The sequence below is a fragment of the Populus nigra genome, chromosome 1 (genome assembly GCF_951802175.1).
Source record: "Populus nigra chromosome 1, ddPopNigr1.1, whole genome shotgun sequence".
NCBI classification, from domain to species: domain Eukaryota; kingdom Viridiplantae; phylum Streptophyta; class Magnoliopsida; order Malpighiales; family Salicaceae; genus Populus; species Populus nigra.
Window position 1 is genome coordinate 20179875 of NC_084852.1, and position 72089 is coordinate 20251963.

The following is a 72089-nucleotide window of genomic DNA, read 5'->3' on the forward strand; positions in this document are numbered from 1 at the left end:
TGTCGAAACCATGCCATGCCAAGTTAGAGATAAAGAACATGCAAACATAGAGAGAACATTCATAAAATGAGGTCAGTATTTTTAAAGTATGAGGTGTTGCCAGCCTCCTGACACTCCTTTATCTAGATTCCATAGACATTTAAAGAGCATAGCCAAATTTTTGTTGTGGAAGGATCCCAGTCCGAGACTGCCAGAAGTGGTACTCTTAATTACCTTGTGCCAAGCCACCTTAAAAATGCTATGAGAGTTTGAGGTTCCCTTCTAGAGAAAAGAATGGGTTATAAAGGAGATGGCTTTAGTAATTCCCTTTACATAGCAAAAACAGACATGTAGAACAAAGGAAGCGAGCTTAAGACTGATTTAATTAGACTTATCCTCTCAACCATGCTCAGAAAATTCCCTTTCCATGTGCTTAGCTTTGCTCTGATTGTGGACAGCACTGGTTTCCAAGTTTAGAGTTTGCTAGGATTGGCTCTAAGAGGTAGTATAAGGTATTTGACCGGGAAAGTATTGTTATGATAGAAAATTATGTTTGCTAGGCCTAAGGTGTAGTTGTTGTCCAAGTTGATTCCTATTAGTGAGCTTTTATAACTTCCAGTCTTGAAATTATCTCAGACCAATGAAAAGTCCTCTTGGCATGTAGAAGAGAGGAACAATCAATTGGCAGGAAAATCAGAGAGTCATCGGCATATTGCAAATGAGTTATGTAGTCTCCTGGAGAAGTCTGCAAGCCTTTGAAGTAACCTGAAGCTTATGCCCTATTGAATAAAACTGTTAACCCCTGAATTGCTATGTTAAATAGAAAAGGAGAGAGAGAGAGAGTCCCCTTGCCCGAGGCCCCTCTCTAGATTAAATTCTTTACTAAGGGAACTGTTTATCAAGATGGCTAATTTGGAAGTGGATAAGCATTCAAATATCAGTTTCCTCCAATGAGAGCCAAAACCCATATAGCCCATGCTAGTGTCAATCTCTAGACTAAATTCTTTACTAAGGGAACTATTTAACAAGATGACTAATTTGGAAGTGGATAAGCATTCAAATATCAGTTTCCTCTAGTGAGAGCCAAAACCCATATAGCCCATGCTAGTGTCAATATGCTCCCATATAATCGAGTCAAAGGCTTTATAGAAATCTACCTTTAGTAAGAGGCCATGCTCTTTCTTGCTACAGACGCCATAAACAACCTCGTTTGCTATCATAAACCCATTTAAAATTTGATCATATTAGGTAGAACGCGTCGAAGCCTAGTGGACAAGAGCTTTGATCACTATTTTATATAACCCATTAATCAAGCTTATCGGATGGAATTGGGAGAATCTGCTCGGCCCTTTGTTTTTGGAATCAGAGTTACAAAGGAAGAGCTGATACCCTTTGGTAGTTTTCTAGTTCTAATAAAATCTCTAACCATCATAAAGACATATGAACTGATAATGTTCCATACCTTTTTATAGAAGGAGAAGGTGTACCCATTGGGGCTAGGGGCTTTGGAACCATCACAGTCCCACACAACTTGCTTCACTTCTTCTATTGAAGGTGATCATTCTAGCCAAAACGATTTAGCTTCTGAAATTTTAGAGAACCCCAAACCTTTTATTTCAATTCTCTTACACTTTGGTTTGCAAAACAAGGTGGAGAAAAAGTTGACAGCGCCTTCTTTAACATCGTTTAAGGAGACTAGGTGGCTACCATTATACTCAATCTTACTAATGTAGTTGCAGCCTTTCCATAGACTTGCTGATAGGTGAAAGAAATAGGTGTTCTTATCCCTTATTTTACACTAGTTTTGGCGGGATTTTTTCCTCCAAATATCTTTAGCCCTTCTACTGAACTCCCATAGTTTAGAGTTTAGTCCATGGAGCTTTGTTTTTTCAGTCTCAGACAAGGGGCGCACTTCGTTTAAGTTTTCAAGTGTTGTAATGGAATTCTGGATGTCTGCAAGTTTTGAGTGTTGATCCCTGAAAGTGGATTTATTCCATTGTCTCAGCTTTTTTTCCCATAGTCCCTAGTTTCTTAACCAGACTAAAATCACCTGGGAATTTCTTGTAGCTATCAGACTAGAGGGCCTTAAAATCTGCTAAGAAAAAAGGGTGCGACAACTAGCAGTTAATGAAATGAAAAGGCTTCCACCCGCATTCTACCTCAGGGTTTTGAAGGAGAAATTGATAATGATCGGACATCCCCCTAGGGTAGCGGCACAGAGATAGAGACGGGAAGTGCAACTGAAATTTTTGGGAAGCAAAAGCTCTATCAATGCGGCTCATGGAGCCAACCCTAAACCAAGTGAGCCAATGGCCCTACAGATTGAATTCAACCAATTCACATTCAGATATAAACTTACAGAATGAAGCTAAACCTGAGAGATTGAGGTAACCGTTACTTCTCTTATGAACAGGTAAAGTTTCATTGAAGTCACCTAGCACCACCATTGGTAGTTCAAAAGCAAACTTAAGAGTGGTGATGTCTTCCTATAGATCAACACGTTCTTGCACAGAGGTTACGACATAGACACCAACTATCATACAATTAAAAGAAGAGAGAACATGTGTGCCGTATAGGCTGATCCACTAACCCCAAAAGTCTATAGTATTAACTTCAATGATAGAGTTGTCCCACATCACTATAATCCCTCCTGATTTCCCTATATATTCTAGAAAAGCCAATTTAACAATTACAATATTCCATAGATTTCTAATGAAGGAGTCACAACAATTATTTTTCTTTGTTTCTAAAAGAAAATAAATACCAACATTATTGTTTATAAGCCTATTCTAGATGGAATTTCATTTGTGTGACATACCTAAACCACAATTGTTCCAAGTAAATATATTCATAGAGAGAGCAAAAACCAAGAGAAACTAGAACTTAGCAGGGTAGAAAACTTACAACTGATTGACTGATGTCCACTAGTCTACTTCTCTATAAATGTTTCCCCTTATTCCTTCTTTATACATTTTAAGTTCTTGAGGGTTTCTTAGACCCGGAGCCACTGCATCATGTATCATTTCTTGATTCTTCTTTTCACTGTAAAACCATTTTCTTGATTCTTCATACAAGTAATTTGGAACCGAACATTTCCTTGCTGGATTCCTAAGTTTAGGGAGTCTGAAGAATCACAATCCTCCATAGTGTTAGCAATACTACCATTGGCTTGCAACAACTTCAGTTTCCTTCTTTTTCTTCTAGCCTCATTGGTGTTTTCATTGGTCGCTTCTGAAGAGGTTTGCTGGCTGCTTTGAGGATTTAATAAGGGTGGTAGATGGAAATTTATGCCACTGGTTTCATAATCCATAGAGGCATAGTTAGGGTTCTTATCTTCTTTCCCAACATCAGTTGACTTGATAGAAAGGGATGATGTGTTATCTTTTAACGGTGTGTTATTTTAAGTGTTGGTTACCTCCATTGCAAGAAGATGAGGTGCACCATCTGATACCAACATGAGTTGCAATAGATCTAACTTTCATCAGATTCTTCCTTTTTCTATATGAAGATTTAGGTGCAAGTTTTTTTATTCTTCTAAGCTTCTTCTCTTTTATTTTTTCTTCTAACTCTATTTCCACTATTTCTTGAGATTCTACCAAGTCATGTATGAAGGTAGAGAAAGATTGTTGATGAATATTTTGGTTCCAGTTCTGGTCTGATATCATGGGTCTCGCTAGCTTTGGGGTAGGCCTTAAAACTTGGGTTGAAGAGGCTTTTGTTTTTTTATTGAGGCCCACTCTTGTAAAAAATACTGCTGAGGCATCTAGGTTGTTTTTAAGTTGTCATAGCATGGCTCTACAAAGGATGGATGGCATGAAACAGTGTGCAGTTGTTGATTTTTTGTTTGTCACTTATGTGTTTCCTTAATTTCAGCAAAAAGGCAAAAGGTTTTGTATGTTATGTCAAAGTGGTCTAGGCTATTGGGTGATCCAATGTGCCTTGAGCAGAGGATGAGAGAGGGGTCACTCTCCATGTCCTTATCCTGTTGCTTTGTTAAGGTGATGGTCGTAGGATGTCGATCATCATCCAGTTCATTAGCCTTTATACTGGCCGTGTAAACTCTTATGAAGGTGTCAATTTGTTGTATGTCTCTTCATCTAATTCATTAGTGCCTAATGTATCCATTGAGTATTTGATTATGGTAAGCAAGGGACTAAAACATGGCTTCATTTCCATGACTGATATATCAAATTCATCTCCATGTAGGATCAACAAAAACCATTTGTTTAGAGTCATAAAAGAGGTCGTGCTTGTAAAGATATCAATGTTCCTAATGATGCCAAGTGTCAGAAGATTAGCAATTAATATTGTTAGCATTCTGTTAGTACTGTTTATTAGTAAAAGAGAATCTATTAGCATTATATTGAGTGTAAAAGAAAGCATATTCTCCATGTAGTATCTTTCCAATACTGCATATATAAAGTGAGAAATAGTAATGTAAACAGTTAAGCAAAAACAACAATATAACAGTGCATAAATTTCATCTTCTGCTTCTCTGTACAAACATAACCTCTGTTCTTCTTCCTTTATACTCTTTATTCTTTCTTCATATCTGTTTCATCTTTATATCAATATTATCTGTCTAGTATCACAGCGTTGGAATTCTTGATCTTGTGACCATTAACTTCTAAATTCTGGCTTTATTCTCATTCTCTTCATGCAATTCTTGTGTACTTGTTGATGTACCTATCAGCTATTTGATATATTGCCTAACAGAGTCTCTTCTTCAAAACTTTAGTTTTTCTATTACTTCACCGATCATTACAATCTTCAATTTTGTTCTTTCACTTCCTGCTTTCTACAATGGTGACTAGTTCTCAACTTCAGATTATCCAATCTCCCATCACTTCTTTGCTTTCTACAATCTCTACTGCTATAACAGTGAAGCTTGATGATACAAACTATCTCATATGGAAATTTTAAATGAAAATTCTTCTTGAGAGTCATGGAATTCTAGGATTTGTTGATGGTTCCAAAAAATTTCCAAGTCGATTTGATACAAATTCCGATATTGAGGGTGTTGAATTTGATGATCATCAGATTTGGAAAATGCATGACAGAGCACTGATGCAGCTACTTATTACCACTCTTTCTTCTACTGCCATTTATGTCATTGGCTGCAATAGTTCTCATGATATGTGGATTCAATTGCAAGATCAATTTTCTATAATAACCAAGGCAAAAATCTTTTAGATGAAGAGTGAACTTCAAACTATCAGGAAAGGTTCATAACTTGTGTCTCAGTATCTGCAAAGAATCAAAGATGCACGTGATCATCTCTCTGCAACAGGAGTTTATTTTGAAGATGATGATATTGTGATCCTGGCTCTTAGTGGCCTTTCTTCTGACTATAACACGTTCCAATGTATGGTTCGAGGCAGAGATAATGTGTTATCTCTTAAAGATTTTCGCTCTTAATTGCTTGCTGAAAAAGCTACTATTGAGCAGACCCATTCATCATCTCCATTTGTCTCTGCCATACTGGTTCAGAATCAGGTGTCTCAAGGCAAGGCTCTGGTTCTTGATGAAGGTAATTCTAATTCTCTTTCTTCCAGCTCTAAGTCAGCTCCATCTTCTTATTTTTCCTCTGGCTTCCATGGAGGTTTTAACGACTATCAGAGTGGTTTTAATGGTCATAACACTGGTGGTTATTTTAATCACCGTGGCTCTTAGTTCAAGGGTCGTGTTAGAGGTCACAATAATTTTCACTCAGGCCAACAATATTATCATACTTAACCAAGCTTTAGTCCTGGTATTCTTGGTCCTAGAACTGATATTCCTTCTTGCCAAATCTGTGGTAAGAGAGGTCATGTCGCTGCCGATTGTTATCAACGTCACAACCAATCCTCAGCCCCTACCTCTTCTGTTCAATGTCAAATTTGCTGGAAATATGGGCATTCTGCCATTCAATGTTATCATAGAGGCAACTTCTCCTATCAAGGCCAACCTTTTTCCACCAATCTTAGTGCTATGGCTGCTACCTTTCCTCCATCTCATGAACAATTTTATGTGGCTGATACTAGAGCCACAACTCATATGGTATTTGATTTGTCTCAACTTCGCTCGGTTACTCCTTACTCTGGTCCTGATGCTATCACCACTGCAGGAGGTTCAGGTTCGAGCATTTCTAGTATTGGCTCTTCTATTTTGACTATTCCACAATGCTCCTTACAATTACACCAAGTGTTGCATGTTCCTAAGCTATCTCAACATCTGCTATCCATTTATAGGTTGTGTAAAGATAATCATTGTCGATTTATTTGTGATGACTTTGGTTTTTGGATTCAGGACAAGATCACGAGGAATGTCCTTCTCAAGGGCCTGTGTAGTAATGGTTTATATCATATCCCTTTCTTTGTTTTTTCTAGTTCCCACACACCTTTTCAACTTGCTTCAGCTTTCCACCGTAATCAGTATTGCTATCTTGGTCAACAAGTTAAAACCAGTCTCTGGCACAAGCGGTTTGGTCATCCCTCTAATAACATCATGTCCACTCTTCTTACTTAGTCTCAGATTCCCTTCACTTCAAATCCTACCAAGTCTGTTTGTACCACTTGTTTAGAGGGCAAAATTACTAAGCTTCCTTTTTCCATATCCAGCAGTTAAGTCTTTCCACCCTTTAGAAATCATCCATAGTGATGTTTGGGGTCCTGCTCCCACAATGTCTGTTGAGGGCTTTAGATATTATGTTAGTTTTGTTGATGAATGTACACGGTACACTTGGATTTTTCCAATGATCAATAAAGGAGAGGTTTATTCTATTTTTGTCCATTTCCATGCCTTTTTAGTTACTCAATTTTCTGCTACACTTAGGATCTTTCAAAGTGATGGAGGTGGTGAGTATATTAGTACCAACTTCAAAAATTATCTTCTTACCAAGGCCATTGTTCATCAATTGTCATACCCCTATACACCTGAACAAAATGGTCTTGCTGAGAGAAAGCATAGACATATTGTGGAAACCGCCATCACTTTATTACAAACTGCCCATCTCCCTAATAAATTCTGGTTTCATGCTTGTGCTACTTCCATCTATTTGATTATTAGATTGCCTTGTCAAATTCTCCAACTCATATCTCCTTTTTTCTTACTGTATGGTTCTTCCCTTGTCATCCATCACTTGCGCATCTTTGGTTGTGCTTGTTTCCCTTTACTTCGGCCTTACAACACTCACAAACTTCAGCCCAAAACTTTCACTTGCATTTTTTTAGGGTAGGTCGGCCAATATAAAGGGTATATTTTTTTTTCTCTTCACACCAATCGCTTCTTTGTGTCTCGACATGTCCTCTTTGATGAATCACTTTTTCCTTATACATCTGTGCCTATGCCTGCAGTCTCTCCTTCTCTACATGTGCCTGTTATCTCTCCTTCTTCCTCATATGTCTCTCTTCATAACTCTGTTTTACCTCCTGTTTCTTCCTCTCCTTCCTTTCCTTCTCATGATTCTGCATTATTATCTCCTTTGTCACCTGGTTTGTCTTCGCAACCTTCATCTGATTTGACCTCCCCTACCCATTCTTCTCTACCCGTGGATCTTGACTTCCACCCTAAGCGCGTGTGTGTGGTTCTGCCTCTCTCCCCTATGAACCTTCATCCCATGACTACCAGGTCTAAGAGTGGCATTTCTAAAAAAAAGAGGCATATTCTGCCTCTATTCAGTCTCTTGCTCTTTCTCAGGTTGAACCTCGTTACTTCAAGATTACTTCTACTATTATTGAATGGCAATCAGCCATGTAGGAGGAAATTGAGGCCCTTCATGCCTAGGGTACTTGGGACCTTGTTGCTTTGCCACCTGACAGAAATCTTATTGGTTGTAAGTGGGTTTACCAGCTGAAGAAGCATGCGATTGGTGGCTAAGGGGTTCAGTCAAGAGGAGGGTATTGATTATGGTGAAACCTTCAATCCAATGGTGAAACCTACCACTGTTTGTTTAGTTCTTGCCCTTGCAGCTCACTTTAATTGGCTTTTGTGGCAGCTTGATGTTAAGAATGCATTTTTGCATGGCATTCTTCATGAGGAGGTTTATATGACTCAACCTCAGGGCTTTGTTAGCAAGACTCATCCTTCTGATTTTGTCTGCCGGTTGAGGAACTCTTTGTATGGTCTTAAACAGGCTCCTCGTGCCTGGAATGAGCAGTTCACCAGTTTTTTGCCCAGCTTGGGGTTTCAAGCCTCTCTTGCTTATTCCTCTTTGTTTGTTCAGCACTCTTCTCATGGCACTCTAATCTTGCTCCTCTATGTTGATGATATCATTCTTACTGGTAGTCATTCCTCTTTTTTTCCATATGTTATTGCTTCTCTGTCTTAGGAATTTGATCTCAAAGATTTGGGTCCATTGCATCATTTTTTGGGGCTGCAGATTTCCTATCTGCCTTCTGGTTTACTTGTGTCTCAAACTAGCTATATCACTAACTTACTTGCCAGGGTTGATTTGCAGAATTCGAAATCTTGTGCTACTCCTTGTCTTCCTCATCATCACCTGCTCAAGGATGATGGCTAACCATATTCTAATCTGCAGCAATACAGGAGCATTGTAGGAGCCTTGCAGTATCTCACTTTCACAAGGCTTGATATTGCCTTTTCGATGAATCAAGCTTGTCAGTTCATGTATAATCCCATGGTCTCTCATGTTGTCGCAATCAAGTGTATTTTACGATATCTCAAAGGTACCCTGCATCTTGGCCTTCACTTTTATCCTGGTCCTCTTCATTTGCAGGCCTACAGTGATGCCAACTGGGCTGGAGATCCTAATGACCACCGGTCTGTCTCTGGTTCTCTTGTTTATTTTGGTTCCAGTCCCATTTCTTGGGCTTCTAAGAAACAACATACTGTTTCTCATTCATCTACGGAGGCTGAATATCGCGCTTTCGCTATCACTGCTCAGAGCTTGCCTGGATTCGTTAACTACTTTGTGACATTCATATTCCTTTACTTCTTCCACCTTTAATTCATTGTGATAATATTTATGCTATCTCCCTTGCTTCCAATCCAGTGTTCCATTCCCAAATGAAACATCTCCAGATTGATTATCATTTTGTTAGGGAGAGAGTTATCATGGGTGATTTACTAGTCCAGCATGTCTCCTCTACTAATCAGTTTGCTGACATCCTCACAAAAGGTCTTTCCATTTCTTTGTTTCAGCATCATTGCTCCAATCTCATGCTTGGCTCGTCCCAGCCTGCGATTGAGGGGGCAAGTAAAGATATCAACGGTCCTAATGATGCCAAGTGTCAGAAGATTAGCAATTAATATTGTTAGCATTCTGTTAGTAGTTTTTGTTAATAAAAGAGAATTTGTTAGCATTATATTGAGTGTAAAAGAAAGCATATTCTTCGTGTAGTATCTTTCCAATACTGCATATATAAAGTGAGAAATAGTAATGTAAACAGTTAAGCAAAAACAACAATATAACAATGCATAAATTTCATCTTCTGCTTCTCTGTACAAACAGAACCTCTATTCTTCTTCCTTTATACTCTTTATTCTTTCTTCATTTCTGTTTCATATTTATATCAATATTATTTGTCTATCAGTGCTTATAAGAACCTTTACTTCCATAAGTGAACCTTGGCTCACACTTGTAATGTCGTATCCGATCATCTTACCTGCATCTTCCATAATGGATTCAATACATCTGCGGTTCCATCCTATCGAAGGAAGTCCCAAAATAGACACCCAAACAAATCTGTCTACAACATTTACTTCCCTCTTCCATGGTTTGAGAAATGAAAAGAAGTTTTCCAAGGCAAAGCTACTGTTTATCAATTCTTTCTCCATAGACTCATTGTTTGTAAAGGTGATAACTGTTTGGCTTGCTCCCAGGAAGCGAAACTCGATTGCTTGCTTGACATTTTTCAAAACCATGTGCTCCAATTGAGCATAGTCCATCTTTGTGGCTATAGAACCGACTAAACTTCTCAGAGGCCATTCCTTGTCATTGTGTATAGACTCATACACCATCGTATTCTTTGAAGGGTTTTCGATCGAGAGAGCTTCAACAAAGGTCTTGTTGTCTCTGAAGGCTAGTTCGGGCATGGTTTTGGTTTCTGACTTTGTAGTGAGGGCTGGCTTTTTCCTAGAATCTTTAGGGGTTTGAAATCTTGCTAAGTTTGCATGAATTTTGAAAGAGTCGAACCATATGAGGTTCAAACTATCACAAAGGTTTGTTTCTTTTAAAGGGGAGAAGAAAGATACAAAACCAACCCATCTCCCTCGTGTTGTTTTTTTCCTGGAAACAAAGAGGTTGATGACAAGACCAATCTTTGAAAAAGCCTTTTTAAGATCTTGATAATCTAGCCAAGAAAGGAAACATTCAAAATAAAACTTAGAAGAGATGGAGGGCGAGGGAGTTGTGCTAGGAAAGTGTTTATTTTCATGGCTGTTGTTTGTGTAATCAAAGGTTTCAAAAGGTTCAAGGTAGCAGGGAAAAGACAGGGGTGTTGTGGAAGTTTAAGAGGGGGATGGGGGTCAAAGAGCTTGAGAGGTATGTTTGCAGCTATTTGTGAGGTTGGGTTGCATGAGGGAGGTTTGAAGGAGGTTACTCAGACCTGGGTTCCAGGGTAGAGGGGAGGTTTTTTGGCTAGGAGCATTTTTAAGGTCTTTTAAGGTTTAAGAGATGAAACTTCATTCATAGGAAAGTGGGGAATTTATAATAGTGGCTAAAGGTGCATAAAGAAACTCTTTTGAAGTTGACTAATTTATTCGATTTTATTTTCAACATTTCGATATAATTATTCATGTTATCATGTACTTAATTAGTTGATTTGATTAAAATATCTTTCTTCTTACTTATTACCAATTAAATCTCCTTCAAAATCAGTTAATTGATATATTGTGTTAAACTTAGTTTATCTGTGAAAAACTTGGGAATCAAAATCTAACAGGGGTTGTGTTTCTAATTGAACTGCAATTGTTAAACTAAGCTCAGCTTAATAAGTTAGTCCTGGAAAATCCAAAATTTGAAGCTTAGTAATAATTAAACTGGATAAGATATTGATATTTTAAATCTGTGTTTCTTGCAACCTGCAAAAGGCAGCTTCTCAGCTAAACGTGACAATTAAATATAGTTGAGTGTCAAGACTCACTCGAGAGTGACTTTTTTACTGTACTATGTTCCTGTGCTTGGAATTCCTTACATGTAAAATGTCTACAAAATGATGCTGCTAAATTCAGTATATATTGTGAAATTAGCATAGAAAGTAAAAAGATTTAGCAAATTAACACAATAGTGAAAAGTCTTGGTGAAATAGTATATTTTGGAATGTTGTGTTTCAGAACTGCAACATCCATTAAATCCACTGGCCATCTCTAACCATTTCTTGAAAATCCATCAGCAAAATTCCCCTACATCTAAATCTAACAAAAAGGGTTCTTACAAGATTTATAATTGAGTTGCATAACAATTGTAATCTCAACGGTTATTTAGTTTGTTAATCTTACATTTATTTTAGTTAATGATTTTAGAGAGAGTTGAGAATAATAAAATGGCTTGACTTATCTTTTAGCCAACCTTTTCTATTTATATGTATGAGGCAGTACATGACAGTAACTATAGGAACTAAAATATTAGAATAATCCTACAGTAATTCCTATATATATATACATTCTATAATATGCCCTCTCAAGACGAGGGTGGAGGATTGACCTGAAACTTGAATTGAAATGTAGTAAATGAAGCAGCAAAAAGGGGCTTAGTAAAGACATCTGCAAGTTGATCTTGAGAGGAGATAAAATGAATCTAAATCTCTTTCTTCACAACCCGGTCTCGTATAAAATAATAACCAACTTCAATATGTTTAGTACAAGCATGAAAGATAGGATTTGCAAATAAATAAGTAGCACCGAGATTATCACACCAAATGGTAGGAGCAAAGGTAGATGGAATCTGCAGATATGTTACTGAATACTGAAGCTAGATAACCTCAATAGTGTCGTCCGCTAAGGCTTTATACTCAGCCTCAGTACAGGAGCAAGCAACTATGTGTTGCTTGTTTGACTTCCATGAAATCGGCGTCTGACCAAAGAAAACAAGATAATCACCCGTAAATTTCTGGTCATCAATACTACTTGCCCAATCTGCATCCATAAAACCATGTAGAGAAAAAAAGAAACTACGAGTGATATGGAAGCCATAAGATGTCATACCTTTAAGATAGTGCATAATACGTTTAATGGTGGTCCAATGAGAATCTGTAGGAACATGCATAAACTGACAAACTCTATTAATAGCAAAATAGATATATGGTCTCGTGAAGGTGAGATATTGAAGAGCACCAATGATTTAACGAAACTGTATGGGATCATAAAACAGGGCATTTGGTAGTATGGTAACCTTAGAAGTAGAGACTGGAGTATCAACAGGTTTTTAGAAAGTCATACTAGCTCGAGTGAGGATGTCAAGAATATACTGGTGTTGTCGTAGCATCAAACCCAAATCGGCGAATTGAACTTCAATACCCAAAAAATAATGAATTGCACCTAAGTCACCATGCTTAAACTCTGAGCTCAATAACCAGAAGATAAAAGATATTAGTATCAACATACATTATAAATAAAGAAGTGTCAACCTTTGAGGCATGAAAGCTGATAGTGAGTAGAAACTCACTCAGATATGTGTACCATGCCCTCAGTACCTATTTTAAACCATATAAAGACTTATGCAATTGCCACACATGAGATGTAATAGGAGAGTCAACAAAACTCGGAGGTTGTTTCATGTAAACCTCTTCGGTAAGAACACCATTGAGAAAAGCATTATGAATATCAAGTTGATGAATCTTCCAATTACACAAAACTGCAATGGAAAAGACTAATTTGATGGTGATTTGCTTAATAACTAGGTTGAACATTTCAGAGTAATCAATGCCTTCTTGCTGAGTAAAACCTCAAGCAACCAGGCGCATTTTATAGCGCTCAATGCTGCCATCAACACAATGTTTAATCTTGTACAGCTATCGACTGCAACAACATTCATCGAAGGATAAAAGGGAACTAAATACCAGGTGTGGCTATAGTGTAAGGCCTGAATTTCATCGTGCATAGCATCATGCCAAGTCTCATACCTGTCTACATCATAGAATGCAATGGGTTCAGAAGTAGGAGAGGACATTACCCGAGATGCAAGAGTAATAATGACAATGAAAACACCCAGATTTGTTGTCTTTGGATACCGCAGATGAAGGACCATAGGATGTCTATTGACAATGAATGGCGAGGAAGGAAGAGAGGATGATAGAGTGGTATCCTACTATAATGGATAAGAAGAGAAATCAACCATCAGATTCAGTCCAGCCAAAGAAACAGAGGAAAAGTTTGCTGCAATCAGAGGACTTACAGTAGAGGCAGAGCTAGCAACAGAGGTATCATTGGTAGACAAAGGTGAAATAGAGGAGGGCAGCAGGGTGACCTAGTAGCAGCAGAGTATCGTGCTCCAAACCAGAAGGAGCTGAACTTCTATTTGTACCTGCAGCAGGATAATTAGATAAACATGCATGTGGTGATGAGAGAGGTAATGTGTGGGGTTGTTGTTGGTAAGCAGAAGGTAGGCGATGAAAGGTAGAGGCACATGGGTGGTAGATGTAATCAATAGTGGTGTGAAACAATGGGGAATGTAGCAGATTTGGTAGAAGGGCAGTAGTGGGTTGGTTCAAGGTTGGAGAGGAAGATTGTGCAATCTATTCAAATCTGTCAAAACAAAACACATGTTCATGAAAACAGACATGACGAAAGATATAAATGCGTTAAGATGCAATGTCAAAACAATGGTAACTAAGGTGAGATAAGCTATACCCGAAAAACACACATAGAGAGAGGAACATAAATCTAATTTATGATTATGATAGGGGCACAAAAATGGAAAGCAGAGACATCCAAAAGTACAAAAAAAATGATAATCCGGAAACCGTTGAAACAGACAATTAAAAGGAGATTTGTTTTCGAGGACAAGAGTAGGCATGTGATTGATAAGATAAAATGAAGTTTCAAAAGCATAATTCCAAAATCTTAATAGTGTTTTACATTCTAGAAGAGTATGTTTGGTTTCCACAATATGCCTATGACGACTTTTTACTATGCCATTTGTTCATGCGTGAGGACAAATCGAACGATGATAAATACCATTGGTCTGAAAGAAAGTGGATAATTTTTGGTATTCACCGCCCCAATCAGTTTCAAAAGATTTAATTTTTAATAAAAATTGACGCTCAACGAGAGTTTGAAATTGATGAAAAATATACTAAACATCTGACTTAGCAACAAGAGGGTAATACCATATATTTTTGTGTATGCATGAAAAAAGATAACAAAATAACAAAAACCATCAAATGAAAAAAGAGGAGGAGGACCCTAAGTATCACTAAAAATTAATTCAAGTGGAGCAGAAGTTTTGTGACCCATAGGTCCTAAAGACAAACGCGATGACTTTTCTAATGGACAAGTTTGACATTGAAATTTAAGACGTTTGATATTACAAGTAATCTTATTTTGTGAAACTCTAAATTTGAAAATACGAGAAGTAGGATGACCTAATCGACGATGTCATAGATCAACAGAAGCAAATATGCAAGGAGATTAATAAGCTTGAGGAACTGACATGATAGAAGACCTTGTCAAAGCATAGAGACCATCTTTACTCTGACCGGAAAGGAGTATTGCCTTAGTGTTGAGATCCTTAACATAAAAAACAAATGGTTGATATTCAAAATAAACATTGTTATGAAGATAAAATTTCTAAACATAAAGCAGAGGTTTCGTAATATGTGGGACATGAAGAACGTTAGACAAAGTGAAAGTACGGTATGGTGTATACATTTTAGTATGGCCAATATTAGATATGGGAAGTCCCTTACCATCACCAATAAATAAATTATCATTACCGAGATATGGTTCAGACCCTGTCAAATTTGCAAGATCAGGTGTGACTTGTTGATTAGCACCAGTGTCCAGAAGCCAATCGGCAGTACTTGTTGAGGAAACATTACTCAACGCCAGATTCACACTAGATTGTTGTCCATATCCAAGGTTCTGAGCTGAGGATAGTGAAGGGCGATATGACCACAAGCTTGGCATAATTGGCAACGTGTATTAGTTTATTGTGAGGGCATAGGATGCCCATATTTTGCTGCCAATTTCCCTGCCTCCCATCATTGTTAGAAGTTCCATTGAAGCTTTAAAAATCAAACCTGGAAGCAGCAAACCTGTTCCCTCTATTGCTGTTATAGTTGGGACGCCACCCTCTATGAAATCTACCTCTTTTTTTGTTAAAATTTCCAAAAGGTTGACGTTGAGCAACAAGAGCTAAAGGTGGCGTGGGCAGTAAAGGAGCAGTGATGGTAACAGACTCCATGGATTGAAGGGAGGTCTTGTGAAGAAATTCATTCATGAGACGACCACTATGGAGATCATCATCCGAGATATGTTCTGCCTTGGTCACGAGGTTTGTTATTAAGTCTTTAAAACACATGCAAATTAAAATCTTCTAAGGAAACTGGTAAGGCCTTGGCTTTTTATATAAACCAACTGACCGAATCATCACCTTGTTAAAGATTTTGAAAGGAGCTGTGAAGTTGCATCATATGAGAATTAGATGGAAAAGCTAGAGCTTGCTCATGTGTGCACCAAATAGAGTGTGAAATTTGGCAATCAACAACAAAATAGAGACCATTCATGAAAAGCAAAGAAAGCAGTGCAATTAGAATGAGTTGGTTCTGTTGTTCCAATAAAAAAAGGAATGATTTACTAAAGAAAGGTACCAACAGCAACAAATACATGTGGAGGAGGATACAAAATTGACCCGAAAACTTCTTGGCCTAGAAGATATGGCTTCATCTGCATTCTTCAATATAAGTAATTTGTGTTTGTTAATTTTAGGGAGATAACTTGATGAGTGTGGGAAAGGGAAACAATGTTGTCCACCGAAACAAGATGGACGGCAGCAATAGAGGCAGGCTGCAGTAGCGGAGCGGTGTGCAGGTTGGCAAGATTTTGGCCAGCATCTATTGGCAGTGGCCACTACAAGACAGAGGTAAAGGAAGAAACACCAACCAACTACATTGGTGGTGCGGTAGAAGAGGGGATCTGCACCGACGGTGCTTATTGGCCTAGAATATATGACTTCATCTGCATTCTTCAATATAGGTAATTTGTGTTTGTTAATTTTAGGGAGATAACTTGATGAGTGTGGGAAAGGGAAACAATGTTGTCCACCGAAACAAGATGGACGACAGCAATAGAGGCAGGCTGTAGTAGTGGAGCGGTGTGCAGGTTGGCAAGATTTTGGCCAGCATCTATTGGCAGTGGCCACTACAAGATAGAGGCAAAGGAAGAAACAACAACCAACTACATTGGTGGTGCGGTAGAAGAGGGGATCTGCACCGACGGTGCAATAAAGAGAGAGGTAACAGACAGCTGAGAAGAAAAGTCTATAGGAAAAGGAGATAAGAGTTTAAGTTATTTAGGGTTCTGATACCAAGTTGAGAATAATAGAATGACTTGACTTATCTCTTAGCCAACCTTTCCTATTTATTTGTATGAGGTAGTACACAACAATAATTGTAGGAACTACAACATTGGAATAATCTTACATTAATTCCCATATTTATGTACATTCTATAATAGAGAGCAAGTAATTTTTCATTTTTAACAAAATTTCCCCTATTTAAAACTATATCCAAATTTTATCTCATTTAAAAATACTTGCAAATAACCACAATAACCAAACAAAATAAATTCTCAAATTTAATAATCACAAAACAAGTAGCCTTAGGCTTACCTCTCAAAAGACAAATCTCAATTATTCTCACTCACCACATTTATGAACTATAGTTCTATATGAGAATGTTTTCATGAGACAAATGCAAATAAATAAATATTCATACATACAAACATATATACATACAAAAGGAATATGAAATACTTATATAATATAACATTTTACTTGTCATTATCTATTTTTGATTTATTCCCCAAATTCACGTTTCTCTTCCAAAACAGAAAAAAAAACATTTGGATGAAATCCAGAAAAAATAATAGCAGTGATAAGAGGATGTTAGAGTGCCTAAAAAATGGCCAGAAATTGGATGAGGAGGTTCAAAAATACAAAGATTTTAAATTTGACAGTATATTTTTGACTGATAAGAGCCTTGTTGATAAGGAAAATTCAATTTAAGGAAGAAAAGTTGAAAATCATATGTTTATGGACTCAATTAAATTTTATTGAAGTTTGATTGGATTTATAGAGGGTTTGATTGCAAGAAAAATTGATTTTTTTAGTCAATTTAGGCTTTAACTGGAAGAAATTAAATTTCATGGGTCAAATTATAATTTTTAAGAGTTGATTTTGTCAAATCAGTGGCTTAACTGCATGAATATTAAAGTTTGAAGGCCAATTAGGGACTTGATTGAAGAAATTTAAAATCAAGGACCAAACTGGAAAAGGCGGGTAGATAGAGGGGCTGTAATTGACTAAATCAGGGGCTAAATTGAAGAAATTGAAAGTTTATTGATCAATTAAGGGTCAAAATGCACAAATTCAAAACCAAAGACTAATGTGAAAAAGGCAGCAAACTTCAGGGTCCCCAATTGAATTTGGCAGGGATGCAATTGAATTGATTCTTAAAATCAAAATTGCAATTGAGAATTTGATTGAACAAATCACAAATTGAGGACTGATTTGAAAATTTACATGTTTTGGTGCCATTTTCTTTTAAATGAAATGACACATTTTGGTAAAAACAACGTAGTTTCATCCACTATTAAAAAAAAAGAGAATAAGCCAAAACGGTGCCATTTTGCACGACACTATGGGTCTTCTTCTTCCTATAGAAGCGTAGAGGCAGGGGAAGAAGAAGTTTGCTCCCCTGCATTTGTCTCTCTTCCTCTCTTCTAAAAACCTAAAAACTGACAAGACCCACACCCTTGACCTGCCAAGATGAAAATATAGAGGGGACAAGCCCTGCGGACAGCTGCCTAGTAGCCGTTCGACCACTCTACCCTGTGTCATAACTGGACAGGTGTAGTAGCCCTCTCTTCCCCTTTTTACCCTTATAAATACCAGGGGAGACACACACATAAAGGGGGTGGAGTTTGTAGAGAAAGACTTAAAGAGAAGGTTGAAGGAATAGTTTGAAAAAGAGATGACGATATAGAGAGAAGGAAACAGAGGAGGTGAAAAACAGAGGGGATTTGGGGGAGAAGAAAACAACAGAAGGACATTCTAGAGAGAAGAGGACAAGATTGAAACAGAAGAGAAACAACAGGGAAGAAAAACAGGGGAGAACAGAAGAAAGGAAGGGAAGAAGAAAGAAAGAAAAAGAAAAAAAAGACAGAGAGTAGGAAGTAGACAGAGAAAAACAAAGAGACTAGAAAGAGAAAGAGAAAAAGAGAGAGGGAGAGGAAGAAAAACAGGGAAGAGTGAATGAAAATAGATGAGGGGGGAGAAAAACAGAGATTAGTGTCTCTGTATAGAGAAGAAGAAGAACCATTCCTCGTCACAAACCATCACCTGCCGCCACAACACAGCCACCGTGAACGACGACACCGCCATGTCAGCCTCTTGCTACCCCCTTCCTTCTTCTTCTTCTTGTTCTTCCACTCCGGGCGCCCTCTACTATTCATGTTGCATGTGAACAGCGAAGAGCTTCTCCACTGTTATTTGGGTCGAGTAGCACCGTCCCAAACCAAAATGGTTGGGTTGATCCGACCCAGTCCAAAAAAAATGCAAGATTTTTCAAAAAAATCCTTTTAAAAAAATAACATACTCATACTTGCATCATTCTCATACTTACATAACATACTTATGTGACAGAATAGTGACTCCGCTGAGCACCCATACTCATACATCAATTCATTGTAAATAACATACATACATGCATCAGGTAGAAATATAGGTCCCCTAAGAGTCTACAACACCCAACTTCGAGCGAAAAACATGGAAGATGAAGAGCACAATCACCATGATGCCTATTTTCAAGAAAAGTTGGAGTCTCTGAAGCAAGCGTGGCTCTCATCACTAGCTTACTCGAGTAAATACTTAGAAATACCTCTGGTGAAGGTCCTTCCAACCGACCCATCATCTTTGTTCAAACCCCAACACAACTTAGTCCGAAGAAATAATGGGCGAACATGGTTAAGAGCCTCAACACAATCCAACCTTTCTGCAAAAGCTTTTGTAAGGAGGCTGATCGAAGGGGAATTTTACCAGAGTTGGAGAATAGGGTCGATTCATGTTCTGTCAAAAAATAACTACCTCTTGATCATGCCTGCAATGCTTTTTTATTTTGTTTCAACCTGTTTCAGTCTTGTTAGTAATTTGGCTCATAATGCCATAAGACTTTCTCTGTTAAATGAGTCTTTCTTGTTAATAAGATCATGTGTTTTCCTGTGTTCACTCTGAGCACAACCTTTACTCACAAAACCACTACATCAAGAATCCTTTGATGTGTTTCCCTTTCCTTCCAAAACTATGCATAATCTCACATATTCACAAGGATTTTTAGGAATTCAAAGTTTTAGTTCAAAATAGAAATCAAATTGGTGTTTGTCCAAACAAACAAATTCTGGAAATTCAAGTGATCCCCTAGAAAGGTAACCATACACTTAGAAAACCTGAAGAAGAAAATCAAACACCATGAGATGACTCCAAAGGTGAGTTTTATTTGAATGAATAATGAGAAACCATTTTGCATACTCGCATGAAAGCTAGGCTTGCCGATCTTAAATGCATGCATTTGAAATGAAGAAAGACCATCTTTGATAATCCTTTCACGAGGCTAAAATATATCATTTGCAGTCCCCTTTTAAGCCTGGTAATGTTTTTTAGAAATAACCTTGGCTAGGATCACACCCCACACTTGGGGGCAAGTGCAAGAAAAATTATCAATGATAAAAGGTGCTTAAAACAAAACAAAAAAGATTTGGGGGGGCATAAAGGAATTCAAAGGATCCAAAAGATTTGAGCTTTCCATAAAAATAATTGATATGATGATGCTCAACCAAATGAAAAAGGAAAAAAACAAAGAGAAAAAGCCCAAACCTGACATTATGTGGCACCATGGACCCTTTTACAAATCAATTCCAAGATCTTATAAATAACCAAAGCTTCTTTCACATAGCCTCATCCCCAAAGAAAACCCAAATTGAACACTTGGGGGCATGATCAAGCTGAGGGCAATCCAAAAACATTTAAGAGGGCTAACTTCATGATTCCTTTTCTAAGAAAACAAAATGTAGGGCAGAGCTGGCAACCCTTGAGATAGAGGTTGGAGGACAAAGAAGTATGATGATATCAAGCCCTTCCTAGAGGTCAAGATCACAAGATGTGACTCGAGTAAGCAAAAGCAAAAAGGCCATCGAAGTTTGCTACCAATAATCAAACTTTTAAGAAAAGGAAGACACCATGAAGAAATGGGAGCCTATATTTCTCAGGTAAGTATAAATGCATATTCATCATAATGCATTGCTTTCATCATTGACATATTGTTCTTTCATCTCACTTCTTGGATAATGTGTTTTTGAACCATACCTCTTTTTAAGTGCGCCTTTGAGCCCTTATTTTTCAGGTAGTGTGTTTTCCTAACCTTACCTCCTTTTAAGTGCGCATTTGAGCCCTCATATCTCTTTGAGCTTTATCATATTGTCTCTTCTAAGACTCTTCATTTTTTTTCCAACTAGGTAGGTCACTCATTGCAATGAGATCGTTTTTCATATTTTCTATTTGGATAGGTCACCCATTTCAACGAGACCACTTTCAAAACACCTCACTTATTTTCCATTAGATGATTCTGCCTCCATCCATGAATCCGAATTGAAAACCGAGTGGGTCGACGGATCGCCCTTGTATCTCTCCCTTAACCGGCTATTATATGTCTCCTAGAAATAAAAACTAAAATCATCAAATTCAATTCAAGAAAATAATAACTTACGAAAGAAAATGGTTGTCGACTTACCATAAAGTATTGAGCATGGGTGTCGATGAACTGTTGCACCCCTTTTTGGTGGTCTTCACTCCACACGTGCATCTTCACAAAAAGCTCCATTGGGCTCGGCTCATGTCCAAGAGTCGGAGCTTGTAAGAAAAAAATATTGCAAGTTAAATATATTTATAAATAAGAAATTTATTATAGATAGATGTGATTAAAATTAATCTTACCATCCATTTCGAATGCAAAACAAAAGGAACGGAGCCGCTAGTGTGCATGGTATCCGAGCCGTGAATTTGCTTGCTCCGGTTCCCTGCATCTAACTTTGAGCATCGTGTGAAATGCTTGGATGTCATTTGCTAAATATATCCCACTCATGTATCCTCTAATATGTATGGCGGCCAGAAATCCTTCCAAACTGTCACGTCATTCCAGCGTGACAGAACGTTTTCTCTGACATATTTTTTAGTTTTTTTTTGTGCCCCATACCAAAAATGACTTAAACTATATGATATAAACGTATTCTATATGAGTTAATGATGAATGAAATTTTAATATTTAAAATAAAAAATAATTATCATATTATTTTCGTTGTGACCTAGTTGCAGCGTGTTTCTCCCAAACCCTCCTCGCAACACTGTAATTTTCTCTATCCCATTCAAATTTACCCTTGCATTAACAATTTATGAAAAGTAAATCAATAATCTAAATAAAGTAAATGAATTTACATAAAAAAATAGTTAAAATTTTAAGTTAACACTAACATGAAATCTTGTAAACCATGCATCGATATAAGGTTTCCAATCAGAATGTTTAAGGATTTTGCTTCGTTTTTTTTTTTGTGTTTGCCTTTTATACGGTTAGTCCTAGTCTCATGACCACGATTATGTATTTTAAAGAGATCTCTTTTTTTATTTGTTTTAAATTGATTTTTTTTCTGATTTAATTCTTCAACATTTTTATTGGCATTGGTTTTTGTGCTTTTTTTTTCACTTTCCTCTCTATGGGTCTATCTTAATCCCGTGTCCATGGTTGCAGGGATAATGAGTCAACACAGGTTTTTTTTTTCTTGTTTTCACTTCCCTTTTACAAGTCTTGGTGAAATGAGTGTTTTACATAAATTGCTAATTATAATCATTCTCCAAAGTTCTTGCCCAATAATTGGAGTATCAATTGAAAGTATAAAGTAACATAGCTATTGGTGAATTATACAAATATAGGATGCTAAGTTACTAGCTGGCGGCCATTTGTAAAATAGTTTTTATATTTTGGATCTAAATTTTAGATTTTTAGTTTCTTTATAAATTTTCATTGTATGTTTTTTTGGTAATTCTTTAGTAATATTGGCAAGTAATTTCATTTCTCTTATTCAGTACTTAAACAAGATTTCTTTGTCAAAAAGAGAGAAAAAAATAGTAAATTAGATAGCACCACAATAATAGTAGCTTTAAATTCTTTACCACATCTGTAATTTTGAGACACATCATGTCAGTGGTACCCATTTCAGTTCTCGTACGGTGGAAAGATACCTATTACCTACCAGCAATTCAACTTCTTCTCATTGATGAAGAAAGGGCAGTATCCGACCACCACCCATTTCAGTTTGCTTGGAATGAGCGAAGGAAAGGATTGTCTAAACAAAAACAGGAGAAGTTTTTGCTTTTTGCAAAAGTTTTCTTCTTGTCGTCGTTCTTAATTAACTAAACAAACATTATAATTATTAACAAATACTATGAAAGGCGTAGGTAAAATATTATAGCTTTCTTCACATGTTTATTTTTTTTTTTCTGTTTTGTCATTTATTTATTTTTTTTTTTTGTCTTTTCTTTTGTTTTTTTGTTTATTTTTTTTTGTTTTCCCCCCACATTTCTTTTCTTTTTTTCCCCATATTGTTTTGGGTTTTACATATTTTTTACTTTTTTTTCCCAAGATTGTCTTCTTCTTTTGTTTTTTTTTTTTTTTTTGTGTTTTTTTTGTCAAAATTATCTTTGTCGATTTTTTTATAATATTGAATTAGTTGAAAATTTAGTACTGTAATTTTTTTAAAAAAATATTATGTGTTACTACAATGTTTCCCTACATAGTTTTTTTTATGAATTTTTTTTTTCCAAAATGGTCTTTGTCGATTTTATTTTTTTATATTGAGCTAGTTGAGAATTTTACTTCGTACATTTTTTCTTTAAAACACTGTGAATTGTTACAATGTTTCCCGACATGGTTTTTTTCAAAATTATTTTTGTCGAATTTTTTTAAAATATTGAGTTGATTGAGAATTTAGCTTTAACTTTGTTCTTGAAAACATTGTGGATTGCAACAGTTTTTCTCCATATATTTTTTTATTTATTTTTTCCACAAACCCACGACAACGCACAAGCATGCCACAGGCCCGCGGTATCACGCGGGCATGGCGTCTAGTAAGTAAAACTAAAACGTGTGGGAAAAACAACAACATGGACAGTACACAATGTTTTTTCTTTTTGGCCCCTCTTAAAACCAGTCAAGTACCTAGCCATAGAGGGTATTTGTGTCATTTTATAGAGCCCATTTATTATTATCACATTGATGGAGATATATTTGTCTTTTTATGTTTGTTATGTATGGTAAAATTAATTCATTATCATTGTAATTTTAATTTTTAAATCTAAGTGCCAAGGAATGTTTTTGTCTTTTTATTTTTTTTATGCATAGTAAAATGACTAAATTACCCTAAAAATTTAAGTCTTATTCACTAAAGGTCAAGGGTGTTTTGGTATTTTTATAACGATATTTTTATAATAATTAGTTGGTGGGTGGGGTTTATTGAAATTTGAAGTTTTAATATATAGTAAAATTACTTGGATGCTCTCAAGATCAAGAAATTTAAAGCTTCCATATGGGTCTTTTTCATCATTTCATCTTGGTTTTTTTTGTCATTCTTATGAGGCACAAGAGGCACTTTGATTTTTTAATAAATATAAAATATTAATAAAAAAATATTATTGGCGTGTGCCTAGTATACGCCAACGAGTGGATGCCACCCACATACCCCTCATGCAGCGCATGCTATGGCATCCATCGATAAACCTCAACCTTCAAATGTGACGTTGGAAGCGCACTAACATCCTTTATATGATTATGTGGCGCATGTGTGCACCAAAGTTTTGGTTGGGTTCGGTTTACTTTTTTCTTCTCCTCCCTCGTTTCACTCTCTTTTTCTTGTCAAAGTATAGGTATGTCCTATCATTTATTTTATATATCCAATTTAGTCCTCATTCTTTTTATTACTAAATGTTTTTTTTATCTTATTTTGATTGATTTTTCTTCTTCAATTTCATCCTTGTCATTTATTTTAATTTGATTTTCAAGTCAAATTTGATCCTTATTCTTTTTATTTTTTTAATGTTTTTTATTGTATTTTTTCCCAATTTAATTCCTTGGCTTTTTTTTTATTTGAGAATTTTCTTCATTTTTTCCCCTTCTATAGGGTTAGTCTCGTCCTCATGGCTAGGGTAACAGGTTTTGAAGTTTAACACGGGTTGACTTTGGTGCTTTTGAGGTCCTTTTATAGAGTTGATTTATTTTAAAATTTTCCTTCAAATTTTGATTTTTTTAATTGGTTCTGGTACCTTTTTCACTTTTTTATGTGGGGTTATTTTAGTCTCAGGTTGAATCAGATTTTTTTTCCATTGTTTTTTATTTTTAAATTATTATTTTTTTGTTTCATCGTTAAGCTTTTTTTATTAAGAATTTTGCTTCTATACAGTTGGTCTCAATCTCATTACCACGATCATGAGTTTTGAAGGTTAGCACGATTTGACTTTGATCTTTTTTTGTCCTTTTTTAAAACTATTCTTTTCCAATTTCATTCTTCATCATATATTTTTTTGGAATTGATCTTCATGCTTTGTTTTTTCACTTTCCTCTCTTTGGGTCTATCCTCATCTTGTGCCTATGGTTGCTGAGTTAGCGAGTTGACTCAAGTTGATTCATATCTTTTTTTCTCATTGTTTTTTTTTAAATTATTTTTTTTCAATTTCATCATTCAATTTTGGATTGTTTGATAATTGGGCTTCATAGTACTATTCAATTTGCTTTCATTGACGACTTTTTTTTTACCTTTTATTAGCATGTATATTCGTTTGATTAGAGACAAAAAAAAAATTATCATAAGAAACAAAGTTATTAGACACAATTGAGTTCATGATTCGTATTATGAGCTCAAATATCTTAATCTTAATTATCTCTTGATCAAATACTAATTTATTTAATTAAATAAATATATAAGTAATTTGATTTATGATTGAAAACTTTTTATATCAAAAGATAAATTGGAAAAGCATGTATATTTTTTATAAAAAAAATTATTGGACAACATGTATCACTTAGCTAGAGATATGTAAAACACGTGGGAGGGTTCTAGAAAAGCACGGATTTGATATAGAGAAACTAAAAATAAACTTTCTTTAAGTATTTATAATTAGTGCCCTGGAAACCATACAATTTTAAGAGTAAGCCAAATATATATATATATATATATATATATATATATATATATATATATATATATATATATATATTCCAGGTTTTTTTCTTGTTTTCGCTTCCCTTTTACAAGTCTTGGTGAAATGAGTGTTTTACATAAATTGCTAATTATAATCATTCTTCAAAGTTCTTGCCCAATAATTGGAGTATCAATTGAAAGTATAAAGTAACATAGCTATTGGTGAATTATACAAATTAATATAGGTAAAATAGTTTTTATATTTTAGATCTAAATTCTAGATTTTTAGTTTCTTTATAAAATTTCGTTGTATGCTTTTTTTAGTAATATTGGCAAGTAATATCATTTGTATAGTTTATGTAACATTAGATCTTAGATACCGAAACCTTTCTCTTTTCAGTTAAATAAAAAAAAAATTGTGAAAAAGAGACAAAAAAAAAAATGGCAATACAAGTATATAGTAGCTTTCAATTCTTTATTACATCTTCAATTTCGAGACACATCCTGTTAGTGGTACCCATTGCAGTTCTCGTAAGAAACACGTGATACCTACCGGGTATTCAACCTTTTCGAAAATGAAGAAAGGGCTGTATATATCCCGCCACCACCGAAATGTCCGTTATCCGACTCCGAAACACACATTGCCACTTAATCAATATGATGCTATTCCTTGTATTCACTCTACTGCTACTCTCCGATGCCGCTGCATCAAAATCAATAATCAAGTCCCTACCTGGCTTTGACGGTAACCTTCCATTTGTACTGGAAACAGGGTGAGTGTACGTACTTTTTCTCTTTTTGGTGCAAGGCTTTGTGAAGTTTATCCTGTTTTGATAATGATTTTCTGTGTCCAGGTATATTGGCGTGGGAGAATTGGAAGCCGTGCAGCTATTCTACTACTTCATCGAGTCTGAGAGGAGCCCTAAAGATGACCCTCTTGTGCTTTGGCTCACCGGTGGCCCTGGATGCTCTGCCCTGTCTGGACTTATATATGAAATTGGTGTGTGTGTGTGTGTCTTCATCTTTCTAACCCCATAATTCTTGTTTTCAGGAACTACAATCTTCTTATCGTGCACTTTTTAAAACAGAAATTTCTCTATTTCCTAATTCGTTTGGCCAAAATCCAAGAAATTTAAGGCTATTAAAAGTTCTCCTAATGGTGGTTATGAATGAATAGGCCCGTTATCATTTGATTATGCAAAATCCAGCGGAGGAGGCAAACCTGTTTTCGCATTGAACCCGTATTCATGGACAAAGGTTACAAATTTCTGCACCCTTGAATTATTTATTTGCAACTAAATGTAACTGTTGAAATTATGTTTCGTGTAATGGTGCAGATTGCCAACATAATATTTGTAGATGCACCTGTTGGTACCGGATTTTCCTATTCAACTACATGGGAAGGCTACCATGTTAGTGATACAATATCAGCTGCAGAAACCTATGAGTTCTTAAGAAAGGTAAGGGAAAGTGTATTTTTAAATCGCAAGATATACAAGTTGTATGTCAAGGAAAAGGAATGGCACAGAAGAGGGTTTTTTTTCTAATTAAAATTAGAGGTTTTTGTTTTTTTGCATAACTATTGAATACAACTGGAGACTGATTTATGGATATGCTAGAAAAACATAGTTTTATTGATCAATATTGACTTGCAATTTATATATATATCATAATGGAATCAGATTTGAAGAAAAATCTGCTAGCAAATCAGTTTGTTAAAAAAAACAATTAATGATAAGCATAACAGTCATATTGACTTATTTATTTTCTGAAGACTAGCAATAAACAACTGTAAAATTTAAAAGGTTGTTAGCAGCTCCACGAGTCATGCTAGTCAACAATTCTCCTCTTTGACTCTGGAAGTGCATCCTCCTAGCTTTTGTTTCATAAATTCAAATCTAGCCTTTGAAATTGCCTTTGTTATGTTGAAGTGTTTTATCTTGCCACGAAACACTGGTTCATTAGCAATTGAGATTGCAGCTTGATTGTTCACAAATAATTGTGGTATCTTCTTGTTCCATTTGCAAGCGTGTCATAGGTTTTCTAATCCAAAAAACTTGATTCAGCAACAACAACTACATATTCGTTTTTATTGTGGATTGGGCTATGACTTCTCGTTTCTTGGAACACCATGAAAAAACTTCAGAATCAAAGTTAAAACAATACCGTATGGTTCTTTTTATATCATTATCAGATCCAACCCTATCGCCAGAATAGCCATGAAGAATGAATTTTTCAACTTGCTTGAACCTTATTCCAAAATCAATCATGCCCTTAACATACCTAAGAATTCTTTTTGCTACTTTAAAATGAATTTTACTAGCACAATACATATACCTTCACAACAAACTAATTGCGTGCATAATGCATGGCTTGGTTGAAATTAGATACATAAAACAGGCCATTAGACTCTTTTATAACCTTTCATCAACTTTTTCAGCTCCATCTTCTTTGTAAAATTTCTCCTTTTGATGCATAAGACAACCCATTAGACATCCATTTGATGCACAACCCAGCCTTTTGTGCAGTAAGAGCCAACAAAATTCTTATGGTATCTAACCTCGCAACCAGGGCAAAAGTTATTTTTTAAATCTACACTAAACATCTATGCATATCCCTTGACAATGAGTCTTGTCTTATACTTGTTTACAGATCAGTTAAGGTTTTGCTTGGTTCTTATAAATCCACTTGACTCCTATAGCTATCTTGTGTTTAGGTCTATCCATCAATTCCTATATCTGGTTCTTTTCAATCTTTTTGAGCTCCTTTTTTATTGCAGCTATCCATTTCTGATTATTTGCATCTTCTTCATATTCATCCTCATTCTCTTTCTGAAATAAAGCTTCTTGTCATTTTCCCAACTACAACTATCTAACTCAAAGAATTTGACATCCTTGCTAACTATCATTTTGTTGGTTTGTGGCTAGTAGATTTTATAGGCCTTTGACTTTGAGCTATAGCCGACAAAGATCAAGTTTTGCTTAATTTCTTATCCAACTTGTCTCTCTTAACCTATGGAATGTAAGAGAAACACAGACAATTACTACCAAGGATTCTTTGTTCCTATGCATGCAATGTATTCAGTAATTATGCCAAGGTAATACTTGGCAGATCTTTTAGGCTTTTCAAAGAAGAGATAGTAGCATCAAACTTCTCAAGAATTATGACTAGAATATTCTTAACTATTCTAGAATCATAAAAACTAGTACTAAAGAGTCTTACTTTGTTGACAAGACAAAGAAATTTGTTAAAGTACTCCTTGATTGTTTATAAATCTTTCATCCTTTGCATCTCGAACTCTCAAATCAAATTCAATACTTACATCCCTTTGACCCTTTCATTTACTTCATATTCTTTCTTTAAAGAATCCCAAGTTTCCTTAGATTTTTTTAGTGTCATGATTTTGGTAAAAATGGAGGATGAGATAGTTGTAAACAAGTTTGCTCTAGCCTTGGATTTTCTTTGCTTCCTCTCCTTATGATTTTTTATCTATGCAAGTGTTTGATTGTATGGTAGAGGTGGAACTTTATACTCTTATTCAATAGCTTCCCACAAATCATTAGCATATATCAGGATAGACTTTCATTCTAACAATCCATACTTGATAATTTGTTCCTTCAAACATTAGAGGTGAAATCGCAATGAATGAAACTTCTGAATTCATACTAAATAGATTGTAGGTTTTTTGTATTTGTATAGTGATAGGTGATAAGTATTTAAAGGTTGTGTTTTTGCTTTTTTAGTCTCACAGTCCCTCAAGAAAATTGCTTTGATACCAATCTGTTGGTTTTTGCACAAATATTGAAGACAACTAGAAACTGATTTATGGATATGCTAGAAAAGCATAGTTTTATAATGGAATCAGATTTGTTGAGAAATCTGCTAGCAAATGAGTTTGTTAAACAAATAAATAGTCATAAGCATAAAAGTCATATTGACTAGTAATGTAAAACAACTGTTAAATTCAAAAGGTTGTTAGCAGTGCCATGAGTCATGCTAGTCAACAGAGGTAAATGCATAGTAGTAAACTAGCTATTAATGTAAAACAATTTGGCTAACATTATGAGTTTGTGACACAGTGGCTTGTGGATCACCCCAAGTTTCTTACAAATCCACTCTATGTTGCTGGGGACTCCTTTTCAGGCATCGTTGCACCTATCATAGTCCAGGAGATTTCTGATGGTAGTTAACTTCTGTCCCAAACACAACTTATTTTCTTGTAATATTCTCAAGTGTTTAATTTGTTTTTGTTTTATTTCTTGCAGGAAATGAAGTGGGACGTCAGCCAACAATGAACCTCAAAGTACTCGATCAACTCATGGTTTTATTTTGTTTGTTTTACTTATTTATTTGCGTTGTAGTTGACAAGGCTGTAAAACATGGTGGAACTCAGGGATATGTGCTTGGAAACCCAGTTACAGATTATGAGATTGACACCAATTCAATAGTTCCTTTTGCTCACCTAAAAGCGCTTATATCAGATAAACTCTACGAGGTAACTTCCCTCTCCTAGCTCTGCTCTTTAACTTCCCAGCTAGCTAGCTCTCATATAAGCAAAACTATTCTCATGTTTTTTTCTAGTCCTTCATGAAAAATTGCAAGGGTGAGTACTTAAATCCAGATCAAAGCAACGCATCGTGTATGGAAGACATATTAGCCATCAAGGAGGTGACTGATCAATTCATAAATCAGAACTCTGATAAACATTTTTTTGCATCATGCTTGAAGTTTATGAACATGAAAGTTGACTTCTCTTTTGAATTTATAGTGCATTGGAAAAGTATATACTGGACAAATTCTGGAACCTACATGCAAGGACGTATCCCCAAAACCAGTGGCATTGAAATGGGATCCAAGGTTTCTCATAGCCGATGACGCTGATATTCTGCTACCAAGCCCCCGTGTTCCTGGACCTTGGTGCCGGGTACATTGAGCTAATTTCTCTTTTCTTTTTTCTCTCTTTCCTCGGTTATTAACCAGCTTATTGGCATGTAGAATTACAATCATGTATACATCTATGGGTGGGCAAATGATGAAACTGTTCGAGATGCTCTTCATATTCGCAAGGTATGCTTGCCCTGTCAAGTATATTACCTTCCAGCTTCAAAATCACTCTGCTCATGGCGGAAAAAAAATAAAACTATCATGACCAGGGAACCATAAAGGATTGGAGAAGATGCAATAAGACCCTGGCCTATTCGTACAATGTCGAAAGTACTGTTGATTACCATCGGAACTTGACCAAGAAACCATATCGAGCTCTCATTTACAGGTAATGTTTATAATTCTATGAACACATTATAATTCTGATGAATTTTCCCATTTAGTGCAATCTTAACCATTGTTTTAACATGTGAAGTGGCGATCATGACATGACTATCCCATACATTGGCACGCATGAATGGATAGAATCTCTGAATTTGACGATTAAGTATGACTGGGAACCATGGTTTGTTGATGGTCAAGTTGCAGGGTCAGTATCCATCATTTAATTTACACCCTTTGATTTTATTTTTCAAAATCCAAACCAATTGGAATTCATCATAAAATTAAAAAAAATATATAGAATTTAGTTACAAATATTCTGAAAAATAATATATTTTTTAGTTTGGGTTTCTTTTATTTTATTTTTTAGATAATGATATTATTAATTAATTTACATATTTTTAACATGTGTCATGTCCAAACGGTAGAGATTATTTTTTTTTAAAAAAAAGTACAATGACAGAATCCCAAAAAACAAAGGTACGTACAGGAACTGGCATTAACTAATCCTTTTTTGCTTGTTGGGTCATCTTTAGATACGCAATGCTGTATGCAGACAATGCGCAAGACTACATAACATACGACCTGACATTTGCAACTGTGAAGGTAAGAACAGACATTAGCTTATCTAACTGTTTAATCTAAAAATATAAATAAGCAATTATGCTATCTTGAAAGCCTGATATCGGTGGTGGTGGTGTGGGTGTAGGGAGGGGGTCACACAACGCCGGAATACAGGCCAGAGCAGTGCTTTGCCATGATGGATAGGTGGTTTGATTACTACCCTCTATAAAAAAAAAAAACCAATACGAAAATGTTCTCACGAACTAATTAATTAAATATTGTAAGCCCTAATCCATGTTTCGTATTTCAGCAACGAGATCTTTAATATGATCTAGCTTCTACTGCACATCAGAAAACTCAAGGATTAACGAGCCTTTTAGCTCCTACCATTATTATTATTATTATTATTATTATTTGATTCACGTGGGATGTCCGGGTTAGCTTGCGCGCACCACGACTATTCTCCACGGTCCTCTGGACATCCTGCAAGCCTAGGGACAGGTTAGGCACCGCGGGGGTGACAGGCGTGCACATAGAAAGTCGAACCCGAGACGGGGACGGAACAAGTCACATGGTTGACCACAGCAGCTAGGCCCTCAAGTGCAATTTTTTTTATAGAATTGATAGTAACTGTTCATCTTTGTACACTTTGTTTATGCCTCTTAATTAATATATGTTCAGATATGGATGGTCGTGCTTGAAACACAATCTCTAAACATGTAATAATAATAATAATAATAATAATAATAATAATAATCTTAACCACCAAGAACAGTAGCCTTTTAAAAAAAATTATTATAATGCTACTTTAAGAGAATCATATGAATTGCCCACTAAGATACAGGCACTCATTATTTAGTAATTGAGTGAATATGCAGGAGTCCACTATTAGAAAATCTATGAATACAAACAAAATTATCAAAGAAAAACTTACGTCGGTATTTTAGAGTGATATTTATTGACTGATTTTATTCCATCGCTAAATCCGTCGATATTTACAGACATAAATAGTCCATCAGTAAATACTGAGGGAATTACCATTGAAATAAAAGGAATTTTAAAAAACCAAAAAATACGATGATGTGTATTTTTTATGGATGATTTTACCGACAGAATTACAGTTGGACTTAAAGAGGGTATGCCATACAGTGACGTGTCACTAGTATTGACAAAATTGCCGACGGATTGACAAATTGAAACATTTTATCGGTAAATCCATAAGTAATAGTTAATATATGAATTAGTCATCGACCCTCCCCTCCCCTATTTCTTCTTCTTTCCTTCTACAACTAAACAAAATCGCTCCCCACCCCACCCTACCCACCCCCCCATCCTTCTCAACTTTTCCAGTAATAGCAACAATTTTATTGTGGATTTTTCATTTTAAGTAAGTAAATCTATTATTTTTTAATTTGAAAACAATTTTGAAAAGTTAATTTTTTATTACATATTTTTTGCAGTAAATGTATTTTGATTGAGTGTTTACTTGTTTTATTATTTTTTTCTTAAAAAAACTTGTTGTATGGATACATGGTTTTGTACATGTTATGGTTTGTTTTGAATTTTGTAAAATTATATTTGTTTGTAAATTGTTGAAACTTATGTCGAATTACCGACTTAGGTGTATTGTGATTATATAAATAATGACTTGTTTAACGGGTCTGTTTTATATTTTATCTATTTTATTATCGAGTTATATTTTTTTTGTAAATTAATGTGTACAAATTTGTATGTACATAGATAATTGATAATGAATTAAGAGAAGTATGAAAGTAAGTTAATTATTTACTTAACGTAATTAATTAATACATATTGTTGTTATCATTAATTGATATATATATATACACACACACACACACACATATATATGTTCAATAGAAGTTATGGATGATCGTTCATGGATGTATAAGGATTCACCCCAAGGATTGCGGAGGATGGATTATTGTAATGGGGTTTAGGCTTTTATTAATTATGCAACATCTATTCCGAGAAATATTAGTGGAGGCGATATTAGGTGTCCATACAGGAGGTGTCAAAATAAAAATTTTCTTCATCTAGATGTTGTAACGATGCATCTTCTACACAAAAGGGTTCATGGAGGAATACTTCTATTGGTATGCACATAGAGAACTATTTGTTCCTCGCGAGACCATGGTAGAGAGGATGGTTGGATCAACTTCTAGTGCTAACAACGTGGATGAAGTTGAAATTGACAACAGTAATCCTTATAGGACTATGGTTATGGATGTTATGAGAATAAATTAGGGTTATATCAGTCAATATCGAATCTTAGATGAAGAACCTAATGCAAGCGCGACCAAGTTTTTTTATCGTTTAAAAGATTCTGATGAACCATTATAGGATGGCTACACAAATCACAATAAATTATTGATCATTGCATAGGTGTTTACCATCAAGTCGGAATATTATAGGTTGAGTGAGGCCGATTATGACAGAATTGTCGAATGGGCGAGAACTTCTAAGCTGTTAAGTTCATGATGAAACCTCTCGGTCTAGGATACCAGAAAATTAACATGTGTCCAAATTTTTGCATGTTGCACTACCTTGAAAATGTTAAGCTAATTGAGTGCAGGGCATGTGGGTATTCCCATTATAAGCCCAGAACTAGCAAGGAAAAGACTTTTATAGAACATAAAAAAAACTTAGATACTTCTCAATCACACCTAGACTGTAGAGGTCATTCATGGCACCAAACACTAATAAGCACATGACATGGCACCAATCACATAATGTGGTTGAAGGAGTGATGGTGTACCCTTCCGACAGTGAAGCATGGAAACACTTTAACAGTATGCATCCTCACTTTTCAGCTGAATCAAGGAACATTCATCTTGGGTTATATACAAACGGATTCAATCTATTCGAGTCATGTGTTGCTCCTTATTCTTGTTGACTGGTTATACTAATTGTTTACAACTTACCACCGGGGATATGTATGAAGTTGGAGTTCATGTTTTTATCACGATCATACCAGGTCTTAATAGTCCAGGCCAGAATATAGATGTCTGTCTTCCACTATTGATTGATGAGTTGACGCAGTTGTGGTCCTCTAGCGTGTTGACTTATGATATATTGATGAAACAAAATTTTCTTATGAGGGTAGCTTTAATGTGGACTATCAATCATTTTTCGCCTTATGAAATGGTTTCTGGTTAGAGCATGCATGAAAAACTAAAATGTCCATACTACATGGAAAACAACAAGGCATTCACGCTAACAAACGGGGGTAAAACATCTTTTTTTTACTGCCACCGGCATTTCTTGACAACAGATCACATGTACAGAAATAAAAGAAAGCATTTTTTTATTGGCAAAGTTGAAAAGGATGTTGCACCTTCGTGTCTTTCCGGTGAAGAATTGTATGACGTGATGTCAGAATATGGTGACATTATGTTTGGTTTCCAATCCGGTAAGCAGAAGTTTTCTAGTTTTGGTTTGACCAACTAGGTAAAGCGAAGTATTTTCTAGGAGCTTCCTTATTGAAAGACCAATCTCCTCCACCATAACCTTGACATCATGCACATAAAAAAGAACATGTTTTAGAACATTTTTAACACTGTCATGGACGTAAAGGGAAAGACAAAGGATAACATCAAGGCTAGAATAGATATAACATTGTTTTGTCACCGTAAAAATATAGAGTTGGTTTATGTTAGGTCATCAGTCACAAAGCTCAAAGCAATTTTTACCTTAGACAAGAATGCACAACTACTAATGTACCAATGACTGAAGAGCCTGTGTTTTCTTGATGGAATGTCTCGAACATATCAAGGTTGGTTAATTTGTTGGATTGTAGATTGTATGGAATGAAGAGCCGTGACTGCCACATGTTTATACAAACACTCATTCCATTAGCTTATCATGATTTATTAATGGCTACGTGTTTCATACTGAATAATATAGGTAGGGTAAAAAGATATATAACAGTAGGGTTTGTGTTAAGGGATTGACTTCTAATGAGTTTGAAGTTGACTATTATGAGAAATTAGAAGAGGTAATTGAACTGTAATCTCATAGAGAGCATAACAGAGTCTTTTTATTCAAATGTTATTGGTATAACACCACTAACAAAGGAATCAAAGTAGATCTTCATCATGGTTTGGTCGAAATTAACTTAAAAGCTAGACTTCGCAATGTCAAGATGTCTTTGTTTTCACCAAGTAATGCCAACAAGTTTATTACACATATACCCTTTACTTTAGAAAGGATTGTTTAAGAGTTGATTGGTTATCCGTATTGAAAATCAAACCTAGGGGTCATGTCGAGGTTTTTTAGGATGAGAACAATGACTCAAATATCGGAGATGATGTGTTTCAAGTAAGTGAGTTGGTTGAACTATATCGAGTTGCTCCATTGATTGACTTGGAAGAAAATTCAAATTTTCGCGTCTTCGATAACATTTTTATTGATATTGATGTTGAGGAGTTAAATGTTGTTATGAGCTCTAGCGGACAAGCACAAGTTGATGAAGATGATGATAGCAATGATATTAATGTACAAGATTGTGTTGGAACTGACGATGAGTAAATTGAAGAAGAAGAAGACAATTCTGATTAACTATGAAAACACGAAAGTATTGTAATGCCATAGTTATTGATGAAATTCTCAACAAATAAGTATTTATTTTACAAGTGTTATTTGAATTGGTGTTATTATGTTGTGCGTGCAACTTTCAATTTAAGTATTTGTAAGATGGATAGATAGGGAATGTAGATACAATCTATCATTCATTATGCAAAACACCAATGGAAACATCGATAGTTTGTGTCTGTCGTTGTATTCCAAAGGTGAGGGGAATTGTTCCCCCCTTCTCATATCGATGATGGAAATTACTTAGTATCAGGTTCCCAAGGGAATTACTGATGGAATGCGAATTCTAATGCATTGTTAATTAATGTTGTGTACTATTTAATTTTTTTACTGATGAAATCACGGACGAACAACAAAAAATCTGGAGGGTTTTTGGAAAATTTTAGTGCGAAATGAAAAATTTTAGATGCATTTACTAAGGGAATCACCAACATATTAATTAAAAATAATATTATTTAATATTTCATCGAGATCCCCTTGATAAAAATGTAGTATAAAACCAGCAAGAGTGTTGGGAGTTCATTTTTCTCAATTCTCTCAATCTCTCACTATCACTCTCTCAAATTCTCTCATTATCTCCAATCGCACTCTCTTAATCCTCTCATTGTCTCCAATCTCACTCTCTCAATGCTCTCCTGTCTCAAGATCTTCAAGTATTTCCTCTCAACACAATCAAAAAGTACATATGTTGAATATTTTGACGTATTTTTTTTTTTATTTTTCTTCTTTTCTTTGGTTTATTAACAATGTATTTTCATTTTTTAAATTAAATATAGATAAAATCTGAAATTAAACACGCTATAAAGATAAGCATTTTCCATTCCTAAAATCTATATTTGTTTTTCTATTTTATTGTCTACATTGCAATAATGTTTTATTATGTTTGTTGAATTTTAATTGTGTTCCTTAAATTTATAGTATAAATGTTAATTGAATATTTAGAAGGATTACCTTTCAATGTAAATTTGTTTTGCTTTGAGTTTGTATGTGTTTAACAATTTATGAACAACAAATATTTTATTAGTTTTATCTATTTTTAGATTCACAAACATTAAGGTCACCCGAGTAATAACATCAACATTGAAATTGTCGATAGAGATTCCATTGTTTCAATGGAGTTAGGTTTCTATCCATCCTGATTGGAAACCTCATGTCGATGCATGGTTTTCAAGATTTTAGGTTAGTGTTAACTTTAAATTTTTAACTATTTTTTTTATGTAAATTCATTTACTTTATTTAGATTGTTGTAACCCATTTTTGGATCCCCCCATAAAAAAAATAAAAACATATAGCCGGAGGAAAATTAGAAAAATAATAAGAGGTGGGAGCGCTTAGAAAGAATCAGAAAAAAAATTGATTAAGGAGGTTCAGAAATGCAAGGAGTGAATTTTTTGACAGTATATTCTTGAAGGAGGAGAGCCCTGTTGAAAGAGAAAATTTAATTTGAAGAGAAAAGGGCCAAAGTCGGATGTTTATGGACTCAATTGGATTTTATTGAAGGTTTATTTGAATTTATAGAGGTTTTGATTGCAAGGAAAATTGAGTTTTTAAGTCAATTTAGGCTTTAATTGGAAGAAATTAAAGTTCTGGGGTTAAATTATAATTTTTGAGAGTTGATTTGGTTAAATCAAGGGCCTAATTGCATACATATTGAAGTTTAAGGGCCAATTAGGGACTTAATTGAGAAAATCCGAAACCAGGGACCAATTTGGAAAAGGCGCGTAAATAAGAGGGGCTGTATTGGATTTGATTCGAGGCCAAATTAAAGAAATTGAAAACTGGAGGACTGATTTGAAAAGGGGCAGGAACTGTTCATTTTCTTCCCCACCAAGCTGCCCGAGTGGCCGACTTCCAGGCGTGTTTTCTGCCTCGTTTGACCCCCAAATCCGACAAAGCATGCACCAACATGTCCACATGAAACCCCTTTATCCCGGAGAATGGTCCGGTCGGGTCGAAAAAGTTAGAAACGGCTCCGTTGAGTGGCTCAAAGTGGCCACCTCGGGCAGTTCACAACCTTGAGCTGCCAAATTTGGCAGCTCGAGGTGGACACTTTGAGCCAACGGTTGAGATGCTTCCCAACTGAATCAGGGGCTGTATTTTTTCTACAACGTAGACAAGATTGCCCTCTTCCACTTCCTATAAATAGAGTTGGATTTGATGATCTAAGGGGGGAAAGATTCGGGTCCAAAGTCAGCCAAAAACCAGCATTTTCGCCCAATTTCTGCAGATTTCTTCTTCTTCTTCTTTCTCCCTCTGCCACAGGAAACCGACGTCGTCTTCCTCCAACTCCACCGCTACAACCACCGGTTGAACCACCTCTTCACAGCAGCCACAACCCCTTCGGCCAAGTGAGCCCCTCTTCCTTTCCTCCTCCTTCATCGCCAAGTGAGCCCCTCTTCCTTTCCTCCTCCTTCATCTTCCTCCTTTTCTTCTTCTTCTTCCTTACCTACTGTTCACTGCATGAACAGTAGGCGTGAAATATAATTCACGTCCTACTGTTCATGCAGGACGTGAATTATATATATATATAGATGTGTGTGTGTGTATTATAATTTTATAATTTTTTTTAAATATATATGTGTGTGTGTGTGTGTGTGTGTGTATTATATTTTTTAAAAAAAAAACAAAAATAATAATATTAAAAAAAATTCTAAAATTATTTTTTAAAAAAATGTGATTTTCTTGCATCTTTTTCTACCAATTTTGCAGGATATTGGGTTGTATTTTTATACCGTAGAGATATAAAATTCAGTATTAAAATACCCGGTTTTCGTCAAAACATCAAAAAATACATAATTAAAAAAAATGTTTTTGTTTTAAAATACGGCCTAGTCTCTCCAATATATATATATATATATATATATATATATATATATATATATATATTATAACATCATATTTTTCCTACAACAAAGAAAATTTCAAAACAATAGATGTATTAGCATGCATTTTGGTTTTAATAACCAGTTTATTCAAGCCATGAGAACTAGGCCAATATTTCAAAAATTCTAAAAAAATCTTTTGGTCTTCTTTTAGTATTTGGGATTATGAATTTATACATAAAACATATTCATGATATTAAAAATATTTTTTTTTATATAGACGTTAGAACGATTAGGTTTTACCCGATAAGATAAGGACCTCCTTATTGAGGAGGACTTTTCTTGAACCATAGACGGACCAACATACATAGATGTTAGAACGGTTAGGTTTTACCCGATAAGATAATGACCTCCTTATTGAGGAGGACTTTTCTTGAACCATAGACGGACCAACAACTAGGAAACACAACGAGACCTTGAATTTTATCAGACAAATAAACATTGCAGCTTACCTTAGGTAGGGCGTATTTGGGGTGCTAATATCTTCCCTTTACGCAACCAGTCCCCGTACCAATCTCTGAGACCAGTTAGGGTTTCTAGTGACCAAAATACTAGGTGGGGACTCCCACATCATTTTCCACCAACAAAAGACAATATTTTCTTGTCTCTCTATATTTGCCAGATAGATACCATACACATTTCCTAGATTAAAAGTGGAATACTCGCCGCGACGCCGCACACCCGCGACATAGATTATTGATTTATTTTTCATAAATTGTTAATGCAAGGGTAAATTTGAATGGGATAAAAAAATGACAATGTTGCGAGGAGGGTTTGGGAAAATCACTCTACAACTAGGTAACAACAAAAACAATACGATAATTATTTTTTATTTTAAATATTAAATTTTCATTTTTCATTAACTCATATATAATACGTTTGTATTATATATGTTAAGTGATTTTTGATATGAGGCACAAAAAAACTAAAAAATATGCCAAAGAAAATGTTCTGCCAAGCTGGAATGACATGACAATTTGGAAGGATTTCAAGCCGCCATACATCCCGGAGGATACATGAGCGGAATATATTCAGCACGTGACATACAAGCATTTCACACAACACTCAAAGTCTGGTTCGAGGAACTGAAGTCTGCAAATTCACGGCTCGGTTACCACGCACACTAGTGGCTTCGTTCCTTTCGTTTCACATGTGAAGCAGATGGTAAGACTAATTTTAATCACATCTATCTTTAATTAATTTGTTGTTATTTATAAATATATTTAACTTGCAACATTTTTTTCTTACAGGCTACTACTCTAGGACATGAGTCGAGCCCAATGGAGCTTTTTATGGAGATGCACGTGCAGAGTGAAAACCGCTAAAAGGAGGTGCAACAGTTCATCGACAACTGTGCTCAATACTTTGTGGTATGTCAACAACCATTTTCTTTCGTAAGTTATTATTTTCTTGAATTGAATTTGATGGTTTTAATTTTTATTTCCATGAGACATATAACAGCTAGTTGAGGGAGAGATACAGGGACGATCCATCGACCCACCCGGACTTCGATCCGGATTCATGGATGGAGGCAGGATCATCTGGTGGACCAGATAGAAATTGGGTGTACAGACTCTCAAACATTACAGCCGAGATCTTGCGGACGGCCCATAGTGTCTCAACCGTTAGCGCCCAGTCTCATGAGTTTGTGGCCTTACAACAACATATAGCCCATCTCATCGAAAAATATGAACGACTCTCGGCAAATTATGAACAACTTTGTCAAATGTCATGGATATTAGATCACAAATGGAAGGTACGTGTGTGCCCCCTTTTTGGCCGTTTGTTCCTAGGAACGACCAGCCTCCTCCTCCTCCTCCTCCTCTAGCACCACCATTGTTCTAATTTAATTTTTATTTGAACATATAAATTTGTAATGAATATTTGGATTTTATATTATTCAAGTTTATTTTTACATATTTCAATTTTATACAATTTTAGTTTTTTATTATTATTTTCTTTCTTTGTTCAAAAGATTTTAAAAATATATATATATTTTAATTATTACAGATGAATATACGAACGAACACAATTCGTCAGTATATTCCAAAGGCGAGGAGAACAATTTACTTCATATGCCACTATAACACTATTACATCAATGACGAAATTATTTTGTCAGTATTTTACAGAAGGTTCGAATAAATTTACAATAAATACCACTACCAATCACCGACGGAATAATTCCATCAATGTATTAAAGTGGGTAATTTTATTTTTTTGGCACACATTTTTTGCTTGTAAAACCATCGGTGTTTTTTTACTAACATAAATGACATTACTAACAAATGGATTACCGATGAACAATTTCTATCCGTAAATATGTTGGTAAACTTTTTGTTGACAGATTATTAGTGTAAATACCAATAGAAAATTCTGTCTGTAAAACTATTAATTTTAGTAGTGATATGAAGCAAACACTCCAATACTTTCCCAAAACTATGCATCCTCTTCTTGTTTAGCCCAATAAAACTCACCGCCACCTCCGACAATGAGATCTCGCCCACAAACACCACCAATATTATCCAAATCTAAAGATGATATGGACCCAATGACCCGGCCCGCGCCAGCCAGTACCACAACCTCTCTCAATGTCCCTTTCCCATCCTCTCGCAGAAAAGGAACTGGGGTTCGACCCTGGCTCTTGCTAGACTCAACTAGCAAGCCCAAGTGGTGGAAGTTGGCAAGCACACAATCATGCATCGTACAGGCCTTCATACTCGTGACCTTCGGATCATTGACCCGCTACTTTCTTACTTGTCTACTGTTTTGGGTCGAGAGAGAGCAATTGTTAATAATTTGGAGCATGTTAAGGCGATTATTACTACACATGAGGTTTTGCTGCTGAATTCTAGAGACCCTTTTGTTACTCCATTTGTGGAGGAGTTGCAGGGGAAGTTGATGTTTCATTACCACGCTATTAAAGCTCAGGTTTTATTGATTCTTTTCTTCTTTTTTTTTTAAGCTGTGATTAATTTTTTGGGTTTTTGGTTTGGTGTAGAGTAAGTGAACTTTTGCGCTTGTTTAATGTTGAATATAAGATTTTAAAGAGTTTTGATGTGAGTTTGTATTGGTTTCTTAAGAATCTATTTGTTGTTAGTATTGTTGTTGTTGTTGCTGGTTTTATTGGATTTCAAAGAAGAAGGAAAAAAATCCCATCAATTTATTTCCTATGGGAAAAAAATTCAATAAGAAAAAAGAAAAAAAAATTAAGTGGAAAAAAATCAAATTGAAAATATATTAAAACGAAAAAATTAAAGGGAAAGAAATTAATTGTAGGTGTATTGAATGCTGCTTTACTATGAATTATTCATGGTGCTACTGTAGAAAATATTTTATTTGAAGATGGTGATGGTGTAAATACATTTCGTACTTTTAACTCAACTCAAGCATTTTTACATTTGAAAAAAAAAATTGTTATTGACCCGCCGTGGAGTGCGGGCTAATATGATAGTTATTATATTATTATGTAATTATTATTTTTTAAAATATTTTTTTAAGAAAATATATTGAGATAGTATTTTTTTTATTTTTTTTAAATTAATTTTTTATATCATCACATCAAAATATACAAAAATATCAAAAAAATATTAATTTGAATTAAAGGAAAAAATTTAAAATTTTAAAACAAAAATTAAAGAATTTTTTACGTGCAAAAAAAAAACATGTTTTAATAAAAAAATTCAACCCAACCTCAAATTAAAAAAAAAAAAGAAATTGTCATCACCCTACTTTTATACAATACAAAACAAGTCCCTTCAATTTATTTGCTCTTTACAATATAGAAAAAAAATTTAAACAGAAAAAAGAAAAAAATATAAAGAGAAAAATAATAAAATTGAAAAATATCTTAAAAGATAAAAAAATCTAAGGGAAAGAAATTGGAAATAGCCTTAGGCATAGGTGCGGAGCCAGACTTAATATTCTTAGGTCTGGCTGTAGAATCACATCCAATATTATTGGGTCTGGTTATTCAGGCAGACTCAATATCCTGAAAAAAATAAAATTAGAAATGTCTTAAAATATTTTTTAAAAAATATATATTGAAATAATATTTTTTTTAATTTGGTAAAATCTATATTTTATTTCATCACATCAAAATAAAATAAAAACAAAAACATCAAAAATATTTATTTGAACTACAAAAAATATTTTTTAAAAAAATAAAACTTTTTTTAAGCATTTTTTTAAAAGTAAAAATAAACATGTTTTAATAAGAAAATTCAACCCAATCTTAAATGAAAAACAAATATCATTACCCAACTTTTATATAATATAAAAACAATCTTGTTAATTTATTTTATCTTTATAGTATGAAAAAAAAATCAATAAGAGAAGAAAAAAATTTAAGAGGAAAATAAATCAAATTGGAAATATCTTTAAAAAAAATATTAATTGCCGATTTATTGAACGCTGTTTTGCTATGCACTAGCAAAATTCGACGCGGTAAATGAACATCAATGGCTTACTCTTGATTTCTGGTAAAATTTATAAAAGGCCCATAATGTTGCCGTAATGGAACTGATCATTTTTAGTTTCTCTAGAAATCAAATCCTTGCTTTTCTAGAACCCTCCCACGTGTTTTTCCAATTGAAATTATATATATATAAAAAAAAAATTATATTTAATCAAGAAATAATTAAAATTAAGATACTTAAGCTTGCAATACAAGTCTTTCACTCAATTGTATCTAGTAACTTTTTTTCTTAAAATAAATATTTTATTTAATCAAATGATTATTTGTGCTAATAAAAATTAAAAAAAAATTGTCAATGAAAGAAAATTAAATAAAATTATGAAAGCTCAATTATCAAACAACCTATAAAAAAAAAACCAGAAAAAAAATAAAAAAAATGAAAAAATATATAAAAATTAAAAGAATGAGTATTAAATTTGACATAAAAATCAAATTAAACTGAATGACAAGATGAAATTGAAGAAGAAAAATTCAATCAAAATAAGATTAAAAAAAAACAAAGCATGTAATGATCAAAAGAATCAAAATTAAATTGGATATATAAAATAAATAATAGAATACATCCATATTTTGACAAAAAGAAAAGAGAGAGAGAAAAAAAAAAAAAAAAAGAGAATAGGCAATTGAACCTCAACCGAAGTTTTGCTACACACATACACCACATGACAGTATAAAGGATGTTGGTGCCAGACATATACCACATGATGAGTGTGGGTGATATCTAATTGATGGCATGTGCCAGACATATACCACGATTTTTTTTTATTAATATTTTATATTTACTAAAAGATCAAAATGATCCAAATCCCTCATGAGAATTAAAAAAAAAAAAAAAGTAAGATGATATTATGAAAAAAACCCTAAATGAAAGCTTTAAATTTCTTCATCCCGAGAGTATCCAAATAATTTTACTATATATTAAAATTCCAGATTTAAATAAAGCCTCTCCACCAACTAATTATTATAAAAATATCAAATCATCATCAAAACATAACTGACTATTAGTGAATAAAATTTAGTTTTTTTAGAGATAATTTAATCATTTTATTATGCAAGAAAAATAAAAATAAAAAGCCTCATTTACTCCAACTTTAAAAATTATGATTACAATAGTAAGAAAACCATTTTGTTTGTGCACAATAAATATAAAAACACAATTATACCTCCTTGATAAGGACATATGATACTATAAAATGACAAATATACCCCTAGGTACTTGACTGGTTTTGAAAGGGGCAAAAAAGAAAAAACAGTGTACCGACCGCATTGTTTTTTCTTCAGCGTTTTAGTTTTACTTAATAAAATAATAGTGTTTAGTTAATGGAGAACGAGGACAAGAAGAAAACTTTTGCAAAAAGAAAAAACTCATCCTTGTGTTTGTTGTCTGAGTTCTGCAGCAACTCAATAATCATTTCCTTAGTTATTTGGTCTGATAGCAATTACACATTATTTTGGTGCAATATAGTTCATAAGAAAGTAAAACAATTGATTCTATCTTGAGTGCTAAACGTCTAAAACTGCCCCTTTTCATATTGGCGATATCTGCAATTCTTCATGAAGCCTCTGAGAGGAGAATCATGGGATGTTTCTATGATTTCCTGAAAATCTTTCCACCAATTCATAAAACTGCTTTTTCCCAAGAAAATTTCAGGAGATACTGCATAGTTATTGATTTGGTCCATCACATACTGCTCAAACATATTCAGACGCTCTCTCGCTGATTGTTTCTCTATATTACTTTCATCCTTCAACTGTTTGCAAGAAATGAGAGCCTCCTCCACATTCATCCAAAAGCAAGAATCCTCTGTAAGACTACTAGCCACATTTTGTTTCTTCTTGTCGTTTGGTGCGCCTGCAAGTTTTTCTGTATGCTCCTTTTGCCATTGCTCCAGCAGAATATAATGTTTAGATCTTCCATTAGTTTGGTAGTCTCGTTTCCCTTCCTGTCTATAGTATTCGGCAATGTCAAGTGGTTCAACCATTCTTCTATAATTTGTCCCAGCATAAAGCCATGTCTCCCGCATATATGCTCCTTCTTTCTGGGGTTTTCGCTCAGCATCCTCCACCAAGTTTCTCCAGTAATTGGTGAGGACTTTCTTGTGCTTGGTAACGTCATTGTCGCTACTAAAGTACAGGTTCTTGTAACTGTCATAGTAACCTATCCCCTTAGCCTTGCAGTCTTTCTTGTACCATTCTAGGCAGGCCATTTTTATCTTTACTCTGTTTAGCTTTTCTATCCCGTCAATACCCTTCATTTGTTGTGCCATTCGATTTTCGTGGCTTTCCAATTCTGATATTAGATCATTGATGCTGTTGTTCTGCTGCTGCTGCTGTTGAGTTTAAATGGATTTTCCATTAGCTATTCGAAAAACTAAAAGAAAGTAGCAAAAGACACAGTGAACTTGAGTTATTAAAGGGACAGAATAGTTGCCAATTGATCTTATGAACACTCTAGTTAAGCCTTGGTCTGAAGTTTCGAAGGATTTTAGCATCATCAAAATATTAAGAGAGGTTGTTTGTGAAAGTCATCAATCAATGTTGTGAAGGAAAAAAAATAGTACTCGTTACCTCGGCAGTTATTTCTACTCCAATTGCTTTCAGCTGTAAGATTATCCCTAGCCGAAGTGAAGGTAAAACCGGTTGGCCAAGCTGTGAATCTTCTCTCAAGATAAGTCTGGACTTCAGACGCTTCACAATTCCACTATAATCATCAATCCCCATTTCTTCGGCGGAAACTTGACTTATTGTGCTTCTCAATAACATTGAAACCACTTCAGGATCATCAACACAGTTGCATCCTAGCTCAGAACAGAAGAAAAATGTACCAAAAGGCTTGCACCGAGGACTAGGTTGTGAAGTAGTGAAAATTCTTGGGAATAGGTCCTTGTTTGCAGCAACGTGTAAAAAGAAAGAATTCCATTTTGAATGCTCTGAGATGGCTCGTTGGAGGCCTTGGTCCCCTAAAAGGGGTGAACCAAAAGTGATGCAGAGGGGGAGTTTATTTCTGTTGGATGTTCGTTTGATGTTGTCTAACAGCCATAAGGTGAAGAGAGAAGCGATTGATCCTCCTAGAGAGTGTCCGGTAACAATCAACTGAGAGTTCAATAGTAATTCACCAGTCTTCGAATCATGGATCTGACATGATACAGTACATTGTATAACCACATGAGTTTTTTTTTTTAATCTCAAAAGTAATTCAACAGTCTTCGAATCAGGGACTATGATTAAGGATAAAAAAGACCCAGGTAAAGGCATATGAAAGGATTCAAGAGATTGTAGTGAAGAAGAGTACCTGAGTCCTGAGTAGAGAGAGCTCCTGAAAATAGGCCTTAAAAAGGGTTATTGCAGCTCTATGAACGGAGAAGGAAGGATTGCCTTTGGAGCACAAGGATTCAAAGAGAGGAAACCCCTGCTCCTTGAGAGCTGATGATGAAACCAAATCTCCTCCTTGTAAAATAGGGTCTTTTGTGCAGAGGGGTGAAGTGGCAAAAGCTATGGTGGTACAATTCGATTGGCTGACAAGTTTGTGTCTTACAGACAACTGTTGATTTGGATTGGTTTCTGCGTGTAGGTCCTTTATGGCACCGCATGAAAGCTGAAGCAAATCTGCGCTGACCACTAAGTTTGCCAAATCTAGTCCACTGATAAATCTGCAAACAAGAACGAAACCACGCAGGCATAAGATAGCATAAGCTGTTAGAAATTAGGATGTAATCATTTCCAGAACTGAACGCCAATGGGCTAGAAGAATTCTTGTGCTTACTGGGGAAATTGGCTCATTCTTGGTGTTGAAAGAAACGCAGCTGGAGGAATATCACTTTCTTTTCACAAACAAAGAGATGGAACTTCATTCATTGGAAAGTGGGGAATTTATAGTAGTGGCTAAAAGGTGCATAAAGAAAACTCTTTTGATTCTGACTAATTTATTCGGTTTTATTTTCAACTTTTCGATCTAATTAATTATTCAAGTCATCGTGTACTTAATTAGTTGATTTGATTAAAAAATCTTTCTTTTTACTTATTACCAATTAAATCTCCTTTGAAATCAGTTAATTGATATATTGTGTTAAACTTAATTGAACTGTAGTTGTTAAACTCAGCTCAGCTCAATAAGTTAGTCCTGGAAAATCCGAAATTTAAAGCTTAGTACTAATTAAGCCGGATTAGATATTGATATTTTAAAACCTGCAAGAGGCAGCTTCTCAGCTAGACGTGACAATTAAATATAGCTGAGTGTCAAGACTCTCTCGAGAGTGACTCTTTTACCGTACTCTGTCCCTGTCCCTGGAATTCCTCGCTTGCAAAATGTGTACAAAATGATGCTGCTAAATTCAGGTATGTTGCGAAATTAGCATAGAAAGTAAAAAGATTTAGCTAATTAATACAATATAAGAAAAATGGTAAAATAATATAGTTGAGAATGTCACGTTACAGAACGTGACATCCATTAAATTACACTAGCCGTCCCTCACTATTCCTTAAAAAATCAGCAGCAAAATTCCTCTTACGAGATTTATCATTAAATTGTATAATATGTTAATCTTATATTTAATTTAGTTAATGATTTTAGAAAGTAAGGAATTTTTTAATTTTAACAAAATTTCAACAAAGTTTCCTCTATTTAGAACTATATCCAAATTTTGTCTGGCTTAAAAATATCTTCAAATAACCACAATAACCAAACAAAATAAATTTTCACATTTTATAATCACAAGTGTTCTCGGGCTTACCTCTCAAAATACAAATCTCAATTATTCTCACTCACTAAATTTATGAACTATAGTTCTTCTTGAGAATATTTTCATGAGACGAATGCAAATAAATAAATATACATACATTCATACATACATTCATACATACTTACAAAAGGAATATGAAATACTTAAATAATATAACATTTTACTAATTGAAATCCTAAAATATATCAACATAAATCATCTATCTATCTACGTTTACATTGTCTATTGGATGATCTAAGTTCATTAGCAGCATGACTGCATCCTACTCCTGCTCCTGCCTGAGTGACCTCATCCTCTATCATGACATCATCAAGAGTTAACATTTCTCTAAGGTTCTCAAGTGCATTACGGAAAAAATCAAATCACTGAGACGCATAGGAGTATCCTTTGTGCTCTTTGTCAATATTACGAAGCATAGATGTGGCCTTTCGACCCTCATGTAACAACAAGCCAACCTAATAAAAAAACATTAATATTAAATTAAAATATCAATAAATAAAATGCATCGTTTAATATATATTAATTCTTAAAAGATTTGATTGTTTACAGTATTTTGAATCCACTGGGAATGTTGCTTGTATTGCATATATGTAGGTAGAGGAACCTGCTCGGGATCTAGCATTGTGATGCCCATGTACCAAATCATATACTCTTCCTCTGTAATCACATGTTGTATCTTTATAAATATATCATTCCTCTGTGCATCTCATTATGATACATATGCTTTATGACGGCTTAACTAGTTATAATTATCATTTTTACCCCTCTTATTATTTATGTTGTGCAACGCATCACTGTATCGATATTGATTGGAATGTGTTTTATATAGTCAAACTATCATCTTATTCGATTTAGGTAATGTAGCTCAACCATCTGAAACAATATCAACGGGACCACTAATGTCCATATGTTTATCTCGCTAGAGCAAACAACTTGAGCAGCTGCCAAATTTTTATCCTTATAAAGAGTCCACATGATTTGTAGAAGATAAGTATCTTAAATATTAAATAGCAATAATTCATTGGAGTTAAGTTTTTGTCTTTAACAAATGGTTTAAAAAATACCTTGATAGGTTGTTGCCTATCTAGGTTACTCTGATAAAATGAAAACACTTGTGTTGGATTATTATCAAATACTCTACTATCACACCACATAACATAATAAATATATTAGCTTAATTGTATTTTTAATGTTACAATCAAACAATATAAATGCATAAAATTGCAAAATAACATTGCATTATTTGCTTTCTAATAGGAGTTAAAGTGTAACCCTCATTGTCTGAATTGCAATAAGTGGCAATATAAGGATTTAGGGCTAACCCCTATGAAGATGTTCTTATGACAATAGTTGTCATTAAATAAAAATGAGTTATTTTTTAATGTTAGTGACAAAATTTAAAATGCAAATAGTTATTTTAAATTCTTCCATTCATACCTGTAGAAGTAACAAACATCCTCTAACTTGATTGGCCTCTTTCATGTATGCAAGATATAGATGTGTGTACATGTATGCCAAGACAACAGATCCCCAGTTATATGTAGGAATCACATCAAAATCATTTAGAAACGTCAAATAAATTAAAGGTGCATATCTCCTCGTGAGGTCTGTAAATAATACATTGTTAAACAAATACAATATATATGCTCTAGCATACATACATAACACATTTAAATGATTATACTAATTCACATATACTTAACAATAATTAACACATTCAAATTATAATGTAATGGATACCTTTGCAATACCTGGTCGTTAATATCATTTGGTGGTGTAGTAAATATCTTCTCAATATATTTAAGATATATGCTACCCCCACTTCAATTTAGTAGGAGGGGTGTCAACCCAAATTCACACTCTCATAACACAACCTGATTATGCACCACCGTAGATGTGATTGTTTGTCTATCAATATGAAGTTTAAGCAAAATTGTAATATCTTGTAGTGCTGATGTCATCTACTCATGCCTTAGATAGAATGTGTGTATCTTGTGTCTCCGTCGCTCAATTAGGACATAAATCAAGTTTTCATTAAGCTTGATGTGCTCTGGAAAACTGATGTATAAAAAACCAGCCAATAACAAATATGGTTGAACTTGTTTATGTAGTTTCATCCGCTTATGTGTCCGACAATAAATCTTAACCCTATCCTGCATAAAAATTTAAAATATAATTACATAAATATATAATACCTTTAATGTTAAGTAATGAAATTATTAAATGAAGTTAAATATACTTACAATCCCGGCAATAACATCCTCTGATTGATGTTTATCGTATAACCACAAGACATAAATGTTTGTGGGCCCGGTAGGCATGTACTGTGACTCAAACTTTCCATGAAAATAGTCTTACGCTTTAGGAATGTCAACCTCATATGTGTCTACCCACCATAAGAAGATTTACCACCTCGCGTGTGCGACATCCTATGTAACAGTACTTGTGTTTAATGTGAAATTAAATATGTTTAATATGCTTTAAAAAATATCATAATATACTTTAACAAATAATTTTTTATGTATGCATGTCTATTTGATATTATACATATATATGTTCTATAATTGGTAACATATCCCTATAAGGAAAGTAAAAAACCATTTTCAATTAGAATTATTTTCTTCATAAAAAATTACAAAAACCAACGGGAAAATCCTATTAATTGCATCAAAAGCAATTGTAATCAATAATTTCACATCATCTCTCCCATACAAATGTGTGCCATTAATACTGATTAGTGGTCTACATTACTTGAAACCTTCAATACAAGCTCTAAATAACTAAAAAAACTCTCTCAAAAATCATTGTACTATCATTAAGATTTCTTTCATGTGGAATCAACAATTATTTTAGGATTTGATTATTTTATTACCAACAACAACCTTGATAATTTTTTAAATGACTACTCATGTGAATTAAATAGATGCTCAAACACCTTTTGTTTTGCAATCCATGCTTTGTCATATTATATTTTATACTTGTAATGTAATTTTATTTTATTATCTATGCTTGCAACCATCATTAAAATATTATCCATCACAAGAGTTGATATAGCATTAGCAACAGAATTTGTATTGAGCTGATGGTGGCCTTTTTTTTATATAAAGGTCAAGGTACATGTGTGTGACCCTTTTAACTTTGTTATCTCAAATGAATCCAATCTTTTATGATATCCTCCATGTAAATACCATTTAAATTTAGGTGCTTGCACACATTGTAATTGAACAAAGGTCGAGTTCGACCATTGAACTTGATATTCAATCAAATATGCAATGTTCCACCATTTAACTATATTAACAAATTCATTTTAATTGTTGAATGTTTGTCTAACCTCTAAATCAGAGCCTCATGTAAAACGTTTATAACTAAGTGCTCAATCATAAGAAATAGCAAATGTAGACCCGAAAACATCTCAAAATTCAAGAACAAGAGATGTTATCTCATTGTCAACATCATTATCAACATCATCATCAATGTTCGGGTCTAACATCTCATCTTCTTTATTGCCACTATGATCATAATAGTGAAATCTATGTTGATTAATGAATGGATTGTCAAACACAGTATCATCAATTCTTTGTAGCAAATCATCCGACAATAAATTTCTTTCCCTCTACTAATTGATTTTGAAGGACCAAAAGATCATGATGCACCTATACATATATGACCAGTGTTGGGACACATAAAGAATTTGATCAACTACTCACACACAATATCATCATTGTTGCACCTCGGTGGATATCGCGACGAGGGCTAAAATATATATCATGAAAAATTAGGAGTTGTCACCTAGTAATTAGAAGAAACTAAAAATCCTAAAGATAAGCATTGGTTCTAGAGATTCAGGAAAGAGGTTAGTTATGCTTAAGGAAAGAATGGTATCGCCTTTACAGCATTGTTTCTTATGAAAGGTTACTTTTACTATGTGTTTTTCTCTTAAATTTATCTTTGTGATTGCCATCAATTATCCTAATTATTTTTAGCCTTTTATTTTATTTTTTTAATTTCTAATTATTTTGTGAAAAGTTTGATCGGTCTTTAGACATGTAAAAAATGACATCAGTCCCAAAAAACAAGAGACTCATCAAAGATGTTGACGTTAAAAAAAAGAGTTTTTCATCAAAATTACTAAAAAAGGGCGAGATTTTAAAATACGAATATTGATCCCTTTTTCAAATAGAGATGTATATAAAAAATGATATTTATCCCTAAAAAAAAGGTTTCGACGAAGTTGTTAAAATAATAGGTGTTGAACCCAAGTGGATAATAAAAATTAGGCTTTGGACCCTAGGAGTAGTAAAAATAGGCTTTAACTTTTTTATTAAAAAAATCTTGTAAATTGAGAGTTTTTATTATTGTTTATTTTTTTCCACAAAGAAACATGGTTTTTTTTATTCAGGCCTAGTTAATGGGTCTTTTGATTTTGGCTAAATATTGATAGACTTTAAAAAATATATTACTAACTCCAAATATATATGTAAAGGGGCTAAACTAGAAAATCTTATCTAGGGGTGCTATCATTAAAATTATAAGGTTTGAAAGTAAATATTTTATTTTCAAATGGGATAAATGCATAATTATTATGAAAATTTTAAGAAATTAAGAACTAAAATTAAGATATTTTAAAACTTTAGCGTTGCCAAGCTTCCCCGAAGCATAACTATAGGTTTGGACATGAAATAAAAAAAATTGGATTTTGTAAAAGAAAAATGTTTGTGCCCTTTTCTTTTTCTTTTTTTCATTGTAAATAAACGAGCTAGAAAGACAATATTTTTTTTTTTATGATAGAATATGCTAAAATGATTTTTATAAAGACTTGGCCCTAATGCACTCTACATATTTATTCGCATAAGTTTGATGTAATGGTGAAACAGTCAATATACAATGCACTTAGACCACACTGACAAGCAAACACCTGAGCATGACACGAATGAAAGTAAGAAAGCAAACAAATGACCGAAAGTATCCTTCTTAAAGGGTAAAGTCTACCTTACAAAGAAAATGCTTTTGACTTCTACATACACACCAGCCCAGGAGAGGCGGCCACTTTAAATATGACAACTCACACTTGAAACGGCAAGGAGCTAACGAAACTGGGAGAAGCAACATCGAACAGCGAACATGAAGTATTAAATGGGTATGTTGGAAGTCCCTGCAATGTCTAGATCTACGCTACGCAGGGTTTACTAAAAGTAATAATTATGTGATTTATATAGTTTTTATATCTATTATATAATCATTTAAAAATAAAAAATATATATAACTTACTATTTATATAAAAAAATTTTAAAAAAACTTTATAAATTGATAAAATATCAATTTGTCCCATGAATAATATCTATATATTAATTCATAACAATTTTAGAATTTAACTTGATCAAGTTCTTCTAGGTCTAGAAATATATTTTTTATATTAATTATATTATGGTTCTTAATTTCTAAAATATATTTTAGTCAAGACATACTTAATTAAATCATCCTATATTAATTTTTGATCAATGGTTCTTAATGTGAGTGGCTCATTAGGTTCCTAATATGTTGATCCAAATATAATTTTAATTTTAATTAAATAAAATTAAATAAATTAAACATGCAACACCATATGGCTTGCATATCACTCACAGTTTCTCCTTTGCATTATATGACTTTACGGATGTAGATTGGACAAGTAGTATTGATAATCGCAAGTTTACAAAGGGTTACCTTATTTTCTTTGGTCATACATTGATTTCATGGAAATTGAGCACAGTTGTCCGCTCCTCTACTAAGGCTGAGAATAAAGCCTTAGCAAATGACACTGTTGAGGTTATTTGACTTGAGTATTTATGGATTGATCTGTAGATCCCTTCTACTTCTGCTCCTACCAATTGGTGTGATAATCTTGGAGTTGTTTATTTATTTGTGAATCATATCTTTTATGCTTATATAAAACATGTTGGGGTTAATTACTATTTTGTGCGAGACAGGTTTAGATTCGTTTTATCTCTTCTCATGATTAACTTGTAAATGTTTTTACTTAGCCGCTTTCTACTGCTTCCTTTATTATTTTTCGCTTTAAGATTCGAGTCGATTCTTCATCATTGACTTGAGGGGACATATACATATATATAGGAATTATTATAGTGTTGTAATATCTACTTTTACTATTATATATTGCTCTACATATATAAATAGAAGAGGTTGGTTAACTAATAGGTCAAGCCTTTTATTATTCTCGACTAAATGTATATGGCATTAATCGATGAAAAATCATAAAACCAATGAAATTGTTAATTCAATAGCTGAGAATAAAAGAATAAGAGATATATTATATAATGAGATTATGATGTACCGAGCTTGAATCGTTTTTTGGAAGCATACAGAGAAGAACTGGTGCGCACAACGACTTAGGTTTGGGGTCCAATGGGAAGATGGAGAGGACATTTTTGGAGTTAGACATGACCCCCTGATTGTTCCAAGCTCAAATCTCCATTATTGGAGACAAAAATATTACTAAAGTTCTTGACGCTTTGTTGGTTAATTAATATACCAAAATATTATTATTTTTATAGCAACTATAATATTGATCATATATATAGAGAAGAAGGCTTCATAAAGACTGCTTCTAGATTAAAACAAATAGACAGTAGTGACAGAAACAAAATATTGGCTTAGCTCCTTAATTAATCCAGTGAGCTGCAGTCTGGAATATTAAGATTATTTGTTTTAATCTACGCACAGATTAACTGCCTTAAACGTTATTACAACTGAATAATATTGATCTTTACACTGCCTACAAACTTGTGGAATAAACTAAGTAAATGTCTAATTCATAAACAGAAAACAAAGAAAAAAAAATTGTCACTGATAATTTTTTATTATATGAAGTCTTTTCTAGGGATGCTGCATGCTTTCTGTTTTAACCAAATTATGGTCAACCGAACCTACCAAACAAAAGGCGCGACTAAACCAGGTTGTTTAGGCATCGAATTTAAGTTAATTTACCCAAGCTATTGTACTCTGTCTGAGCGCACCAAGTCTTCCAATGGGATTTGATCATGCACTTTACTCTCGTATAAATATGGTTTCGGCTTCAATTCTACCAATGTGCTTCTACAATTCTGCTTACACTTGTTAATTTCAAAGCCAGCTCTTCTCTCTGTTACATGAATTCTGGTTAGATAACTTTGAAGGACCAAAACAAGAAACCAAAGCCAGGCATGGAGATTCAAGGATATGTTATAAACTAAAGCAGCAGAGAGTCCATAGCTCACCATTATTTTGGAAATTGTTGTTAAATTACGCTCTGATTCAATAATAAAAGTTTAAATATGTTAATCTCTTACATCTATATTTGGTATAGCATCTTATAGTTTTCATAGTAAAATGGTTAATATTACACTGGTGATTGACGCAATTCTTCATGTATTAAATTTACAAAAACATTAGAACTAGACAAAATAATGGTAACTGCCTATTGTTGAAACATCCTTGACAACGACAATAAGGTCAGCATCAGATCAGAAGGACTGTTCATAATGTCCAATAACTAGCCTTCTTGACTGTTTTCGTCCTGTTTTTTTCCTTTTCACGTTGTTAAAAATGATGACCTGCCATAGTACTTTTACATTTCAAATTAACCCTGCCTGAAGTTACCTCCAAGAAACAAGTCTAGCATAATTTTAAAACCCAAAAATCATCACATTACATATATATAAACGCGCATGTTCACGTTTCTGTTCATCTCAATAGTCTCAAGATTCCGAAATACTCTTCTTTTTCACAGTCCAGCTAGTTTCATTTCCTCGCTATGAGGAGCACTGCAAACAAGCGAAGCAACAAGCTTGTTCGAATTTTATTATCACCTTTCAAAATTATTAGCAAGGCTAAGTACTTGTACATGAAGAACATGTGGAGTTGTGTTGGAAGAGGTGGCAATGGAAGTTTTGTTTGCGGTCCAACTGCTGAAGCCATGATCTTGCCTCAGTGTTTCAGTGTTAAACCTCATCCAAACGCGAACAACGATGAGGTGCTCAAGGGAATCTTAGAATCGATGGCCAAGAAGACTCTTCGTCATCAAATAGAGTCAAATATGGATGGAAATGGAGAGGTGATCAAACAAACTACAGTGGAGCCTAGTGGCCGTGTGGGGAGGAGTTACAGCGTTGGGGTAGGAAAGATTGGGAGAATTGATGAGGATAGGCCTTGTTCATTCAGGGAGGATGGTAATTTGAAGGCAGATTGGTATATAAGTAAAAGCCATGCTATTAGTAGGAATTAATGTGCAGATTGGGTATTACTAGTGAGATTTTTCTATAAACCTACATGAACTTAAATGGGATACCACCAAAGCAATTAATGTGCTGATCACTTCTTGAAACTTCCCTTTTTGGCTTCTATGATTGTTGCTAGACATTAGCGATGATGAGCTATTATGCTTTTTCTAAAAGTTGTTTGTTTATACTCTTTCGTTGCTCACGAAAATGATCTTGTCTAGTAGTTATCTAGCCTGTATTCTGCTGCATGTTATAATTTTCTTATTAAAAAAATTAGATGTGAAAATTATTTTGATTTGTTTTTTATATTAAAAAAAATTAAATATAAATTAAAAAGTCTAAAAAAATATCCAATTAAATAAATCATAATCATCTATATAAATAAATAAAAAAGAAAATCATTAACAATAACCAAAAAAAAATTAAAAAAATAAATATAGATCAAGATATTATTCAATCATACAAAATGAAAAATTTACCTAAATGTGTCATTTTGAAAAATAAACTTCATTTATATAAAACAAAAAAAATATAGATGATCAATTAGAATAACATCTTAAAAAATAAAAAACAAACAAAATAATTTTAAAAAATAATTATATTCTAAAAAAGCATGCAAACTCATGGCCTATATCATGAAATCGGGATAAATTCATAGAAAAAAATTGAATAAAATCACAAAACTAATATTTTTTTAAAAACAACTAATGCATATATATTGATAAAATTGCATGAAGTCAAATCCCTAACAAATCAATTATTGAAAGATTAAACCAGAGAAAAAATCAATCACACAAAAATTTTTAAAAAAAGGGTGAAAATAAAAAAAAATCAAACAACAAATAAAGATTTTTAATTAAAGAGTTAAATTAAATTAAAAAATAATTATAATCAAAATAAAATAAAAATAAAAATCAAGTTGAAAAAAATACAACAAGACAGATTTTGTTGAAGGATGAATCCGTTCAAAGACAAATAAATAATTTTACTATAATAATTTACAATAAACTGTGTTTATATATATATATATATATATATATATATATATATATATATATATATATATATATATATATATATATATATATATATGAAAAACTCCCTTACTATAATAATTTACAATAAACTGTGTCTTTTGAACGGGTCTCATACAGTCAACATTGTTCTGTTTAGGCCTCAAGATAATTGCCTCAGGGTACGACAGACCAGACCCTGTGTTCCTACACTTGCATGTTCCTAGCTCACACATGACTAGTTCCAAACAAAGACCATTTGAGATATCGGCAGCCGCAAAACATCGTACTACTAATATTTTAACACTACGGACTTTTTCTTATGAAGAAATTGACATCTATTCTTGCAAATACACGAAATCATTGGATATTAACCTGATTCGGTTTCATAGGTTTATCTCAAAAATTCATGATTTACAAACTTGATTTAATTAGACAATTACACTATAAAACTTATTAGTTGATGCTTGATTAACTTAGTCAACTTAATCATATTAATATCAAGAGTATTTTTTAAAAATAAAATAATATTATTTTAATAAAAATAACTAACCTAATAATTCACGTGTTAAACCAATAATCTAATAATTTGTTTTAATCAACTAATCTTCAAATTAGACCTGACGTGTGAGTCTATTGTAATTAAATATAAGGTATTATTTATTGATTATATTAGAATTGAGAACCTGTCATGGCAAGTAGATTAGTAAAAAGATCTGTTCACACTTTCTTGCCCCATCGTTAATATTTTGGTAAAATTAAATTAAATTTATTTATCCAAATAATGAATTTAATTAAACAGGGGCTAAGAGAAGTGGACATTTGAGGTAAAATATTGTGAAAATTCTGAATTTCAAATCGACATGATCTCTGTTAATTAGAAAGCTTATTTGATAAATCAAATATCCTCATTTGCTAGCTATAATGCGTTATATGAACAATGTTTATGAATCTTTATCCCTAACAAAAACTACATCCCCATGAAATTGTTACTTTCTAATAAATGTGAGTATCGTATCCCCATTGTTTACACCAAATTTAACTTTAGATAATAAATGGGAAGTTCTTTCGCTGGAACTTCTACCATGGAGGATGTGCCAGAGCTTTGACCTATCAGTTTCAATGTGCGTCTTAGCAATCTGCTTCCATTTCTATCCTTGATTCTAACGAATTAAGATTTCTGCAGTTAAAAAACTCTGTGAATCAGTTAACCATTTTTATGGCTGCGGTGACCTCAACAACAAGGTATAGCATCGAAGCTAGCTGGGGCCGGGTCCAATGGGAAACGGCAACGTTAACGTTTGTCTTGACTTTTTCGACCAGACTTGATCCGGTTCACAAAAAAAAAAAAAGAGCTGACTAAGCTTTTTTTCGCATTCTCACTCCATTTCTGTAACTTGCTAGCTTGGAAACGAAGATTTCAGAAATATCTCAAAAAAAACGTCTCGGGGCTTACGATTTGCTAGGTCCTGAAAAAAAAAGACCGAGTTATCAGTAAAATGATTATGAAGGCAACGTTGACATTGATGTTTAAGAAGCCAAGTCAAGGAAAGCTTTGCCTCATAGGATAGCCATAGGGCAGGCTGCAATACTTTTTTTGTCGCAACTTGTATATTGTATGGCCTGTTCCGGTTAAAGAATTCAAATTGCATGGTCGACCCAAGCCCGTTAACCTATAAACAAGTATTACAATTTTGGTCTGCTGGCGTAATAATATGATAAAAGGCCAGTTGCCCAGCGCGGATACGTTCACATTTCTTCTGATAATAACATATATAGTACAATTAATAAATATATGATTTATTAGCATTAATCTTTGTATTATTAACGAAAACAGTGATTAGTTCAACGGAGAGGTGACGAGGGAAGTCGAGCAAGTCATTCCTACTTGATCATTCGTGAGGTGGGATTCTGAGCCGATTGTGCATTTTCCATTTTGGCCTACTGAATGAACTACTTTAATACTACTATTTGGTATTTACTTTTGAAACCTCCATGCGTCTGTCTTTAATGGCTGGAAAGTTTCCACACGCACGTTTTTTCCTGTTCCGTTCAACAACCTCAACCTTAATCTGATGTCATAATTACACGCAAGATATTATAATCAAATAAACCCCACTACAATATATGGAAAAGTCATCAAATCCAAATTCAACCATCACATACCTATATATTCACTCTTTCTTCATGATCACTACAAAGTTCCAAGATTTCCATTTCTTGCAACAAAATATCCCACCTCCTTGATTCTCAATAGTTACACTTCTTCTTCTGTTTTATGCAAAGTATTAGCACTAACATGGGTGGGACAATGAAAAGCAAAGAAAAGAAGAGAAGCAAGCTCGTAATTATTTTGCTAGCACCCTTTAAAGTTCTCAGGAAGGCTGGAGAGTTTTACATGAAGTTCATGGCAGATTCTTCTGATATGGTTGGTAATGATTATCATGGTTTGGTAGGTGAACCGGGCTTTCCTAAGAGTTTTAGCAATAATTCTAAGAGAGAGAGCAGCATAGGATATTCAGCTTCAGGGAGGAGAAGTGGACCTTTACAATCAGCTTCAGGGAGAAGAAGTGGAACTGTACTCTCAGAATCAGCTTCAGCGAGGAGAAGTCATGTGATGCAGCCAAATATGCATTGCAGGGAAGAGGAAGTGAGAAGGAATATCGGTTCTATGTCTAATGGAATGGAAATGAGGAGTTACAGTGTTGGGATAGGAAAGATTGGGAAAATTGATGAGGAGAAACCTTGTTCGTTTAGAGAAGATGACGGTGACAATATCAATGTAGATGTGTGCCCTAGAAGTCGAAGCCAGGCGGTTACAAGGAAAGTTGTCTATTACTAGTGAAAGAGTATGGAGTATCCACTAGCTAGGTTAAATTACATGAGCTTTGATAATTCATTCATTGTGGTTGGTTACTTTCTTCTTCTTCTTTGTTTCCTTGTTTCTACGACGGAAGTTCTACATTTGTAATGTACCATTCAAGGCACGACCCAAACAAAAAGAGCAAGATGTAAGATAATATTTGTTTTTACAGTTGATTGCTTCATTTTTTATTTTTGTTTTCCTTTTTCTGTGTCTTGCCTGATCAGAAGAAAAGAAAATTAATTAAACTACTTTGATATAGAAACATTCTTGGTATCATATTTTTTAAACCCGATCCGGTGGTCGATCCGGTCTAATGATCAGGTCACGAGTCAAATGGGTTGACCCGGGTCAACCCAAAAAAATCCCAATAAAATAACCCTTCTCCTTAGTCTCTTCGCTTCCAAGGTTGCCTATTGGAAACCATCCCTAAGATCTATAAGCAATAGGAGCCAGAAGGAAAAGATGATACGCTGGATCAAGGTCAGCCCTTGAAATTCCTAAACATGTACAGGTTCCTTTATTGAATGGAAAAGGTGGAATTTTGATGAAGGATAAGCCCACTGTGAGTGAAGATTATTTGGTAAAGAAAGAGATGTAAGCCAAAATGATCCTCGGCTCGCCTGGGTTTTCATGTTTTTAACTGTAAATGGAGATCAGTATACATGTTGTCGCGGGTGTGCGGCGTCTCGGCGGGTTTTCCATTTTAAATCTAGGAAGTGTGTATGGTATCTATCTGGCAAATATGGGGGGACAAGAAAATCTAGTCTTTTATCAGTGGAAAGTGGAACAGGAGTCGCCACCTAGTATTTTGGTCACTAGGAACCCTAACTGGTCTCAGAGATTGGGTACGAGGACTGGTTGCGTACAGGGAAGGTATTAGCACCCCAAATACGCCCTACCTAAGGTAAGCTGCATTGTTTATTTGTCTGATAAAATCCGAGGTCTCGTTGTGTTTCCTAGTTGTTGGCATGACTCAAGAAAAATCCTCCTCAATAAGGAGGTCCTTATCTTATCGGGTAAAAAAGCTAATCGTTCTAACGTCTATATAAAAACCATATTTTTAATATCAGGAATATGTTTTACGTATACATTCGTAATCCTGGATATTAAAAGAAGACAAAAAGAATTTTTTAGAATTTTTGAAATATTGGCCTAGTTCTCATGGCTTGAATAAACTGGTTATTAAAGCCAAAATGCATGCTAATACATATATTGTTTTGAAATTTCCTTTGTTGTGTGAAAATATGATGTTACAATATTTATATATATATATATATATATTGGAGAGACTAGGCCGTATGCATGAAAACAAAATATTTTTTGAAAACTTGACAAAAACCGGTTATTTTAATACCGGATTTGTATCTTTACAGTATAAAAATACAAACCGATATTGATCAAAATACAGTAATAAAATTACAGAAAATCACATATTTTTTGAAATAATTTTTTGAAGAATTTTTGTTCGAACGGGCCAGACCCGGCCCAAAAGGAAATTGGGCCGAAATCGGCTCGAAATGAAACAGGCCTACTTTCTACAGGGCTGGACTCAGCCCAACCAAACAATAACTGGGGTGTTGTACATGAGTACAGTAACCGGGGTACTGTACACGCATAGTAATCGGGTTACTGTACATGAGCACAGTAACCCGTTAATTAATTAGCTGATTACTGTGCATGCACAGTAACCGGCTAATTATTTTCTTGCTTGCAGAACGTGCACTGTGCACGTTCTGCATGCAAGAAGATGACCCCTAAACGGTGATAACGGGAAGGGTTACCTGAGATGATGAGCTTGGATAGATGGGCTGACGGTGGTGCTGGTGGTCGGTTTGGCGGTGGCGTTGCTGCGGCTGCTCTTCCTCCTCTCTGCTGTTTTTTCTTCAGCTCTGTTCTCCCCTGTTTCCTTTGTTCCCTCTGTCAACCTTGTTCTTCCTTCTCTGCAGCGGCTTCGTGGAGGTGTTGTTGGTGGTGGAGAGGAAGCCGATGATGGCAGCTGTTTTCGCTTCCCCTCTGCAGAGGCGTTGCTTCTTCTCTTGGTTTCCTTTGTTCCCTCTGTCAACGTTGTTCTTCCCTCTCTACAGCAGCTTCATGGAGGTGCAGGTGGTAAGGAATGGCTGGGATGAAGATGATGAGCTCTCCTTGGTGTCTGAAAGTGTCTTGCTGCTGCTTTCTTCGTCTGAGTAGAGTTGCAGGCCGCTGCCCTTCTTCAAATGGCGCAGCAACGGGTGGGAGGAAGATGACAGTGGCTGGGAAGCTTGAGGACAACAGCTATTTACTCCTTCTTCTTCCCCGTGCAGAGGAGCAGGTGCTGCCTTTTCTTCCAATGGTGCAGCGGCGGGAGGGAGAAGCAGGTGAGCAAGAAAACGACGATCACTGGCAGTGTTGGTGTGTTTGTATTTCCCTCCCTCTGTTTCAGAAATCCTTTCCTTCTCTTCTCTCCGTTCACTCTTCTCTCGTTCAACTTTCCAAAGGTTCCCCTGCTTTCGTTCCTTCTTCTGTGTTTTTCTCCCCTTCTTTTCCTATCTCGTTTCCTCTCTTCCTACCCTTTCGCAGTAGCTTTCTTTGTTTCAAAACTTCCCTCCCCTTTCAGTTTCAAAAGATCCCTCTCTCTCGTTCAAAACTCTACCTCTCGTCCTTCCCATCACACCTTCCCCCCCATCATTGCTGCTGGTGTTGAGAGCAGTATTTATAGGCTAGAGGGGTGCGGGCTGCTGTTGCGCGTGGGGAGCAGGGGAGCGGCCTGCTGTTGTGCATTGAGAACAGGGCACGCGGCGGTTGGTCGGCCAGACAAGGGGCGTGGGGCTTTAGGTTCGGCCACTGTTCCATGTTTTAAGGGGCGTGGGGCTTTAGGCAGTGTGTGGAGAGAGAGAGAGAGAGAGAGAGAGATGAACAGTGTTCCCTTTTATTTTATTTTATTTTATTTATGGAGACCCAAAAATAGGTTATAACACATGTCAACAAATGAAAACCCAGGCGAGCCAAGGACGAGTTGGGCTGCAGTGTACGCAACCGAGTTAACAACCGGGGTGACTCAGAGACTCACCCCACATGGAATTGCTGATTTTAGCCCTGCAATCTCTCCTTCTTGCATTTACACAGTTGTCGCTTCTTATGGAGAGAGATGATGGAGCAGTGAAGTGGAGAAACTCAGCACAGACATCTATATATTTTTGACTCGTGATGGGACTAACCGAGTTAAGGTGGTTGAACACGGAGGTTGACTAAGCTGGGTCGACGAGTCCACCTTGTACTTCCACAGAAGAAGCGTAGAAGATAACTGGATAAGTGTTTATAAGGCGACTTTACCGAATCATGGACCGATCTCGATTGAGTCAGTGATCGTCGAGCGAGTTACACCATCTGATCTTCACGCGTTCCAAGTAACAAGAAGTTTATAGCAGTAGCCACGAGAAGATGAAAAGCAAGATAGTTGCCAAACAAAATAAGGCCGGGTCTCGGCCGGGTCTCAGCCGGGTTTACCCGGGTCGGCCAGGTTCTGGGTCAACCCACCGGGTCGACCGGGTTTCACCGGGTCAAATCCCTAGCTGGTTTTTACTTAGACTCGGCCCGGCTCCAGGCCCGGGTTGGCCGGGTTCTGGGTCGACCCGCCGGGCCGGGCCGGGTTTCAAAACTATGCTTGGTCCATTCAAAATGTCTTACCTAATCTTCTTTAAGGCAGTATTGGGCCTCCCTTTTTATTGGGATAGGTCCATTCAAAATAGCTGGGCCCTTATTTAGTTAGATAGCCCCATCGTATTCCAAATGGGCTTGTGAAACATGAGGACGGCAATGGCTGGCCCAGGTCATCAATTCTCAACCCTCCTTCTCCACTCCGTTGATTACACATTTGCTGCCTCTATTCCCGTTGGTGATTTTTTATTCTTGTTTTTTTTTTAATAATTAATAGTTATATCAGTTATTTGGAAGAAAAATTGAGAAAACAAAATGAGCTTGGTGTTTTTTTAGGAACGGGTCTTATTCAAACAGTGAAGCAACCATTTTACACTCAATAGTGCACTTGCTTTCAAGGTAAAATAAACAATGCCTTCCATGATGATGTTTGGAGCTGCATGTCGAGATCTCCAAGGTGGATGGATGTATCTTAGCGATGAAAATATGATGAACTCCTGTGGATATTTTTATTCTTCTTCTTCTTTTCTCTTCTTTTTTTTTCTGGTAAAATATAAAGATGTTTTTTAATTTGTATTTTATATTCAATTTAGTTATTATTTTGTTTGATTTATGTTTGATTTCTTTTTATCTTTTTAATTTAATTTTTTTCTTTAATTTAGTCCCTCATCATTTGGTTTTGTTATTTTTATATCAATTTTAACCCTTATTCTTTGTTTTTATTTATTTTTATCTTCAATTTGATCTTCATTCTTTTTATTGCTATTTGATTTCTTAACTATCTTTTTTTAACATATATATTTTTCTTCAATTTAGTCTCTCATCATTTGATTTCATTTTATTTTTGTACTAAATTTCATCCTTATATTTTTAATTGCTATTTATTTATTTTTTATTATTTTTTCTAATTGAATTTTGTTTTCAATCTCAGATATTAACAGGGTCGTGATTTCAGATATTAACATAGTTTGAGTTCACTCTTTTTTAAAGCTCCTTTTTTTTAAAAAAAATCGATCTCATCTTTCAACTTTTGTTTTATTGTGAGTCACCCTTCGTGCTTTTGTTTTTTCTTGCTTTTATGTCTATGCGGTTATCTCAATTCTATATTAATGGTTACGAGGTTAACGGGTTAACCTTGGTTAACTTAAAATTTTTTTTCGTTGATTTTTTTGAATTTTTTTATTCCATCTTTTAATATTGAATTGTTTGATAATTGAGTTTTATTGTTTTATTCAACTTGCTTTCAACGGGGTTGCCCTAGTATCACAACTAGATCGCATATTTGGCATGCTAACCCAGTTGGACTTTAAAGTTTTTTTTTTTTTGTTATCTATTTTTTTGTTGTTTTATGTTATTGTCATTGTATTTTTTTTATTCATGTCATTGAAATAATACGATTATATTAAACGGAGTGAAGTAAATGACTTAGGTATCATTGTTTTTTTAAAAAAACATTTACGTCATCTTAACATTTTATTTTTTTTGAAAATGAAATAAAATTTAGATCAATTTATGATATAACACGAGCTACTATGTAATAAACAACTATGGCATGTCATTATAAAATAATGATGATTCTGTTATTTTTTGTGCATTATTACTTGGTATTCACCGATGAGACCCGGCATCTGTCCCCGGCATGTTAATTCGTTAGCACGTTCAAGACTTCAAGCTTTTCCGAGGACCATACAAATTTGTGCCACAGCCTCCCCGTAATTAATATGGTGCTAGGATTCAATCTTCAACCAAACTTTTCATATATACTTGGTCAAACCAATATTTACATCCTATATATCAATCATACCAACACATGCAATTCAATAGCAGATACTACATAACTGTTTATTTTAAAAAAAATTCAAAGTTTTTTTATTTGTGTTCTCTAATTATTTTGATATACTAGTATTAAAAATAATTTTTAAAAATAAAAATATATTTTTTTAATGTATTTCCAGGTAAAAAACACTTTAAAAAACAACTACTATCACATTCTCAGACACTTTTTAAAAACAAAAACATTTATTTTTAGGGTTCAATTCAACACCAATAACCATGACTTTGATGCTTGCGCGCGGTCAAAGTTCTACCTTCCATGTTTTCATGATATTTATTTATTTCAATTGCTAATATTTCTTTTTGGCTGAAGTTTAATCAAAGCTCATACATTGCCGGGAAATAAATCAATTATAACGATCCTCTCTATTATGCATTGAAATCTAATCAATGGCGCCCAATGAATGAAACACAAACAAGTCATTGACAGCAATGGATTGCTCCCTTCGCATTAGTTTCTTGTCAAAATCACCCGATTACATGCTATGAATTGTAACAACCCTCGAAGTTTAGTCTCACTCGACCTTGGAAAAATGGTAAACAAACAAATAAATGTGACACCATTTACTTTTATTCAACAATAATTAAATGCAAGTCTTGCCCTGTTGAAAAGCCAGAGTTGACTAATGTTAGAATTAGAGTTTCGTAATCAAAAGGAACTCGTGAGCTTAATTCCATGCCTCTTGTCATGTCAATACCAATACCACTTGGTTTTTAATTTGAATTTGATTGCTTAAGGGGGAGTAATTTTTATTATTATTATTAACAAGAATATTTGAGCAATTTATGTGTATTTTAACTAATCTTATAGATTCTAAAGTTAATGATTATATAAATTTTCAGTAGTCATTATATTAGCAATCTCACATGCCTCAAATCTGATATCATAAAAATATAAATTTTTTAATCTCAAGTTTTTATCACTGAGTTATCTACTAAATAATTATTACAAGAATATTTCATTTGTGTTGGAGATTTTAACATAATTAAAAGAAAATAAAAGGTATCCTAATTCTATCGGTAATTCTGATAAAGACGTCCCAGCTATTAAACTAAATCCCATTTGCAAAGAAATAACAGGATAATATTTTAAAAATGGAAGAAAGTGAAGAAAACAAAAAGGTGACGATTGAGGTTGAGCCTTGAAGTTGTGTGCAGTACTCCTTTGTGATTGGATTTCAACATGATCAAATTGAGAAACAGCAACCATCTCCTTTCTCTCATTTGCAAAAGCATAGGGAATTCTTGATCCTTTAAATCCATACAATTCCGTTTGATGCTGTGAATGTTTTTTTAGATTGATTTGATGTATTAATGTTAAAAATAAATTTTTTAAAATAAAAAAATATTATTTTAATATATTTTTAAATAAAAATTCTATAAAAAAACAACTCTTAATATCTAAAACGTCTTTTTTTATCTGATGAGCCAAATGGCCCAAGACTAGAACTTCCCATTGCCAAACTCTGCCACCATTGACAATTGCAAAGCATTCTTATTTCTCACTCACATCCAACTTTATTCAGTTATATTGACAATTGCAAGAAACAATTGCTCGTGGCAAACATAGAGCATTAATTAGAGCACTAACTAACCCACTGACCCATTAACGTAACGTGGGCAGATCGTCGGTGAGATTCACTCTATATGGACAAGAAAAATTAATGCTGTAGCTCAGCAAGAGCAAAAATAAAATAAAATTACTGGCACACTAGGGCATGGGTCGATAGTAAATCACAGTATCCTAAAACTGTAGAACAGATAATATAAATGTTTACATGATGGAGCGTGCGTTAGACTTCTTCCTAGTTACTAATAAATTGCTAAAATTCTTAAGAGCTACTGTTTCGTATAGATTATCGATGGACTACTCATCAGGTTTCTCCTGTAACAAGCATTGGCAGGCATCTCATTCAAATATATATATACAATAATCCGCATCAAAAATAAATAACAGCAAACAAAATATGTAAGCTTTTCATTGATCGCTACATAAAACAAAGCATTCTGCAGTCAAGCCAGACCCGAAACGGTTCCCAGCCTTAAAAGGCTTTAACTCCTTGGATAAAACACAGAATCGGTAGGCACGCACATGAAAGAAACCACCAAAACCAAAATCTAAAATTTACCTATACAGAAATATAGAGAGCATTTATTGGAGAGGAAAAGCTAAGGAGAATCAAGAAATGACACGTTTTCCAGGACGATCGGCAACTTGAAGAGTCTTGTCGATAAGCTTTCTTGCTTTTCTGCTACGGATCTCAACCCTAACGCTTGCGCTCTTGTCCATCTTGATGTATGGTTTCTTGGACTTCTTCAGGGCTCTAACTTTTGATTTGATTGACTGCACCAGATTTTCTAGTTGGATTGCCATCTGGGTTCTCTCTCAGGAACAAAAACCTCACTGGGATTTTTAAAGAAAAATGAAAGAGAGAATTTGGGTTCTCTTCTTCTATAACTCTTGTGTCTTTGACATCTGCTGCTTTCGCTTGGTTAAGCTTTTTCTTTGTTTTTAATGTAGTTTATGTATGTGTCGTGTTCAACTTTGGTGTCGCTTCGTGTTTATATTGACATGTTGGTCAAATATGGGGCGTGGTTTTGAAGATTATTACGGGTTTGCCATTTGCTGTTTCTTCCTAACTTTTGGAATGGGGATGTGTTTGCTAACGTTGGGGAGAATGATTTTTTAAAATATTATTTAATTAAAAATATATTAAAACAATATAAGAAGAAAATTGGATTATTCGTGCAATTCATCGAATGAATTTGAGTTAATTAACATTATTTTTTTTAAGTTTCCATGGTGTTAATCTAGTTTTGAATTGGGTTTGATAATATGTTAGTTAAATCATAAAAATAATTGTTTTAATAAATAGGTATAGTCGGATTAATATCTTTTTCAATTCAATTTAAAATCTAAGTTAGGTCAAACTTTGAATTATAATTTTTTTTTCAAACAACCCATAAAAGTAGACTAGATTTAACAACAGTGCATGACTTCGTTGCTATCAAAATATGAAAACATATATGGTGAATGATGAACGGTGAGCTCCAAGAGCAAGAAGAAGACTTGTCAACTATGAAAAACATAATGGATGCGTCATCTATACAAAAAGTTTAGCACGCTTCGTTTGTTTTTATAGGATTGTTTTGTTTTGATAAACATGTGAAAATCCTCTAAAATATCTACTAGCATGGAGACAAAAAAAATGTTGGTTTGGTCGATGGATATGTACGTTGATATTATTGTCATGCCAAGCATGTGCAAAATCTTGATTCCAAATTGCTTGATTATTTATAGTTTTAAAATCCGATTAGATGAATCATTTTATATAGTGATCGAGTTATGGGTCAAATGAATTAACTCGGATCAACTTAAAAAATAAAGTTTAAAAGTCAGTTTTTTTTTTTCTCTTGCTAAAATTAATTAATGAAATAAAAGCCAAGGCATCCCATTCGTTTTTAAGGCAACACAATAGTTTTCTACAATAAAGTTCTAAAATTAGAAAATAAAATCCAAGACATGACTTATATTGCTAGTGGTGGTTACTAACCACTGGTTACTAACCCCGGTTATCTTAGCATCCTGAAAACAAGATTAATACGTTTCTTTGTGGTCCATAATTACCGCTTGGGTTTTCCCTGCCCCATTCATCCTTTTTTTTTTCTGAAAAAATGGGTTGTATCTTGTTTATTGCCTGCACAAAATTGTTACATTTACTTTATTCTATGTCGTGATGTCCCATTGTTAGACTTGTGGCTTCTTCCCATATCGAGATTGCTTCATCTTCACCATTTGTTTGTGGTCTAAGAGATCACAATCGGCACGAACGATGTAATAGAGAGAGCAAGAGAAAGAAGGAGAGTCATGAGGAGCTGGAGGGAGGATTATCTACTCTGCTCGCAGATCTGAACCGATATGGGTTGCCTTAAAGTCTTTTGCTCATATGCTCTTCTTTGCGAATCACAACTGATAGTGATATAGCTTTGAACTTTGAAGAATGAAGAGATGGGTTTTATGCAAAGGATTTCTTTAATGGTTTTTTTTTTTATTTTCTCTTTTTTGTTGTTCAATGGTTAATCGGTACTTCTACAAAGCTACAGTGAAAAAGCATGAAAAATAAGTCGGGTCTCGGTTGGGTTTATGCGGCTCGGCTGGGTTCCAGGTCAATCTGCAGGGCCGGTCTGGATTTTAAAACTATGATTTTATCATTTAGAAAATTTAGCAATGTTATTGTTGAAAGTATTTTTTGCTTAAAAATATATTAAAATAATATTTTTTAATTTTTTTTAATATGAATATATTAAAATGATTTAAAAACATAAAAAAAATAATTTTAAACAAAAATAATTAAAACTAAGAAGAAACACGATTTAGACGTTTCCAAACGGTGTCCTAAATTAGCCGGTAATCAACGTGCACTGTATTTTATCTTCTGATATACATGCCCAACGGTGCTCTTGGATGATGGGTGAAGGTCAACTTGTCTTTCAATGGTATGGAAGAGAGACGTTATTTTCAAGCTATGGATTCACATTTGAACTTCATCACTCTATACTTTTCTAATATGTGACCAAGTAGAATACCCAGATACATGCAGATTTTAATAAAACTTTAATTACAAGTAAAAATTTATAATATACTATGAAAAGTTTTGATGGAAAATTAAGTCCAATATATACTCGTACCCTACCATGCATGACCATGAGTTTACTGTTTAAGGCATTAAGCACTAACTCAACAAGATGCATGGAGGAACAAACCTATGAATATTTCCCCTGAAAGATTCCAAATTCCAACCTCTTTTTTCTAATTAAATCGATAAATGATGAAACTAAAATGCAGAAAAGGAGTCCATGATGAACAATCATCCACTGGTGTTCTCCACAGAACTTCCTCGCACAGTTAAATGATCTGCAATTATTTATTGTGTATATTGAGTTCAGTTTAACCAAGTCAGATAAATAAATGTGAGAGTATTCAGGTGTTTGCCGGTCATCTAGCCACAAACGATTCAAGTGCCGTTATGTAGGATACAATGAGAAAAGAATTGTCATTAAAAAAAAAAAAAAACCTAAAAAATACCTCTCAATTCTGGAGGTAGTATCAAATTCGCCCAATTTTTTTATCAAACAATTTTGATTTCTTAACTAAGACTTTCTATGGGATTTCTCAAAATAAAATGTAAGTTTTCATATAAAATAATGTCTTTTCTTACCAAAAAAAAGGGTACAATATTAAGATGATGTTACAAGATTCAATATGTTCAAAAATGAGGTTTTTTAGTATTTGGACAATGGATAATCACACGTTCACATTAATATTCTCTTATTTAAAGTTTATAAGGTTGATGATTAGTGGGATTTATAAATCATCCGATCATAAAGTTAATTATTTTTAATAAAATATTGTAATAAATGAGATAATAAGCTTTAAATTTAAAAAACAAGAGTGTTTATTCTTGTTTATGTATGATAATGCTCCGAGAAAATATAAAAATATAAACATTTTACCTAAGTGGTTTAGAGACTATATATAGCCTTTGAATATTGTCATATTGCTTGAATGGAGAGGTTGTAATATCATTTTTTTCTAATAGCATTAATGACAGATAAATATTTCTTACACAATATTAATATTGATGAAAATATGGTAGACCGTTAGAAGACTTTTATACACCTAGGGATGTAAGGGAGTGATTGTTCTTGGCTTTTAACATTTTATGTTGAGAGTTATAAGAATAAACAAACAAAGCATCATGACCTAACATGGAGCCTATAATAATTATCAATTCCATATGCATTTGGACTTAGAATGATCCTAAACTTAAAGGTGATGGGTTTGGCATCTGAACCCAAAGATGTTGGATCTTGCATTTCATCAAACTCACATGTACTTTGGCTCAACACATATCTGAGTCTAAGAATGTTGGGCTTGAAAGCAAGTCAGACCCATATAATCTGGACTTGGCATTCTATCAAGCCTAGGTATGTTAGATTTTTACCCTGTCTGTGGCCATTTTAAACATAGACTTAAGCAAAAATAACATATATAAAATATGTTAATCCGTCAATAGCATCCCAAGTCTTTATGTATTGAATACGTAAAGATTTGAAAGATTATTAATTTTAATAAGAGATATTTTACATTTCCCGTGAGATTTGATTGTCCTAAGAATTGTTAAGATTCTTGTGGTTAGGTGACTCATTTTTATTGAAAGAGAAGGTCAAATGGCTTATTTTCATTAAAAAAGGTGTCCATTGAGAAACAAAACATCAGCATGCATCTAATACAATAATGGAGTAGATTTCTAGAGATCTTAGGTGATATAAAAAGTTATTTATCCAACAATGAGGATGAAAAATTATGTTCTTTATAATATTAGTCCCTTTTGCTTTTATTTTTTTTAATTTTACTTTCACTTTTGGGAGATAAAATTGAGAACTTTGAAAGAGATAAAATTGAGATTAATTATATAGTTGCTATAATATTTATGAGGTTAGTCTAGAAAAAAGAAAAGAAATACATGTAATTCAGTCATTTCACTTTAAAGGTTTTACACCCCTCGAATACAGGG

General features: G+C 34.2%; 3 protein-coding genes across 5 annotated transcripts; 1 reads left to right on the forward strand and 2 right to left on the reverse strand.

Annotated features, from left to right (window-relative positions):
- Window positions 1-25901: 25901 nt before the first annotated feature.
- On the forward strand, window positions 25902-31887 carry LOC133699897 (serine carboxypeptidase-like 18). 2 transcript variants are annotated; one of them, XM_062123412.1, is made up of 15 exons: window positions 25906-26147; window positions 26229-26374; window positions 26552-26631; window positions 26712-26834; window positions 29454-29556; window positions 29640-29677; window positions 29768-29869; window positions 29956-30042; window positions 30143-30298; window positions 30370-30441; window positions 30528-30646; window positions 30734-30847; window positions 31176-31245; window positions 31349-31407; window positions 31514-31887. In XM_062123412.1, the coding sequence occupies exons 1-15, from the start codon at window positions 25987-25989 to the stop codon at window positions 31536-31538; spliced, it is 1455 nt and encodes a 484-aa protein (XP_061979396.1). In that variant the 5' UTR covers window positions 25906-25986; the 3' UTR covers window positions 31539-31887. The 2 variants fall into 2 exon arrangements, with proteins under 2 accessions (XP_061979404.1, XP_061979396.1); XM_062123420.1 differs by lacking the exon at window positions 29956-30042 and having other exon boundaries at window positions 25902-26147; window positions 31349-31604.
- A 12631-nt stretch (window positions 31888-44518) lies between these two features.
- LOC133696628 (senescence-associated carboxylesterase 101-like) lies at window positions 44519-47070 on the reverse strand. 2 transcript variants are annotated; one of them, XM_062118876.1, is made up of 4 exons: window positions 46936-47070; window positions 46465-46822; window positions 45741-46307; window positions 44519-45499 (listed from the first exon to the last, which is right to left on the reverse strand). In XM_062118876.1, the coding sequence occupies exons 1-4, from the start codon at window positions 46950-46952 to the stop codon at window positions 44684-44686; spliced, it is 1758 nt and encodes a 585-aa protein (XP_061974860.1). In that variant the 5' UTR covers window positions 46953-47070; the 3' UTR covers window positions 44519-44683. The 2 variants fall into 2 exon arrangements, with proteins under 2 accessions (XP_061974860.1, XP_061974852.1); XM_062118868.1 differs by having other exon boundaries at window positions 44519-45502.
- A 20392-nt stretch (window positions 47071-67462) lies between these two features.
- Window positions 67463-68033, reverse strand: LOC133680996 (uncharacterized). The gene has a single exon (XM_062104075.1). The coding sequence runs from the start codon at window positions 67883-67885 to the stop codon at window positions 67691-67693; it is 195 nt and encodes a 64-aa protein (XP_061960059.1). The 5' UTR covers window positions 67886-68033; the 3' UTR covers window positions 67463-67690.
- Window positions 68034-72089: the final 4056 nt, after the last annotated feature.

Bases quoted from the DNA above. Each gene is read 5' to 3' on its own strand.
- LOC133699897 (XM_062123412.1), top strand. From the start codon at position 25,987: ATGTCCGTTATCCGACTCCGAAACACACATTGCCACTTAATCAATATG. The intron at 29,557-29,639 runs GTAGTTAACTTC...TATTTCTTGCAG, and splicing joins AGTCCAGGAGATTTCTGATG to GAAATGAAGTGGGACGTCAG. The intron at 30,647-30,733 runs GTAATGTTTATA...TAACATGTGAAG, and splicing joins TATCGAGCTCTCATTTACAG to TGGCGATCATGACATGACTA.
- LOC133696628 (XM_062118868.1), bottom strand. The intron at 46,308-46,464 runs GTACTCTTCTTC...GTATCATGTCAG, and splicing joins TCTCTCTACTCAGGACTCAG to ATCCATGATTCGAAGACTGG. The intron at 45,503-45,740 runs GTAACGAGTACT...TAAACTCAACAG, and splicing joins GAGTAGAAATAACTGCCGAG to CAGCAGCAGCAGAACAACAG.
- LOC133680996 (XM_062104075.1), bottom strand. From the start codon at position 67,885: ATGGCAATCCAACTAGAAAATCTGGTGCAGTCAATCAAATCAAAAGTT.